The 72,089-nt window shown below is 43.4% G+C and overlaps 1 long non-coding RNA gene across 1 annotated transcript; it reads left to right on the top strand.

Annotated features, from left to right (window-relative positions):
• Window positions 1-12,007: 12,007 nt before the first annotated feature.
• On the top strand, window positions 12,008-55,304 carry LOC126980808 (uncharacterized). Its single transcript, XR_007733604.1, has 3 exons — window positions 12,008-12,062; window positions 34,558-34,758; window positions 55,232-55,304. It is a non-coding gene; the product is annotated as an uncharacterized LOC126980808 (long non-coding RNA).
• The last annotated feature ends 16,785 nt before the right edge of the window (window positions 55,305-72,089 follow it).

Below are 72,089 nucleotides of genomic sequence, written 5' to 3' on the forward strand. Positions count from 1 at the left end.
AAACGTCCACCCAAACTGATTCTGAATCCATGTTAGTTTTGACTGAGTTGTTAACTAAACATTTAAGTGAGTCTTTAACATATAGCGCAACTCCACCTCCCTTTCTGCCTTCTGTCTTTGTGAAACATCTGATAACCCGTTATTTCAAATTCTGACCTAAAATTTCTATTAGCAGTGTCTATCCATGTCTCAGTGATCGCTCTTATGTCAAAATTTTCTGAACAAGCTTCACCCTTAGTAAGTCTATCTTGTTTCTGAGGCTCCTGCTGTTAGTATAGAAGATTTTTAGCCCGTCCTCTGTTACTCCTCCAGAATTACTTCTAAGCTGCCTGGTTATATTATGAGCTAGATGTCCCCTCCCATTACTCCTCCCATTGCTCCATTACTCCTCCCCTCGCCTATACTAAAAATCCTCAGGGTACCAAGTGCTCGCTCAAGGAGTCTGAGAGAGCCTCAACACCCTTGAACGTCAAGTGTATCCGTCACGGGCGTAGAGGGCGTCGTTGCCAAAGAAGAGGTCCCAATTGTCGACGAACAGCCACCCATTGCGCTCGCAGTGCTCAGCAAGTCTGCTGTTCACTGCTATCGCCTGGACAGCCATCCATCGCCAACGCCCCGCCTTGGCAGGACGCCACACACTACTGGTGACCCACCAGCGTCACGTATCCTGCCTAACAATTCTCTAAAACGCCTGAGAAGGTCCTCGCTTCTTTTACGAGAAACGTCGTTTCCGCCACAGCTGAGAAAAGACAATGGGGTTCGATCCCTCGCTTGCCATACACGCCTCAATCCTGTCTGATATGGCCCACCCCTGCCTGGAAACACACCCTCGTCCTGTTCTTATCCTTGGAGCAAAAATACCTGTCAACATAACGAACCTGACTATCACCAACAACAAGAACCCGACGGTCGGAAGGGGGCCAGGAGGGTGGGTGAAGGGGAGGGGAGGAGGAGGGACCTGCTGTGAAGAACGAGGAGAAATTGTGGAAGAGGTGGAAGGTGGAAAGGGGAGGAGGAGGAGGAAGAGGAAGAAGGAGAAAGGGAGGGTGAGGTGGTGGAGGAGGAATGGACGAGGAGAGGGAGGAGGAAGAGGGGGAAGGGAAGGTAAGGGACAGGTGTTGGAGGGAGGGACGAGCGAGGAGGCGGAGGACAAGGAGGAGAAAAGAGGGAGGAGGAGGAGGGGGAGAGTGGGCGGGAAGAGGGAGAGGGGGACGGAAGAGGAAGGCGGGGAATTTGAGGCGGAGGAGGAGGAGGGAGGGGAGGAGGAGGAGGAGGAGGAGGAGGAAGGAGGAGTAGGTGAAAGGGAGAGTGAGGTGGGGAGGGAGGGACGGACGAGGAGAGGGAGGAGGAAGAGGGGGAAGGGAAGGTGAAGGACAGGTGGGAGGGAGGGACGAGCGAAGAGGCGGAGGACAAGGAGGAGAGGGAGGGAGGAGGAGGAGGGTGGGCGGGGAGAGGGGAGGGGGGACGAGGAGGAAGGCGAGGAGGAGGAGGAGGAGGAGGAAGAGGAGGAAGAAGAGAAGGAGGGTGGGAAGCAGGAGATCGAGATGGTCGAGGAGGAGGAGGAGGAGGATGGGAGGGCTGCTGTGGTTGAAGACAATACTAGAGGGAGGAGGACGAGGAAGAAGAGGAAGAGGAGGGGAGGAGGACGAGGAAGAAGAGGAAGGGAGGAGGAGGAGGCGGGGCTTGTTGCTGCTGCACTAACCAGTAAGTGTACCTGGGCGGCGAGTCGTAACCCTATTCTCTAACTCTATGATCCTCTGATCATCCTTCTGAGTCTTAACGCAGAACCTACAAACATCCTTGGAAAGAAAGTACTGCTTGGCCATGCGAAGGCCACACCAGAACAACGCTTGAGGACGTCATGGTGAAGATATGGGCGAGGCAAGACGGAAACAATTAGGCGCGTTAAGACGATAACAAAGTACGCAGCTGCGGTGAGGTCGTCAGGTCAAAAATGTGTATCTAGGAAAACAAACCAACAGCTGCTGTGGGAGGTCGTCAGGTCAAAAATGTGTATCTAGGAAAACAAACCAACAGCTGCGGTGAGGTCGTCAGGTCAAAAATGTGTATCTAGGAAAACAAACCAACAGCTGCTGTGAGGTCGCAGTCAGGTCAATTCCCCGGGGAAAAGGGTGTGTCTCGGGTAAAAAGGCGCGGTTATTTCTACTCACCAAGACAAAACACAGGCCAATATTAATATACTGAGAAATCACTTACGTAAAGAAGATAATAACTGTGTTCACTAGGTTTGCGCGGAAAGTGGATTATCTAGTGTTTTATGTGGACTTAGAAATTAACGTAGCTTGGCGCGCCTGATTCACGTAGTCCTATTATCACAGCACAGTAAAGTATCCTAATAATAGAAGGAGAAGAAAACACAAAAGCAATATAAAAAACACAAAAGCAATATAAACCGTGTAGCACTGGGTTGGCGTGAAAAAAATGTTGAATTTAGTGTAGATGTGGGAAGCTTAATACACTTGTCCTAGGAGTAACTGTGGATCACTATCTAACTAAGTAAACACTAAATCAGAACACTTAGCGGTCTGTATTAGAAGGCAGGGTAATCCTCAGGTTATGTAGTCCTCAGTACAGCAGCAGTTCACAGAAGCACAGAACGCCTCACACCGCGAAAGCAGAGGAAAGCAGAGGAAAGAGCGAGTTGGCACCACACAGCAGCGGGGCAAAGTCACGTGTGAACCCAAGGAAGGTCGCGCGCTGACTGATATTTTATGTAATTCTCTCCCTTCTCTTCCCCCTCCTTGAGATCTTCCGGCGATGCCTGCAGACCGGGGTGTGGCCTGCACTGTGGAAGGAGGCCAGAGTCACACCCATACACAAGAATTTTTTTTAGGTCTGAGCCAGGTAATTACAGGCCAATATCACTCCTCCCATTCATAAGTAAGATATTTGAGAGGATCATCGGGGAGCAACTGACAGCCTTCCTCGAGGAGAACCACCTGCAGTCACCAAAGTAGTTTGGCTTTCGGAAGGGCTGCTCTACCTCTGACCTCCTCCTCTTCTCAAAGTTCTGGCATGACGCCCTTGATGACGGCCACCCCTCTCTCGTGATTACCCTGAACATAGCTGTCGTGTTTGACTCCGTTTGGCACCGCGGTCTGACGGAAAAGCTGCAGCAACTAGGCATCACGGGGGACCTGCTGCAACTGCTTTCTAACTACCTGTCAGGCAGGAGCCTCCACGTAGCAATCAACGGAAGCACCTCGACCAGCTTCCCGGTGGAGGCCTCCGTTCCACAGGGATCCGTCCTTGGACCTGTTCTGTGGAACATATACTTCAACGACCTCCTGCAAAGCATCCCGGCAGCAGGCGCCTACGCCGGCAACTGCACCCTCTCCAGAATAAACAAGAGGGAGGAAGCCCAGGACGTGATAGAGTCCGTCAACAGACAGTTGGCAGACATAATGGCCAGGGGAAAGAGGTGGCAAGTCAGGTTTGCCCTTGACAAAACCCAGGCCATGGTAATATCACGCTCTCGGGAGGACGCGAGGCAACTCCACGGCAGGCTGAAATTCAGGAATGACACCAGCCCTCTGCAGTCCAGCGTCGACATCCTAGGCGTAGAGGTGGACTCTCAGCTGCGCTTCGACCGTCACCTTGAAAGGGTGGCGCATAAAGCCTCCCAGAAGGTGACCCTCCTGCGCCGCATGAAGAATTTCCTTGACGCTGAAGGCCTGAACACCCTCTACAAGGCACTAGTCCGTCCAGTGATGGAGTATGCACCGCTCACCTGGATGGCCAGTGCCCGCTGCCACCTCAACCTGCTGGACAAGGTGCAGAGGAGGGGAGAACACCTCATCAGCGGCACTCAGCACCACCGACCGAACCAGTGGGAGGAACAACGACGGCGACAACGGCATCAGCAACAACAACAACAACAACAACACGAGGGACGAGCAGGAGCAGCCACGAACCAGCTGGACAGCCTGGAGCACCGCCGCCGAGTCGCTGCCCTGACGGTGCTACACAAGGCACAAGTGGGCCAAGTGCCCCACCTGACGGACCTGAGGGCTACCTGGAGGAGGTCTGAGCGCAGCACGAGAACGGTGCTGAGCAACGCCTCCCTCCTGGAAGTGACAATGTCCCGCTCCAGCACCCACCAACGTGCCTTCTCCATCGCAGCGGTGGTGTGGTGGAACAACTTCACTGCTGATGTGGACGTGACACAGCTGTTCACTCAGCAGATGATGGTTGCATCCCACAGGTGGCTACACCTACACCCACCGTAAAAGCGTAAACGTAAACGCTTATAAATAATTGTAAAAACATGTAAATAATTGTATAAAACAGAAATGTATTCCTGGCAGAGGCTTTCAAATACCTCCCCACCGGAAGGGGGAACTTTAGCTTTAGAAAAAAGTACTGCCATGTACTAATGTACTAAACATGACTTTGTGTTTAAATAAAAGAGAGAGAGAGAGAGAGAGAGAGAGAGAGAGAGAGAGAGAGAGAGAGAGAGAGAGAGAGAGAGAGAGAGAGAGAGAGTGTGTGTCCAGGACGAAGCACGACCTCCGGCCAACATTCAACGAAACGGCGCTGGCACCCCAACAAGAAATAAAGATCTTGGGAGTCCCTTATGACTCCAAGTTGACCTTCAGGACTCACATAGAGCAGGTCGCCCGAACAGCGGCGGGGAAGCTGGCCTCTCTGAAGGATTTCCTAGCTCCTGGACCCGAGGGTACGTGAGCGGCTCTATAAAGCCCAGATTCGCTCTTCGCTAGAGTACTCCTGCCTCGTCTGGGGGGGGTGTACCCTTCACGCACCTTGAAACACTCGACAAGGTGCAGCGAAGAGCGGAGAGGCTCATCTGGGACGTCCAGCCGGGTCGACGGACGCCAATGGACACTCTTCAACATCGTAGGGATGTGGCGGGCCTCACCACGCTCTACCAGGCTCAGGAGGAGAGGGTGAGCCACCTCCGCCAGCTGCGCCGGCCACCCCGCCGAGCAGAGGTGCACACAAGAGCTGTCAGGGCGGCGCCCCTCGCCCTGGCAACGCCGCGGTCTCACATATCCCACCACTAGCGGCAGTTCCAACAAGCTTAAGTGCGGTGGTGGAATGAGTTCCTGGCCTCGGACAAGTGCCCGGACGACCCAAGTGTTGGGAGGTGTGTGGCTCAGAAATTCAAAGTGGGAGTACAGAAATGGCTTTGTGCGGTGCGTGATAGTGACACGGGGCGTAATAGCCGCACAGTGAGGAGTGACAGCAGTGCAGATCGGACATTAAAGACATGTATATGTACAGTAGGATTAAGTATTCTCTATGTATATTGAATTTTATGTTATATTTTATACGTGATAGTGAAGTGAGCGAAGTGTCAATTTTTAGATAGGAAATATACTCAGCATATGTCCTTTAACCGAAAAAATACCCTATAAAAGCTCAGGAGGAAGTAGAGAGAGAGAGAGAGAGAGAGAGAGAGAGAGAGAGAGAGAGAGAGAGAGAGAGAGAGAGAGAGAGATTGGGTGTGTGGCTGACAGAGGTGGGCACCAGCTAATTTTTGTTACTTCGCGATTCACAATTCCGCTAACTTTCTTGACGTTTGCTCTAATCGCTAATACGCTAATTTTCCAGCTTTGTTGGTCCCCTATCGCAAATCCGCAAATGCTAGCGTTAATCATTTTTTTAGTCAACTAATGAAGTCCACAACAGTCCGCTAACCATTTTTTAGTCCGTTAACCCTTTATTGGTAGTTAAAAACTAAATTTTCAATAAAACTACCTCACAATTTATATATTTATTTATTATTTATATTTTTATATATAAAAGAAGCCTTAAAACAGCAAAATACAGAATCCTCATTAAAGTCATTAGTCATTGTTGTCCTCCTCTTCCTCCTCCTCCTCCCTCTGGCACAGGCACCTCCCCTTCAAGAGATGCATGTTTCTATTGACAAACACCAGGTTCTCAAGGTTATCATGAGTCAGGGATGACCTCTTGGGCCCGAGGACGTCAGAGCCCAAGCTGAACAATCTCTCCACAGCTGCGGGGGAGGGGACGTGGGTGTTATACTTGAAGTAAAATCCGGGACGCTTTAATGAAAAATAAAAAAAATAAACATTTTCCGGAACAGTACATGAAATCCGGGACATTTCCGGGATAATTCCGGGATGAACCATTAAAATCCGGGACTGTCCGGGACGTCTGGCCATCCGAACCCAGAAGTTTCTCCACACTTTCAAGAACATTCTTGAATTTCCCGGAAGTTTCATTGTTGGTGCTTTTTGAAAGTTTGCGTTAGCGGAGTATAATTTCGGCATTCCGCTACCTGGAAATCCGCAAATTTTTCCAAGTTTTTCGCTAAACCTATTCCGCATTTTTTTTGTTAGTCCGCTATTTGCGGAATGCCCACCTTTGGTGGTTGAGAATGTATGTGTGACTGTGTGTCCTGTGACGGTGTGTGTATGTACGTATTTGTGTTTGTAAATGCATGCATTATGCATGTCTGTGTAATGTGTATGTTGACCCAACTCCCTCTTAAAGTCCACAAGAAAGATTTCAGTGCTTCGTCATTAACTATAGATTATGTAATTAAAAAAATAAGACTGAAAAATATTAACTGGCAGCGCTGAGCTCTTCTTATCGCACGAGTGCTGTCTTGTTGTTGCGTGTGCCCGGTGGTGTAGCGGGCGAATGAGCAGAGTTAACGATGAAGCGGATTTTTCACATCTGAAGTGTAATTACCATGTGTTCAGGATTTTGGTAATTCACTATATACTAAATGGTGAATTTTCTAAATTCTGAACACATCCGCACCCGCATCCACAGCCGTGAAGATGTTATAATTTCATATCCACATCCGCATCCGCATCCGCAATTAGGTAAAAGTTGATATCCGCATCCGCAAAATATGTACATATGACATACGCATACATATCCGCATCCGCGGATCTCTGAAATCTGACATCCGATACAACTCTAATGCATACACACACACATTCTTTTCAGGTGTAACCTTGAATATAAGTCTCAATCGCAATCCTGAATGAATATATTAACCTAAATAGTTCTTAAAAAATGCTTTATTTTAAAAAGTAATATAGACTGATATTCAACATATTTACTTGTATATGTAATGGTGCTTTGTATGTTCAACATTGAAGAACTTTGTGAACGTATACACAATTAGTATTATTTTCTAAACTGCGACTAAACTATGTTGTGAAAATAAACAGTGAAATAAAATCTGCATACCATTATCTCCTAAGACCTAAGACACCACCACCATAACTTTAAGTGAAAACATGAAATTAAACATCATCACCTCCACTGCCACCTCCATCACCACTATCACCCACAACACCACCATCAATCACACTACTAAAGGTAGGCCTATAAGGGAGTACTTTTTCGATAGTTGAATGAGCACATTTACTGCTCATAATGTCACTTAACAGTCGTAAGGAGGCAGTTACTTAGTTAATCATCTAATCCCCAGACGTGGTTTGGGTCGCTTTGAGGGGAATCAAATTTAATGAAGTATATACTGAATGCAGAAAACGAGACGCCTCTAATATTACAGCCTGGAAGGGAAGAAGTGTTAAGGGGAGACAAGGAAGTGAGGGAGGTAAGGGGAGTAAAAAAGAGAAGTGATTGTATAGTATTGACGGTAGAGAAAGAAAAAGAGGAAATGTGACGAAGTCAGAAGAAAATGAATGCGATTCAAGAAGATTGGGAAAAATTCATACAACGGAAAGAGTGTGGGAAAGGAGAAAGGAAAGGGTACAAGTTTCACTATAACCGCTCATTCCTGACAACTTTAGTCCCATTAAACAGAGTATTCCATTCATTTTCTAAATCAATTCTTCATCTAAGGATCTCGAGAAATTCGCATCTCAGTAGACTTGTGAATATATTTCGCATAATTCTATAGGCTGCTTTTTGAACAGAAAATCGTATGAGATTTTTTTTTCATTTAATTTAATAACAGATTAATGGGTGAGGGAAAAATGTTCCAAAATAATGCGTTTGTGCAAATAACTAGAAAATAAAAGCCTATCCTACTTTCCTCTGCATTTGTAAATGATTTATCGCGATAATGCAATCTGGCTAAACCTCCTTCTATACAAGGCGTCCCCAGTCATCAGCAAGGATCAAATTAGTGACGGGCAGTGCTGGTCCCACTCTTATAGTCTTCCTCGACTGGTTGCTGCGGACAGATGCCAAACTCAACACCGAGAGGAAAAACCGCTCTCCTCTCACCTCATGGAAGGCTGACACTCGCGTGGGATGATACTTCCGGATGCGGCTGTTTTGTCGCGAGGATGTGAGGATGGACTGGGAGGCGGGCGCACCAGGAACAAAATGAAAGAGGTGGTCTATGTTGTCGATGCACGCGCTGGCTGCTCGCGTATATAACACCAACACCCCACTTCCTCGCACTCCCTGGCCATCCCTCGGCCTAGTATATCAACGGCAGGATCTCCCGCGGCACGGAGCATAAACCACATCAATCAAGTGTAAAGGGGGAAAAATATATAAAAAGGTGAGTGTGAGAATGAGAAGAACATGTAAACAAAAATAATTCTTTGAAAAATCTTCTATATGAATACCTCTTCCACAAACTACGAAATTTAATAATTTGAGCTCATGACACAATAATGCAAAACTAAGCTTAAACATAACACAAACACAAACATAAAACAGAAACATAAACTGCTACTACTTCTACTTTTTTTTTTTTTTTTTTTACGTGTTAGCCCATATGCACCGTAGGCATATTCTGCCTCTTCGGTGTTGCTCAGAGGCAGGCCCGTTAGTGGTGCGGGCGCGGGTTTTATAGTGGCACCTGAAAGGCCCATGTTACCCCCCCAAAGCTCATCTTTATTGCTATGCAACTAGAACTCGGGTGTCAGGGTGACATGTAGGTGATTTTAAGACACTCGGCAAATGACACAAAGTTTCAAGGTAGCACTGGTGGGGATTCGAACCCATGCGTCGACATCAGTCCGATCCCAAGCTCACCACCTTATCCACTAGGCCACCGCCTCCCTAAACTACTACTACTACTTCTACTACTACTACTACTACTACTACTACTACTGCTACTACCACTACTACTACTACTACTACTACTACTACTACTACTACTACTACTGCTACTACTACTACTTCTACTACTACTACTACTACTTGTGTTACTACTACTATTTCTACTACTACTACAACTACTACTACTACTACTACTGGTGTCCTTCAACGCCTCAAAAACACAGTTTCTCCACCTATCCACTCGACACAATCTTCCAAACAACTATCCCCTATTCTTCGACAACACTCAGCTGTCACCTTTTTCAACACTAAACATCCTCGGCCTATCCTTAACTCAAAATTTCAACTGGAAATTTCATATCTCCTCTCTTGCTAAATCAGCTTCCTCGAGGTAGGGCGTTCTGTATCGTCTCCGCCAGTTCTTCCCCGCGCAGTTGCTATCCATATACAGGGGCCTTGTCCGCCCTCGTATGGAGTATGCATCTCACGTGATGGGGGGGCTCCACTCACACAGCTCTTCTGGACAGAGTGGAGTCAAAAGCTCTTCGTTTCATCAGCTCTCCTCCTCCTTCTGATAGCCTTCTACCTCTTACATTCCGCCGCGATGTTGCTTCTCTTTCTATCTTCTATCGATATTTCCACGCTGACTGCTCTTCTGAACTTGCTAACTGCATGCCTCCCCCCTTCCCGCGGCCCCGCAGCACACGACTTTCTACTCATGCTCATCCCTACACTGTCCAAACCCCTTATGCAAGAGTTAACCAGCATCTTCACACTTTCATCCCTCACGCTGGTAAACTCTAGAACAACCTTCCTTCACCTGTATTTCCTCCTGCCTACGACTTGAACTCTTTCAAGAGGAGGGTATCAGGACACCTCTCCTCCCGAAATTGATCTTTCTTTCGGCCACCTCTTTTAATTCTTTTTTTGGGAGCAGCGAGTAGCGGTTTTTTTTTCTTATTGTTTTCTTTTTTGTGCCCTTCAGCTGCCTCTTTTGTTGTAAAAAAAAAAAAAAAATAGTGATCTTCCGCCACGCAGAGATGGTTTGAAAAGTCGGCGCGTTTCGGCGGGACTCGAACCTAGGTTCACGAGCTCACCACGCCCGCCCGCAGACCAGTCGGCCATCGCCTCCCCAACTTCTACTACTACTACTACTACTATTACCACTTTTTATATATTTTTTTTTTTCTACGTCGTGGCATATTGCGCTGGTAGGCTTCTTCCCGGTGGGGCCTGATGGTCGGCCCAGCCCGTTCTGGCGCAGGCGAGTGTTTATAGTGGCGCCATCTTGCATTGGCTCATGCTGCCTTCCCGGAGCTCATCTTTAATCCTAGAATCTAGAGTCCGGGCTGATAGGTAGTCTTCTGGACAGCATGTGGGTAGTTTTAAGCCACTCGGCGGCGGATTGGTGGCACCGGTCGGGGATTGAACTCGCGTCGTCCTGAACGCGGCGCCGTCACGCTCTCCATTCAGCCACCGCCTCCACTACTACTCCCCTACTACTACTACAACTAGGTTACTACTACTGCTACTACTACTATTACTACTACTACTACTTTTACTACTACTACTACTACTACTACTACTACTACTACTACTACTACAATTACAACTACCAGTATTACTAGTAATAATTCTAGTACTGCTACTGCTACTTCTACTTCTATAACAACTACTACTACTACTATTACTACTACTACTACTACTACTGCTACTACTATTACCACTACTACTACTTCTACCACTACTACTACTCCTACAACTACTACTACTTTTTTTTATTTTTTTTACGGGCCTCCATCTATTAGAGTTGCGTTGTGAGCGGTATATTTTCGCCAATGACTGTGGCCGACAACCATCTTTATTTAATATTACAAACATTACTAAACTACTACTACTACTACTACTACTACTACTACTACTACTACTACTACTATAGTCGGTCACCCAAGTCTGAAGTGATCATTATCGTGTGCTGGCAACCTGCTGTCACACGGCGTGTCTGATTTTGTGAATGCTGTCTACTTGCCTACGCATAGTAAACAGTCGTCAATGTCAATAATATGCAGGCAGCAATAACAAATACCGGCAATTATAGTCGATTTTGAGTTAAGAAATAGTAATGTCGCAAATAGCTGTTTTATTAATAAAAAGCCTACTAATTTTCTCGGTGTTGGACAGCATTAAGGCTATTTAAAAATTATAATCAGCGAGCTTGTAAATTAACGTAACAGCTGTTTACAACATTACTCATATTTTTTAACTCATAATCGACTATAATTGATGGTATTTGTCATTGCTGCCTGCATATTATTGACATTGACGACGGTTTACTATGCGTAAGCTAGCATACAGTATCCACGAAATCGGGCAGGCCGTGTGACAGCAGGTTGCCAGGGCACGATAATGCACACTTCAGACTTGGGTGAACCGACCATACTTCTACTACTACTACTACTACTACTACTACTACTACTGCTGCTGCTGCTACTAGTTTAATTATTATTATCGATGCGCCTATTTTTTTTTTCTTTTAGTAGGTACGAATCCCGGCCTGGGCAGTCTGAAGGCAGCCCACCCAGCTCTTCATCCTCCTTTTCTGGGAGGTCGATATATGGATACCTAGCGACACTTTGGAGTGATAAACTGGTAAATAAAGAGTATCAGGACACCTCTCCACGCGAAACTGACTACTCTTTTGGTCTCGTTCTATTTTCTTTTGTTGGAGCAACGTCTATATAGCGGGCTTTTGCTATTGTTGTTGTTGTTTTTTTGCTTATTGCCCTGGGCTGCCTCCCTTGCTGTATAAAAATAAAAATCGGGATGTTTCATTTGCAGTGTCGTGGAGTAGTGGGTTATCACTCATTATAGCCTAAAGGGCCAATGGGATGAAGAATAGCACCAAGGCTACGCACAGCTATCGTGTATACCCCAACTTTACCTTTGCTTATTTTTATTTTTTTATTTATTTTTTTTTTTACGTTGTTGCCTATTGCGCCGGTAGGCATCTTTCCGGTGGGGCCTGATGGTCGGCCCAAGGCTTCTTCCAGGTGGGGCCTGATGGTCGGCCCAGCCCGTTCTGGCGCAGGCGAGTGTTTATAGTGGCGCCATCTTACATTGGCTCATGCTGCCCCCCGGAACTCGTTCTTGATTCGCTTGGACGGCTTCCTCTAGAGTCCGGGTTGATGGGTGGTCTTCAGGACAGCATGTGGGTAGTTTTAAGCCACTCGGCGGTGACTGAAAAATCCGAGTGGTAGCGTGAGGATTCGAACCCGCGTCGTCCATCACGCGGCGAATGTGGGTCCAGTACGCTATCACTTCGGCCACCGCCTACCCAACTAGAACTAATATTACTATTACCACTACTACTACTACTACTACTACTACTACTACTGGTTCTACTACTACTACTACTACAACTAGGGTACTACTACTGCTACTACTGCTGCTACTACTACTACTACTACTACTACTACTGCTGCTGCTAATACTATTGCTACTACTACTACTACTACTACTGCTACTACTACTGCTACTACTACTACTACTACTTCTACTACTACCACTACTGCAGTACTGTCAAGAATGTGATTGTGGATGATAGCCTTGAAGTACTGAAAGATGAAGGAATGAAGGGGGGAAAGACCGGAGGAAACACTTGAAACACTTGAAACACTTTAATATGCTTAAATACATCATTGAAAAGTTTTGTATTAATTGTTTACATAAGCATCCCTTAGGAAGCAAAGCTTTTTGGGCAAAACAGGATATGTAGACAACGTAACGAGTAAATACTGAAGGGAAGCAAACAGCTCCCAACCAACCTAGTGCCTAGTGCCTAGGCACGTACTATATATGAAAGTGTTATTGTAGATACATACATATACATATAAACATAGGTTTTATAAAACATTTTCACCAGAAAATATATGATAATAATAATAAAGATGATAATAATAATAATAATAATAATAATAATAATAATAATAATAATAATAATAATAATAATAATAATAATAATAATAATAACATTAATAATAACAATAATAATAATAATAATAATAATAATAATAATAATAATAATAATAATAATAATAATAATAATAATAAAAACAACATTAATATTAATAATAATCTTGAGCATTATATATGGTTAATCAAAAGAAGGTCATACAGAAGGAAAAAGTAAGGACAAAATGGAAGTAGGTATATTCAGTACTGTTCTATTATGTGCTTTTTAAATTGTTTCTTAAATGAGCTTAGTGTGGGTAATGTTTTTATGTGGTCAGGAACTGAATTCCAAAGTTTCGGTCCAGAGTAAACCAATGAGTGTTGAAAGAGTGACAGATTATGTAAAGGTGTTTTGAGATCTCCTCGTGTGCGGGTGGGATAGTTGTGTTGTGGATGAGAGGTTACATTGCCACTATGCATTACCTTGTACGTGTAGATTGCAATATGAAAATGAATATATAAAAGATGAGGAAGGACATGAGCGTTGTAGAGGATTCTGAGCACATGCTTGGGCATAAGATCTTTCACTTGGTATAAGAGAGAAACTATTCTTGATATTCTGATGCAGAGTTCTGATATATGTGGTTTAAATGATAATGAGTCATCTATTGTTATGCCTAGCAGTTTATGTTGAGTAACTTTTTTGATTATGCTATTTTGATAAATAACAGGTGTCAATGTTTTTATAGTTTTGTTGGTAAAAAGTATGTAAAAAGTTTTGTTTGAATTAATTGTCAGTCTGTTGCTTAGGCACCATTTATATAAAGTTATCCAGGTCATTGCTTACTGTGTGAATCATATCAATAGGGTCAGAGTCAGTGATGTATGAGGTGGAGTCATCAGCAAATAAAATTGTTCTGAGATTGGAAAATATGTTGGGAAGATCATTTATGTAAAGAAGGAAATATGTTGGACCTAACACACGGAACTTCATAGTTGATAGTTAAAGGTTTAGAAGTCTGATGAAGAAATTTAGTAGATTGGGTTCTAAAGGTTAGGTAATCTTTGAACCAGTCAAGTATAATACCTCCTATCCCATAACGATTTAATTTTTGTAATAATATATCATGTTTGACGGTATCAAAGGCTTTCGAGAAATCAACGTAAATGCTTAACAGAGAATAATGTGAATCCAAACGAGTAAATTTTCTCAGTAAAAGTGTTCAAGGCATCAAAAGTGCTTGAGCCTTGGCGGAAACCAAATTGTTCAGCTCTAAGGATAGATTTAGTATCAAGATAATTTGTTAAGTACTTTTTCATTAATTAAAAAAAATAGTATATTTAGGAATGAAATTGGTCTGTAATTACATACATCAAATTTAAAGCCTTTTTGTATATATGTATAACAATAGCGTGCTTACAACATTGTGGAAATTTACCAGTGGCGATGGACTGGTTAAAAAAATTATATTGGAATTGCCATTTGCTCTTTGTTGAATTTAATGAGTGATACAGGAATTTCAAACAAATTTCATTTTTTTTGTCTTTCAAAGAGTTTCTGACATTAATGACATCTTGTGTGTATACTGTGGGATCCATCATAATTGATGGATAGTTGCCTTGTAAATAATTTAAGGGGGTAGTAGTGGATGGAGGAATCTTACGGTCAAGCTTGGGAGCAATGTTTGTATAATATTCATTAAATGCTTCTGCAATTTCCAGTGGATTTAATATCACTTTGTTTTTGTTATTTAATGAATTTTGGAAAGTGTTTTTATAGTTATTTTTAAGCTGGTTTATAGCATTCCATATTATTCTTGTGTTGTTTTTAAAGTTTGTGAAAATATTCATATAATATGATTGTTTAGCTTTTTTTATTACTCTATTTAAGCTATTGCGATATTCTTTGCAGTAAATTTCCGTAACAGCTCCAATTTTAAAGTCTTAATATAAATTATTTTTGTGTCTAATAGAGTTAATTACAGCTTGAGAAATCCAAAGATTATGATGTCTTTTTTCAGATACATACTTTGTTTTTAACGGGAAACATGCATCGCAGATTTCTTGTGATCTTTTGATAAACATATTACAGTTTATACGAACATCTTGAGAAGAAAAAAGCTCTTTCCGGTTTACATTGCTTAGTTTATATGTAAAATTTACTTTACTTTCATGAGTTATATAACGGAATTCAATTTTATGGAGCTTATAATTTATTGTAGGAAAAGATATGTTCAAAAAGATTGGAAGGTGATCTGAGATAGGGTAATGTAAAATTCCTGTGCTGTCATGGTTAATAAAGTTTGTGTATATATGCGATAGTTCCTCTAGATCAATACTGTCTGGAAACCTTGTAGGCCTGGCTATGTGAGGAGTGAAGTTGATAGTTTGCATGTTGGCAAGAAAATTGTTTGTCTGTGTGTGTGTTATTTTCTAATAAATGTATATTGAAGTCCCCAATCAGTACTATTTTGTCGTGATTTGTGTATTTTTTTTGCAAGATTGCATTTAATGTGTGAGCAAATTCCTCTACGGCAATATGTTTACTATTAGGTCGATAGATTGCACATAATCGAAAGCAAAATGTTTTAGTGAATATTTAAAGTGTTAATTTCATTTTTTTTCGGTTACTGTTGTCAAGTCCTGTATTTCTCTCGATTGAATTATGTCAGAAACAAAGACTGAGACTCCTCCCTGTGCACGCGTGTGTCTTACTAGGTGGTGTGAATGGTATCCTGGAACTTCATAAAGGTGTTTGTTAGCAGCAGAAAGCCAGGTTCCAGTAATGGCCAAGATATCAGGGGGTTTGTTAAGAAATTTAAGGAAGGCTTGTATGTGGTCTGAGTTCATGTGCATTATATTTAGTGTGGCAATGTCTTGAGATGAAATTAATTTGTTATAATTGGAAAGGACATAATATTGTGAAAATGCATCAAAATTCATGTGTCCGTACAAGTGGTTGATAATTTCCATACTGATGTCGTCTGTTTTGTTGTGGTTCTTCGTGGGTTCATGTACATTAAAGAGAGTATGGTAAAGATTGGACATGACGGTGAAAGAATAAATAAATGATCAAGGATGAAAGAATGTATATGTATACAAACAAAAATGTGGAAAAAAGTAAGTACAAAGAAGACAGCCGCACCGGGCACGACATCCGCCGAAGCAGTATTTAATAATAGTAGTAGTAGTTGTAGTAGTAGTAGTAGTAGTAATGTAATTATTTACTAGTTGAATTTTAAATAGATAAAGTAGGGGAAGTATAAGTAGGAGAGGTAATTATAGTGGTAGCAAATACGGTGATGAGATATATTAATAGTGTTAGAGAAGTATTATTGGTAAAAAGGTGGTTAATATAAATGAGCTATAGGAGAGATATTATTATTATTATTATTATTATTATTATTATTATTATTATTATTAGTAGTAGTAGTAGTAGTAGTAGTAGTAGTTGTTTATGTTGTTGTTTATGTTGTTGTTGTTGTTATTGTTGCTGTTGTTGTTGTTGTAATCGTTGAGCAGTAGTAGTAGTAGTAGTAGCAGTAGTAGTAGTAATAGTAGTAGTAGTAGTAGTTTTTTTTATTATTATTAGTAGTAGTGGGAGTGGATGTTAAGTAGTAGTAGTAGTGGGAGTGGATGTTAAGTAGTAGTAGTAGTAGTAGTAGTAGTGGGAGTGGATGTTAAGTAGTAGTAGTAGTAGTAGTAGTAGTAGTAGTAGTAGTAATAGTAGAAGTACCTAGTAGTCATAAAGATCGTGGTGGTAGTTGTGGTAGTAGGTGTTGTGATAGTAGTAGCAATAATAGTAATATTAGTAATAATAATAATAATAATAATAATAATAATAATAATAATAATAACAATAAAAACAATAAAAACAATAATAACAATAATAATAATAATAATAATAATAATAATAATAATAATAATAATAATAATAATAATAATAATAATAACAATAATAATAATAATAATAATAATAATAATAATAATAATAATAATATTAATAATAATAATAATAATAATAATAATAATAATAATAATAATAATAATAATAATAATAATAATAACAATAATAATAATGATAATAATAATAATAATAATAATAATAATAATAATAATAATAATAATAATAATAACAATAATAATAATGATAATAATAATAATAATAATAATAATAATAATAATAATAATAATAATAATAATAATAATAATAATAATAATAATAATAATGATAATAATAATAATAGTTATAATAGTAATAATAAAACTACTACTACTACTACTACTACTACTACTACTAATAATAATAATAATAATCACACACCAATCATCACAATAATCATCATCATAATAATAATACTAATATTAATAATAATCGCGATCATTATAATAATAACCATGACAACAATAATCACAACAATAATCATGACAACAACAACAATACTACTACTACTACTACTACCAGAAGATAATGAAAGTATTATCGACATATATAATGAAAATAGTGATACTTATTATCTATATCAGTTTTGAAGTATTACGAAGAAAATTGAGTTATTTTGTTCAGCAAACAGTATTTTTTATGGATTTGAGTAGTAGTAGTAGTAGTAGTAGTAGTAGTAGTAGTAGTAGTAGTGGAGAGTGACATTAGGGTGGGTCGGGAGTGACTTGAGTAGGGAAGGAAAGAGGGATGGATCTAGACGTAATAGATGATAGGTGATTTAGTGTCAGGTAGTATTAGTGATATGGTTGGATGCCACAGTCATTAGCGAACAGAGATGGGGCTAATGACCTCCAAGCTATGGAGCCCTTCATGATTATGTGTCGGAAAAATAAACATGGGTGGAGGTATCATTTATGTAGTAGGAATAGTAGTAGAAGTAGTAGTAGTAGTAGTAGTAGTAGTAGTAGTAGTAGTAGGAATAGTAGTAGTAGTAGTAGTAGTAGTAGTAGTAGTAGTAGTAGTAGTAGTAGTAGTAGTAGTAGTGGTAGTACTGTAGTAGTAGTAGTAATTATGAACTTTACATTTCTGCCCGAAATCGTGCCAAATCTATTCTCCGACTAACCAAAAATTCTTTCATTAATAGAAAATGTCAAAACCTTGCTTTCTCTAACTCTTCCCGTGACTTCTGGCATCTAGCCAAAAACATCTCCTCCAACTTCACTTCTTCATCTTTCCCTCCACTCCTCAGTCCTGACGGCAACACTGCCGTCTCATCTATCTCTAAGGCTGAACTCTTCTCTCAAACTTTTTCTAAAAACTCCACTCTGGACGATTCTGGGCATATTCCTCCTACTCATCCCCCCTCTGACTCCTTTATGCCTGTTATAAAGATTCTTCAAAATGATGTTTTCTATGCCCTCTCTGGCCTCAATCCTCAGAAGGCTTATGGACCTGATGGAGTGCCTCCTATTGTCCTTAAAAACTGTGCCTCCGTGCTGTCACCCTGCCTGGTCAAACTATTTCGCCTCTGCCTGTCAACATCTACCTTTCCTTCTTGCTGGAAGTATGCCTTCATACAGCCTGTACCTAAGAAGGGTGACCGCTCCAATCCCTCAAACTACCGTCCTATTGCTTTATTTTCTTGTCTATCTAAAGCTTTTGAATCAATCCTTAACCGGAAGATTCAAAAGCACCTTTCCACTTCTGACCTTCTATCTGATCGCCAGTATGGGTTCCGCAAGGGGCGTTCTACTGGTGATCTCCTAGCCTTCTTAACTGACTCTTGGTCATCCTCTCTTAGCCGTTTCGGTGAAACTTTTGCTATTGCGCTGGACATATCAAAAGCTTTTGATAGGGTCTGGCACAAATCTTTGCTTTCTAAACTACTCTCCTACGGTTTCTATCCTTCTCTCTGTACCTTTATCTCCAGTTTCCTTTCTGACCGTTCTATTTCTGCCGTGGTAGACGGTCACTGTTCTTCCCCTAAATCTATTAACAGTGGTGTCCCACAGGGTTCTGTCCTATCTCCCACTCTTTGTCTGTTGTTCATTGATGATCTTCTTTCCAAAACGAACTGTCCTATCCATTCCTACGCCGATGATTCCACTCTGCATTATTCAACTTCTTTTAATAGAAGACCCACCCTTCAGGAACTTAACGACTCAAGGCTGGAGGCTGCAGAACGCTTAGCCTCAGACCTTACTATTATTTCCGATTGGGGAAAGAAGAACCTGGTGTCCTTCAACGCCTCAAACACACAGTTTCTCCACCTATCCACTCGACACAATCTTCCAAACAACTATCCCCTATTCTTTGACAACACCCAGCTATCACCCTCCTCAACACTAAACATCCTCGGTCTATCCTTAACTCAAAATCTCAACTGGAAACTTCATATCTCATCTCTTACTAAATCAGCTTCCTCGAGGCTGGGCGTTCTGTACTGTCTCCGCCAGTTCTTCTCCCCTGCACAGTTGCTGTCCATATACAGGGCCTTGTCCGCCCTCGTATGGAGTATGCATCTCATGTGGGGGGCTCCACCACACAGCTCTTCTGGACAGAGTGGAGGCTAAGGCTCTTCGTCTCATCAGCTCTCCTCCTCATACTGATAGTCTTCTACCTCTTAAATTCCGCCGCAATGTTGCCTCTCTTTCTATCTTCTATCGATATTTCCACGCTGACTGCTCTTCTGAACTTGCTAACTGCATGCCTCCCCCCCTCCCGCGGCCCCGCTGCACTCGACTTTCTACTCATGCTCATCCCTATACTGTCCAAACCCCTTATGCAAGAGTTAACCAGCATCTTCACTCTTTCATCCCTCACGCTGGTAAACTCTGGAACAATCTTCCTTCATCTGTATTTCCTCCTGCCTACGACTTGAACTCTTTCAAGAGGAGGGTATCAGGACACCTCTCCTCCCGAAATTAACCTCTGATTTGGACACTCCTTTAACCTCTGTTCGGGAGCAGTGAGTAGCGGGCCTTTTTTTCTTTTTTTTTTCTTTGCGCCCTTGAGCTGTCTCCTAAAAAGGTAAAAAAAAAAAAAAAAAAAAAAAAAAAGTAGTACCTTCGGTACAGGACGCCCAATACCTCACAGGAGGCACGGGTTGATGTAAGTGCCCGCTGATTCTGGGTGCGCGGACAGCGGGCGTTCATGGACATCCGTATATTCGACCCGATGGCTGCCTGTCACCGTGAGCTTCCCCTGCAAGCCGCCCACCACAGGAACGAGCAGGAGAAGATAAGGGCATACTGTGGAAGAATCCAACATGTGGATCAGGGCAGCTTCACCCCCCTCGTCTTCACCACATCCGGCGGGATGGGTCCCAGGACCCAATGCTTCTACGCACGCCTCGCGGAACTAATCTCAGAAAAGAAGCATCAGTCAAGGAGCCACGTTGTCGCCTGGATGAGGTGTCGCCTCTCGTTCTCCCTGCTCAGGTCGGCCATCCTATGTCTCAGGGGCACCAGACACTCTGGCCCAAAAGCCACCAACATCTCCAATATGGACTATGAAGCCACAGTGGTGGAGAGTGACAATAGGGTGGGTCGGGAGTGACTTGAGTAGGGAAGAAAAGGGGGATCTGGACGTAATAGATGATAGGTGATTTAGTGCTAGGTAGTATTAGTGATATAGTTGGATGCCACAGTCATTAGCGAACAGAGTTGGGGCTAATGACCTCCAAGCTATGAGGTCCTCCATGATTATGTGTCGGGAAAATAAACAATGGTGGAGGTATCATTTATGTTATGTAGTAGTAGTAGTAGTAGTAGTAGTAGTAGTAGTAGTAGTAGTAGTGGTAGAAGTATTATTATTATTATTATTATTATTATTATTATTATTATTATTATTATTATTATTATTATTATTATTATTATTATTATTATTATTAGTCGTAGTAGTAGTAGTAGTAGTAGTAGTAGTAGTACAAGTAAAATTATTATTATTATTATTATTATTATTATTATTATTATTATTATTATTATTGTTATTATTATTATTATTATTATTATTATTATTATTATTATTATTATTATTATTATTAGTAGTAGTAGTAGTAGTAGTAGTAGTAGTAGTTGTAGTAGTAGTAGTAGTAGTAGTGGTAGAAGTATTAGTATTAGTATTAGTATTAGTATTAGTATTAGTGGTAGCAGTAGTAGTTGTAGTAGTAGTAGTAGTAGTAGTAGTGGTAGAAGTAATATTATTATTATTATTATTATTATTATTATTATTATTAGTAGTAGTAGTAGTAGTAGTAGTAGTAGTAGTAGTTGTAGTAGTAGTAGTAGTAGTAGTAGTAGTAGTAGTAGTGGTAGAAGTATTAGTATTAGTATTAGTATTAGTATTAGTGGTAGCAGTAGTAGTTGTAGTAGTAGTAGTAGTAGTAGTAGTAGTGGTAGAAGTAATATTCTTCTTCTTCTTCTTCTTCTTCTTCTTATTATTATTATTATTATTATTATTATTATTATTATTATTATTATTAGTTGTAGTAGTAGTAGTAGTAGTAGTGGTAGAAGTATTAGTATTAGTATTAGCAGTAGTTATAGTAGTAGTAGTAGTAGTAGTAGTAGTAGTTGTAGTAGTAGTAGTAGTAGTAGTAGTGGTAGAAGTATTAGTAATAGTAGTAGTAGTAGCAGTAGTAGTAGAGCAGTTTAAAGTAAGAAAGTGAAATGAAGTGAGGTTAACAGATGATTATTTTAGAAGTTAGTTGTTAACTTATTCTGATGGCCTAGACTCAGTGCAGGTGTCTTTCATGTATAGGTATTTGTCCAGCAGGTCCATGAATGATTTCTCGTCAACAATGATGATGATGTGGTGGAAAGGAATTGTTAGGGGAAGAAAAAGGAGGAGAAAGAGGAGGAGGAGGATGAAGATTAGGATGAGGAGGAGGAGGAGGAAGAGGAGGAAGAGGAGGAAGAGGAAGAGGAGGAAGAGGAAGAGGAGGAGGAGGATACGAGGAAAAGGGTTGGGGCATGATAATTTCGTAACTGTACCTGGTGTGGACGGGCGTGGCGTCCTTTCCAGCAAGGCTTCTGTATCGAATTATAATTAATTACTAAAAATGGCCGCCAGTATCCCAAGCGTACTGAGCGGTGGTGAGAGAGACGGGAAAATTGATCGGCCCTTCCATTACGAGTAAAAAAAAAATGCACAAGACGAGGGAACGAACGCCATCCACCCCCAAAATATCCATCTTTACAAATTATTAAATAAACGCCGTGGACAAAAAAATATAATTGAAAGGAGTGTGTAGCCTCAGCTGGGCGTCACGTTCCAATATTCTCGACGTTATGAGTTCGTAATAAAAACCACTCTAAGCTAATGAAGACAGTGTTGACTTTGGTGTTACCCTCTTCCCACTCACCCATTACGCATATTTAAAAAAAACTCGAGATTGGTATAAGACACTGTCGCTGCCAAATAAAAGTAAAACCGTCTCTGTGAGCTTCATTCATAAGACCAAAATATACTTTCACCAGGAAGCCCTAATCCGCTGGAGAGCTCGAGTAGGTCGTATTACTAATTAGGGAGGAAATATTAGACGTTGTCCACTTTATCTGAATTGATACATCAATTTATTAGTGACTTGGGTAGGTGGAGAAAGATAAGAAAGAAGACGACACCGTGGACGATCTAGGCGACGATGACAAGGCGCAGGAGAAGGAGGGGTAGTAGGTGGAGGAGTAGGAATGGGAAGAGGAGTAGGAGGAGGAGGAGAAGGAAGAGGAGGAGGAGGAGGAGGAAGAGGAGAACATTTATAGAGCTTCTAAATTATTCTTTATGGCTATTGGTTACAGCATCAGCGTTGCCGTCCTGAGTGACATAAAGCGAGGGAGCCACTCACTCACAGGTCGACGCAGGATCGTAAAAAATGACTCGCGCGTGTTCGTTTCAGAGCCTTACAGGGAGTTCCCCATCCCCTCCCTCCTCTATCCTCCTTTTCCTCTCTTCCTCCCACCTCCCTTGCAGACCTCCTCTCCCCTCCCTACCCTTTTCTACTCTCTCCATTCCTCTTTCTTTCCCCTTCCTCTTTTCCTACACCCTCTCCCTACATCTCTTGAACCTCATGATCACATTGGTGTCGAGGCCATGATGGGAAGTAAGGGAGAGGAGGTTGAGGGTTGGGAACATGGTCGGGAAAGATAGAAAGTGGGAGCAAGTAGAGTGATCGAAGGCGAGAATAATGATGGGTTAAAGAAAGGAAGGAGGTAACAGATTAACTTGCTGGGCTTAGGAGAAAAAAAGCAAAAAGATCGGAAAGGGAGGTAAAGTAGAGGGCACACGCTAAAGCTGCTTGTGGTCTCGGTGCTTATCGCCTTCTCATTGGCAGGAGACTGGCAGGAAACAACTATTGCCCCGGGAGACAGGGCTAGTGAGACATCTGGGTTACCACATTTACTTTTCGCAGATTTTTCCTGGTACTCATTTATCGCCAAGTTTGAAATGAAGGATGAACAGCTTGGGGAGCTGCGCGCTGACTGTCTGCGCCATGATTCGAACCCAGGCCCACGGATTTGTAGCCAGGCATGCAAACCACTTCACCATAAGAGACGGGAGGGGAGAGGAAGATGAGAATAAGTGTTTAAATGGTGAGGAAGGAAAAGCAAGGACAGGAAGAATCAAGGACTTGTATATTTAGAGATTATGAAAAAAATACACCACATCTTATCACAACCTGGAGAAAGGTGTGAAGCTCTCCCGCTGGCACCACTATCGCCACCACGACTATCTCATTACGGCAAGCTCCGCCACCTGTGGCCCATGACATTTACATTTTCCTCTGATATTCTCTCTCTCTCTCTCTCTCTCTCTCTCTCAAGGGATTATATGTTTATGATGATACAATAAATTAGTACTATTATTGCAGCAGTCAATTCATAAAATCCCGAAGGACTGATGAATGCTTCTTATTAGTTGATATAACGTATAGGGTAGTCTCTTTCTTTTACCAAGCGAGTGGTCTGTTTACTGGATTGAATTTCAGGAATTCTTCACAGTCGAAGCTGAGGCCGCGTGGAACCGTTGGAACACACTGACACTCCCCTCACCACATCTTTATTTTTCCACCGCCAGTGATACTTTTGCAGCGCGGTAAAATGCGTCATTTAATCCCCGTTGTGTTCCTTTGAATTCTGAGCGCTGCCTTCTGCCCCTTCTGCCGCCAAACCTCAATACATAGAACATGGTGCTCTGCTCTTTTTCTGTTGCAAGACGCTGCTTGTTTTTGGGTATGATGTTATGGAGAATGAGTGGTTGAATGACCTTAGAGTACGCAACCACTACATTTCATCAAGATCCCGACCTGAAGGGGTTATTTGAAAATGTTAAGATGTATTTGGAGACAGTTAACCGGCTTACTGTAATGGCAGCCCAAGAGGACTACGGACTAAAGTCGTTAGGAAGATTTACCAACTCGATCTCTGATGGGGAGATTTTTATAATCATTGTTCACGGGAGCACACTTTTTTTGTTATTTTTTCAGAAAAAAGAACCTTCAGGGTGTCTGTCTATCGCCAGTAGAATGGAAGTTAACTTCTTCTTTGTGAGGGATGTATTTGGTATCGGCTTAACGATCCACATTGAAGATTTCAAAGGCGACACTCTTATGAGGCAAGACCATTTAGGCTCTCAGAACGTGCAAAGTGCTTCAACTTTGAGCGGACTCACAAAACATATGTGCTCTGTGTCTTGAAATGTGTATCTCATTTATATATATATATATATATATATATATATATATATATATATATATATATATATATATATATATATATATATATATATATATATATATATATATATATATATATATATATATATATATATATATATATATATATATATATATATATATATAATATATATATATATATATATATATATATATATATATATATATATATATATATATATATATTTTTTTTTTTTTTTTATGTCGTGGCCTATTGCGCCTGTAGGCTTCTTCCCGGTGGATCCTGATAGTCGGCCCAAGGTTTCTTCCCGGTGAGGCCTGATGGTCGGCCCAGCTCCTTCTGACGCAGGCAAGTGTTTATAGTGGCGCCATCTTGCATTGGCTCATGCTCATGTTGATAGGTGGTCTTCTGGAGAGCATGTGGGTAGTTTTAAGCCACTCGGCGGCGGCTGAAAAATCCCTGCTTGGGGGCACCGGGCGGGGATTGAACTCGCGTCGTCCTGAACGCAGGGCCGTCTTGCTATCCGTTCAGCCACCGACTACTCATATATATATATATATATATATATATATATATATATATATATATATATATATATATATATATATATATATATATATATATATATATATATATATATATATATATATATATATATATATATATATATATATATATATATATATATATATATATATATATATATATATATATATATATATATATATATATATATATATATATATGGCTGGAGTATATATATGGCTGGAGTTGGTAGGAAGACACCTCCCGAACGGGCGCAAGCCACTCCCGGTGAGTTATATATGGGTGGTGAGAAGGGAGCTGAATCCCTCCAAAGACCCTTCCCATGTCCTCACTAACCGTTTCCCTATTGTCTCACCAACACCGGAGAGTAGTTCAGCATGCTCTCTAAAGACAGATCCTCTCTTTATCCACACCACACTACATTCTCACAACATTATACACCTTTTCCCAAAATTAAAATTTCAAAATGGCGCACATACACCAAGCCTCGGAGTCCCCGCCTGGGGGGGGGACCACAAATTCCCCCAGGGAGGACTCCCCTTCTGGCTGCCGACCCGAGAGGTGTCTTGATAACTCCTCGAACCTCTTTCTTCTCAATTTCTGCAACATTCGCGGTCTTCGCTCTAATTTTCATTCTGTGGAACATCATCTCTCCTCCACTAAACCTCACCTTCTCTTCCTTACCGAAACACAGGTTTCTGAGGCTACTGACAGCAATCTCTACTCTGTTTCCTCCTACTATCTCTATCCTAAATTTCAATCCAAAGCTGGATGTTGCGCCTACGTGCGCAACGACATCACTTGCTCTCGTGCCCACGACCTTGACTCTTCTGAATTTTCCACCATCTGGTTAAGACTTCAATGTCATTCTATTACTAAATACATCTGTGCTGTTTATCTACTCTTTCAAGAGGAGGGTATCAGGACACCTCTCCTCCCGAAACTGACCTATCTTTCGGCCACCTCTTTGGATTCTTTTTAGGAGCAGCGAGTAGCGGGCTTTTTTTATTAATGTTTAATTTTTTGTGCCCTTGAACTGTCTCCTTTGCTGTAAAAAAAAAAAAAAAAAAAAAAAATATATATATATATATATATATATATATATATATATATATATATATATATATATATATAAACACACAAATATATATATATATATATATATATATATATATATATATATATATATATATATATATATATATATATATATACATATATATACATGTATATATATATATATATATATATATATATATATATATATATAATATGTATGTCATGATTTTATTATTTAAGGAATAGCCCGCGGAAAAATACCGCGGGAGTCCCTGCCATTTTGACTGAGAGAGCGGGCAGATGCATTACCATGGCGGGAAACCAGGCAGGCGGGAAAGAGCACCTATTTCAAATCATATTCGTTATTGCTGCCAAAGCTGAATTATGAATGGGATGCATGACCCACTATTACCTAGTGCATGTGTTAGGTTATTAATAAATAATATTCCATAGCCGTTAGGGCGTTAGTATAAGTGTTATGCAGAAAGAGAGATGTCAGTGTGGCGAGAGCTAGCATCTTGACCGCGGAGCCCGGCAGCTGAGCCTTGTGGGCCTTCGCCGCCTCCCACAGCCATCTTCCAGCCTTGTAGTATCCACAAGTCAGGGTGACTGTGTACTGCAGGCGAGGGAAGCCTTTGGAAGGTGCGAGAGGCGGCGTGTTGCAGAGAGGTACGAGAGAGGACTGAAGGAGGACTCCAGGGCTCCAGACCACGAGGTAGATCAGGTGTGGCATGTGCTTCGCCCACTTACAGTTAAGTACACTATTCGCATAGGATGTTTTAAGATAGATAGCTAGGTTGCTGTGTGCCTGGAATTACATAATTATTTCTTAATTTCCAGTGAGTTTCTTTGTTGCTTTAAATAAATTTAAGAGTAGGTTCATCTGGTCTTTGCTTGTCCTATGAGAGATGTGACTGGTCATAAATAATAAGTGACTAGAAGGGGCTGTGAGTCTGAGAACTTTCAGATATTTTATTGTATATTTTTTATTGCTGAGAATTTACGGGATTTTCGGAAGTTCATACCTTTCAAGAACTTCACATAAAATGGCGCCCGAAACAGTGAACTGACCTCACACTCCATAGGCGAAGTATTAGCTGTTTGGCTCGAAGTATTTATCTCGCAAGATGTCTATATCACAGTGGAAACAGGAAGCGGAAGTGTTAGGGTACAATGCTAAAGAAGTCAGAGAGTACATAATCAAAGAGCAACATCAGCTACAATTACGGAATCTGGAAGCTGAGAGAGAGCGAGAAAAGGAGGCCCATGCAGTAAAAATGGCCGAGCTAGCGGCGAATAATGGGAATGGTAATAACTCCCAGAATAATAAAGTAATTTCTCCAAAGCTAAACCTTAATCATTTCAAGGAAGGTGACAAGATTGAGATATTTATAGCGCGGTTTGAGGAAGCCGCTAACTTAATGCAGTATGATGAGGTCACCAAGTGTGTGGAATTCATGTCTTTTTGAAGGTAAAGCTTTGGAGGGGATTCATAGATTGGATGGTAACTCTTGTGAGTATAAAGATATGAAGGAGGTATTATTGGCAGCTTATGGAATGTCCGTTGATGATTTGAATAATCAGTTCTCCTCTGCCTCCATAAATGACGATGAGACAGCAATTCAATTTGCTGCTCGCCTCAAGGGGTACTTAGATCAATGACTCAAGAAAGACGGTGCTGAGGAGACAGTTGAAGGTGTTAAGGACCTAATATTGTGTGCGCAGTACGTAAAATCCTGCTCAGATGAATTAGTCACGAGGCTGAAAATAGACAAGGTGAGGAAATTGGAAGTTATGAAGGAAATAGCTAATTCCTATTTTGAGGCTTGCAGTAGGACGAAAAAGCCTATTATTAAAAGCAATAACATGCAGAGTGAAGTCCCTAGAAAGATTGGTTCAGGCGTCGTCACCCACCATGGTGCGATCAGTATCGTGGCCTTCAGCCAAAAGTAACCAACATTATGCACCACGTCCGAAGACTGGAAGTTATGGGTCGCCACCGTATCAGGGTAATAAGTGGCACAAAATTGCTGCAGTATGACAAGTAAGTGCAACGCAGCATGGTAATTATGGTAGAAGGCAGGGTTCGCCACCACATGTGCCTTCCGTGAACGGCCTGTTTCGCGATGAGGCGCAGAATCAATGACTAGTGGCCGACGCAGCCACTAATCCGTACGATGATCGGTTGAATTTGAGTAAAAATGCAGTCACTCAAACACCTAACGCGGTGTTAGAGCCAGAGGATTTCGGAGAAAGTGAAAGGGTACAAGGAGACGGTGAGCCTCAGATTGATGCAGCAGTAGTGACCCGAGCAGCTGCTATGCGTAGGAGTACTGTTAGGCCTCTCATGGTTACATCTCTTGGAGATCTAACTAACAGCGAGGACGTAAGGAAGGAGGTGAAAAGAGACGACACCCTGCACGGCGTACGCAAACGTTTGCAGGAAAACAGTGTCATTTAGCTGAACGACAACCGCGTCAGTTTTATCAAGCAGCGTGGCTTGATATATAGGCAGATTATCTCTCCCTCGGGTGAAAAGAAATTGCAGTTAGTTGTGCCTGCGAGATACAGAGAGGCTGTTCTCAAGCTAGGTCACAGTACTACTCTAGGCGGTCACATGGGAAGAGCCAAAACACTCGCTCGCGGACAAGCACATTTTTATCGGCCAGGGATAGGCCAGGAGGTAGCTAGATTTGTGAGGTCGTGCGATGTGTGTCAAAAGACTATAGATAGGGACAGGGTAAATCCTGCTCCTTACAGCCACTGCCCATTATTGACTCTCCCTTTGAAAGAGTAGCGGTAGATTTGGTGGGGCCAATAGAGCCCCGAGCCAGCGATGGCTCCCGGTATATTCTTACGTTTGTAGATTTTGCCACGCGTTGGGCAGAAGCAGTGCCGCTGAAGAATATTGAAACGCAAACTGTGGCTGAAGCTCTCATGACTATATTTTGCCGAGTAGGTATACCCAGACAAATACTGAGTGATCGGGGTACTCAGTTCACCTCAGGGATGATGGAGGAAGTACTCCGTCTGCCAGCGTGCAAAGGGTTACATACCACAACCTACCATCCCATGGGGAATGGACTGTGTGAACGTTTTAACGGCACACTTAAGAAAATGCTTAAACGCATGGCTGCCGAACAACCCAAGGAATGGCCTAGATACCTGGCTCCTTTGTTGTTCGCGTACAGAGAAGCGCCACAGAGCTCCACCAGGTTCTCCCCGTTTGAGCTAATGTATGGTAGGTCGGTTAGGGGTCCGCTTCAGTTACTGAGAGAGCTGTGGGATGACAATGTTCCGGACCCGGACGTCAAGACCACATACCAGTACGTGTTAGATCTAGGTGACAGGCTGAGAGAAACCTGTAACATTGCTAAGGAGGAGTTACTCAAAGCAAAACAAGTACAGAAAAGTTACTACGACAGGAAGGCAAAGTTGCGTAAGCTTAGTGTAGGAGACCAGTGTCTAGTTTTGCTTCCCACAGCGAGCAACAAGCTGTTAGGTCAGTGGAAGGGACCTTAAGAGGTTCAGGAGAAGGTTAATGACCTTAATTAGATTTTCCTGGTTGACGGACACCCAAAACGGTTCCACATCAACATGATGAAACAATACTACCAGCGAGATGCAGCCGCAGGTTGCTTGCGAGAAAGTGAGTATGATGATGAGAAGGTGAGGTGTCTAGAGTTAGTTAAAGCTCACTATTCTCAACCTGAGACCGTATAATGTGGGAGCGGCAGTAGTCATACAAGATGATGAGGACGGCGAGGCTCCTCTCACTGTCTCTTCTAGGCAGACAGAGTCAGTGCATGACGTGACGTTGAGAGAAAAGTTAGCCTTAGAGGAGAGGGAACAATTAGCATCGGTGCTAGAGGGTTATGCAGAGTTTTTTTCTGACAAACCTAAGATTGCTCGGGTAACAGAGTATCGAATCGAGTTGACGAGAAAGGAGGCTGTCAGACAAAGGCCTTACCAGATTCCTTTACGACTGGTATACGCCGTAAAAAACGAAATCAGTGAAATGGAGGCCGCGGGTATCATAGAGAGATCAAATGTCCCCTACTGCATCCCCACGGTAGTCATAAGGAAGAAAGAAGAAGGAACTAGGATTTGCGGCGATTATCGAAAAGTAAACGCAGTGACGCGCGTAGACGCTGAGCCAATGTCTGATCCGCAAGCCATATTTGCTACTCTGGCTGATTCTAGAATTTTTTCTAAGATAGGGCTGACGAAAGGGTTTTTCTAGATTCCTCTGAGTAAGGAAAGTTGTAAGGACGTTGGGGCGGACTTCTTGTCGCGTCTGGTAGCAGAGTAAGATGATTAAAGTCGACAGGTTAGGTGGCTCGGAGACTTTATATTCGGATCTTGGGACCTCAAGATTCAGCTGAATCGAGGAACCAAGTGACGAAAGTGTGCAGATTAGGTGGCTTTCGAGGATGGTTGGCGGAGTACCCCGCCATCCGGCCATGTGTTTTCGAGCAGATAGGAGCTGTCAATTCTGTAGGTGGTGGAGTCTTAAATTCAACCCTGAAAAAGCTAGTTTGGCCGAGAGTTTTGCGGCATGCTTAAAATTTAAGTTGCATGGTATGGTGCATGGTGTGATAATGTATGAAAAATTAGGCAGTTAGCCAGGCATTTATACAATAAGTTACACCATTTTACACCTACCTGCAGCTACTCCACATCTGTCCCACCTGCACTATATATACATACAAAACACCACTTAGATACTGTGAATAATTGTGGGGAAGATCGCCAAGCCCGCTCTAAAAGGTACTGGAGCCTCGCTATGGAGTTTTCCCTCTAGTTTGAGTAATAACGTAAATGTTGAGGTTTTTCACTCACAGAGCAGAGGTTAACTGACATACACCACAATATGAGAGGGTGTGTGAAAAAGTGTGAGAACTTACTATCGGGAACATGCTGATTCTGTAGGTGCAGGTGTAGGGCATGTTGCCAGTGTGTCAAAAAACATTTCTCTGAAGACAAAAGTTTTTTTAAAGGGGGGGCGAAATGTCATGATTTCATTATTCAAAGAATAGCCCGTAAAAAAATACAGCGGGAGTCCCCGCCATTTTGATTGAGAGAGCGGGAAGATGCATCACCAAGCCGGGAAACCAGGCAGGCGGGAAACAGCACCTATTTCAAATCATATTCGTTATTGCTGCCAAAGCTGAATTATGAATCGGATGCATGACCCACTATTACCTAGTGCATTTGTTAGTTTATCAATAAATAATAATCCAAAGCCGTTAGGGCGTTAGTATAAGTGTTATGTAGAAAGAGAGATGTCAGTGTGGCGAGAGCTAGCATCTTGACCGCGGAGCCCGGCAGCTGAGCCTTGTGGGTCTTGCCCGCTCCCCGCAGCCATTTTCCTTCCAGACTCCATCGCGACAAGACGTCCTCACCATCCTTCCGTGCCACGTGTCCATCGTGGTGGTTTTCCAGCCTTGAAGTATCCACAAGTTAGGGTGACTGTGTTCTGCAGGTGAGGTAAGACTTTGGAAGGTACGAGAGGCGGTGTGTCGCAGAGAGGTACGAGAGAGGACTGAAGGAGGACTCCAGGGCTCCAGACCACGAGGTGGATCAGGTGTGGCATGCGCTTCGCCCACCTACAGTCAAGTACACTATTCGCATAGGATGTTTTAAGATAGATAGCTAGGTTGCTGTGTGTCTGGTATTAATTAATTATTTCTTAATTTCCAACGAGTTTCTTTGTTGTTTTAAATAGACTTAAGAGCAGGTTCATCTGGTCTTTGGTTGTCCTATGAGAGATGTGACTGGTCATAAATAATAAGTGACTAGAAGGGGCTGTGAGTTTGAGAACTCAATTTTCAGATATTTTATTTTATATTTTTTATTGCTGATAATTTACGGGATTTTTTCGGAAGTCCAGACCTTTCAAGAACCCCATAATATATATATATATATATATATATATATATATATATATATATATATATATATATATATATATATATATATATATATATATATATATATATATATATATATATATATATATATATATATATATATATATATATATATATATATATATATATATATATATATATATATATATATATATATATATATATATATATATATATATATATATATATATATATATATATATATATATATATATATATATATATATATATATATATATATATATATATATATATATATATATATATATATATATATATATATATATATATATATATATATATATATATATATATATATATATATATATATATATATATATATATATATATATATATATATATATATATATATATATATATATATATATATATATATATATATATATATATATATATATATATATATATATATATATATATATATATATATATATATATATATATATAGTATATATATCAGAGCTGGGCACTTCCGATCATCAGTCCGATAGTCCGATCTTCCGATCTGATCGGAACAGCACTTGGCGATCGGAATGCAAAGATTGGATCATCTTTGTAAAAGGTAATCGGACTGTGGAGATCGGAACAGCACAAACTTACTTCCGATCACCGATCATAGAAAAGAAAGTGGTCAACGCTGTCATGGCAACAAGTGACTGCGGACTTCTTACAGTTATTTATATACACGTTGTTAAATAGTTACTTCAATAAGTGTCTTTATTTATAAAATTAAGCGATAATTATCGATCGTTAATTTATTCAATCCTGGTAAGGTATCGCGAACTAGACGCGCAGGCGCAAAGTCGCTTTATTTGCTTGGCGGGACTTGTTACACGGCGCCATGATAGTGTGGTGTGGGCTGCAGTGGTGGGCTTCCGCTCACTCCAGTAACCGAGTGGCCTGCCCCAGTTGTCAGCTATGCATTTTCTGCTGCAGTGTTACCACCCGCTAATGGCGGCAGCGTCAGTTCCTTTTCGGAAAACCAACAAGACCTAGGCTAAAAGGGGGGCTTCGCCCCGCCTTGACCCCCCCCACCTTCTTAACCGGGGGGAGGGCTTTGCCTTTCCTCGACACCCCCCCACCCACCCGTCGGGCTCCCCCCGCAACAAGAGGAGGAGGAAGGAAGTCTCGCGAGACAGCGCAACATGCCGCCCAGACCACAGCTCCAAACTAACGCCCCATACCCCTCCCATCCAAGAACTTACCTAACGTCTTCTTGAATGTATTTATCGTGTTGGCGCTCACCACATGACTTCTACGTCTGTTCCACTCATCCACCACTGTTGGTAAACCAATTCTTGCCTATGTCTTTGTTGATCCTGAACTTATCCAGCTTAAACCCATTGCTACGTGTCCTACCCGGTGTGGTGCCATCTGCCATCCACGTATCCTAGGACATCGCATCCAATCTACGCATGCGCGGGATTTGTTTACAAACAAAGGGTGGATGAATTGCGACACGGTACCGTGTCTTTGTCGACTGCCTATCGCGATATGTCCCACCTGAGTTTGTTTTTTTATCTTTTTAAAAGTAAATATTGACGTATGTTTTGAATTTGAAAATTGCTTGAAATAAGAAAGTTTCTTCCTGCACCCTCTGTATGTCAGTAAATGAGGTTAATGAGGTATGTCGGTAAATGTGATAAATGAAATAACCTACACCCCTTGTATGTCGGTAAATGTGATAAATGAGATAACCTGCTCCCTTTGTATGTTGGTACATGTGATAAATGAGATAACCTGCACCCCTTGTATGTCGGTATATGTGATAAATGAGATAACCTACACCCTTTGTATGTCGGTAAATGTGATAAATGAGATAACCTGCACCCCTTGTATGTCGGTAAATATGATAAATGAGATAACCTACACCCCTCGTGTCACGGTAAATGTGATTAATGAGATACCCTACACCCATTGAATGTCGGTAAATGTGATTTATGAGATAACCTGCACCCCTTGCATGTCGGTATATGTGATAAATGAGATTACCTACACCCCTCGTATCTCGGTAAATGTGATTAATGAGATACCCTACACCCATTGAATGTCGGTAAATGTGATAAATGAGGTACCCTACACCCCTTGTATGTCGGTAAATGTGATAAATGAGGTACCCTACACCCCTTGTATGTCGGTAAATGTGATAAATGAGGTAACCTCTTTTTTTGTTTACATCTCAGCCTATAGCGCTGGTAGGCTTTCTTCAGGGGCCTGGTGGTCGGCCCAAGCCCGTAATGGCGCAGGCAAATTTTATAGTGGCGCTATTTTTTTATTTTTTATTTATTTATTTATTTATTTATTTATTTATTTATTTATTTTTTTTTACGTTGCTGCCTATTGCGCCGGTAGGCATCTTCCCGGTGGGGCCTGATGATCGGCCCAAGGCTTCTTTCAGGTGGGGCCTGATGGTCGGCCCAGCCCGTTCTGGCGCAGGCGAGTGTTTATAGTAGCGCCATCTTGCATTGGCTCATGCTGCCCCCCGGAACTCGTTCTTGATTCGCTTGGACGGCTTCCTCTAGAGTCCGGGTTGATGGGTGGTCTTCAGGACAGCATGTGGGTAGTTTTAAGCCACTCGGCGGTGACTGAAAAATCCGAGGTGGTAGCGTGGGGATTTGAGCCCGCGTCGTCCATCACGCGGTGAATGTGGGCCCAGTACGCTACCAGTCCAGCCACCGCCTACCCAAGTTATGCTGGGCTCATGCTGCCCACTGGAACTCATTTTTTATTCGCTTGTACAGTTTCTTCTAGAATCCGGGATGATTGGTGGTCTTCTGGACAGCCTGTGAGTAATCTTAAGCCACTCGGCGGTGACTAAAAAATACCAGGTGGTATCGTAGGGATTCGAATCGACATTGTCCATGGCGTGATGAATGATGGCCCCGCACGCTAATCACTCAGCCACCGCTTATCCTTGTATGTCAGTAAATGTGAAAAATGAGATACCATAAACTCCTTGTATGTCGGTAAATGTGATAAACGAGGTAACCTGAAACCTTGTATGTCTGTAAATGTGATAAATGAGATAACCTGCACCCCTTGTATGTCGGTAAATGTGATAAATGAGATAACCTGCACCCCTTGTATGTCGATAAATGTGATAAATGAGATAACCTGCACCCCTTGTATGTCGGTAAATGTGATAAATGAGATAAACTACACCTCTTGTATGTCGGTAAATGTGATAAATGAGATAACCTTCACCCCTTCTTTGTCAGTAAATGTGATAAATGAGATAACCCACACCCCTTGTATGTCGGTAAATGTGATAATTGAGAAAACCTGCCCCCTTGTATGTCGGTAAATGTGATAAATGAGATAACCTGCCCCCTTGTATGTCGGTAAATGTAATAAATGAGATAACCTACACTCTCTTCTGATTGATGGTCATGTTTCTCAGATTCTCTCCATTTAATGGTAGGCTATCTGAATTATGGGGTCCATGTCATTTTTTAATTTGGCCATTTTCCCATAAAAGCTGCCATGCTGTCTTGCTGCTATCTTGCCTGGACAAACTACGATATCATCACTGTGTTTGTAAATATCGGCTTCCACGCATGCGCAGATCAGGATGGGATGTCTTAGGATACGTGGATGGCAGATAACACAACACCGGCCCACTTAAAATCAAAACCTTATTGCTTATGTACTTTATGTAATTAATTTATTTATGGACCAATATCTTTTATTCAGAAAGCTATTTAATCAGGAAGGATAGGAGATTAATGATCACTATCGCTCGTTTATTATAGAATAGTAAAAAATATTTCCTAGATATCGATGATAAAATATTAAAAAGTTGAAAAATGTTTGTCAAAAATCTAAATCAAATTCACACAAAAGTTAAAATAGCGAACATAATTCCTTTTTCAAACTTTCAGAAATTGAATAAAAAGAGTAGACTTAAATAAATGCCTAAAATAAGAAGTTAAGATAACAATTTTTCTTTACCATGTCCTGTATACCAAAAGAAAGAGGAAAATAAAGATATTTATAAGCAAATAATTAAGTTATTACTTATTTGAAATTATTACTTATGAACGCCTAAAATAGGTGTTTCTTATAATTATTATTTAAAAAAATAATTGTAATTATTACAAGTTTTAATGATCGGATGATCGGAATGGTGATCGGAACAGCAGTACTTAAAAAAAAATGGTCGGATGATCGGAATCGGATCAGTTGCCCAAACTGATCGGATGATCGGGGATCGGAACAGCAAAAAAGTGATCGGTGCCCACCACTGATAGATATATATATATATATATATATATATATATATATATATATATATATATATATATATATATATATCAGAGCTGGGCACTTCCGATCATCAGTCCGGTCGTACGATCTTCCGATCTGATCGGAACAGCAATTGGCGATCGGAATGCAAAGATTGGATCATCTTTGTAAAAGGTAATCGGACTTTGAAAATCGGAACTTCACAAACTAATTTCCGATCACAAAAAAGAAAGTGGTCAGCGTTGTCATGGCAACAAGTGACTGCGGACTTCTTACAATTATTTTTATACACGTTGCTAAATAGTTACTTCAATAAGCGTCTTTATTTAAAAAAAAATAAGCGATAATTATTGATCGTTAATTTATTTAATTCTGGTAAGGTATCGTGAACGGGACGCGCAGGAGCAAAGTCGCTTTATTTGCTTGGCGGGACTTGTTACACGACGCCATGACAGTGTGGTGTGGGCTGCAGCAGTGGGCTTCCGCTCACTCCAGTAACCGTGTGTCCTGCCCCAGTTGTCAGTTATGCATTTTCTGCTACAGTGTTACCACCCTCTAATGGCGGCAGCGTCAGTACCTTTTCGATCCCCCCACCTTCTTAACAGGGGGGGAGGGCTTTGCCTTCCCTTGACCCCACCGCCCACCCACACTTCGGGCTCCCGGCCCCCGAAACAGGAGGATGAGGAGGAAGGAGGTCTCGCGAGCCAGCGCAACAAACCGCCCAGACCACCGACCAAACTAACGCCCCATACCCCTCCCATCCCAGAACTTAATAGTACTTACCTAACCTCTTCTTGAATGTATCTATCGTGTTGGCGCTCACCACATGACTTCTACGTCTGTTCCACTCATCCACCAATGTTGGTAAACCAATTCTTGCCCATGTCTTTGTTGAACCTGAACTTATCCTACTTAAACTCATTGCTACGTGTCCTAACCGGTGTGGTGTCATCTGCCATCCACGTATCCTAAGACATCCCATCCAATCTGCGCATGCGCGGGATTTGTCTACAAACAAAGGGTGGATGAATTGCGACACAGTACAGTGTCTTTGTCGACTGCCTATCGTGATATGTCCCACCTGAGTTTTTTTTAATCTTTTTAAAAGTAAATGTTGACGCATGTTTTTAATTTGAAAACTGCTTGAAATATGAAAGTTTCTTCCTGCATCCTTTGTATGTCAGTAAATGAGGCAAATGAGGTATGTCGGTAAATGTGATAAATGAGATAACCTGTTCATCTTGTACGTCGGTAAATGTGATAAATGAGATAATCTGTACCCCTTGTATGTCGGTAAATGTGATAAATAAGATAACCTCCACCCCTTGTATGTTGGTAAATGTGATAAATGAGATAACCTACACCCCTTGTATGTCGGTAAATGTGATAGATGAGATAACCTGCACCCCTTGTATGTCGGTAAATGTGAAAAATAAGATAACCTACACCCCTTGTACGTCGGTAAATGTGATAAATGAGATAACCTGAACCCCTTGTATGTCAGTAAATGTGATAAATGAGATAACCTACACCCCTTATAAGTCGGTAGATGTGATAAATGAGATAACCTGCACCCCTTGTATCTCTGTAAATATGATTAATGAGATACAAAAGTAACGAAGATACCGATATATATTTGAATAAGTAGCGGATGGCCGATAACCCGATTTTGTTATCAGTGATAAAGTATTGCGATAACTAATCGCGATAACGCCCAGCTAGTGACTGAGAGAGGAGATGTGAGGTTTCCAGTTCAGATTTTGAGTTAAGGATAGACCGAGGATTTTTTTTTTTTTTACAACAAAGGAGACAGCTCAAGGGCACCAAAAAAAAAATACAATAATAAAAAAAGCCCGCTACTCGCTGCTCACAAAAAGAATCTAAAGAGGTGGCCGAAAGAGAGGTCAATTTCGGGAGGAGAGGTGTCCAGACAACCTTCTCTTGAAAGAGTTCAAGTCGTAGGCAGGAGGAAGTACAGAAGAAGGAAGATTGTTCCAGAGTTTACCTGCGTGAGAGATGAAAGAGTGAAGATGCTGGTTAACTCTTGCATAAGGTGTTTGGACAATATAGGGATGAGCATGAGTAGAAAGTCGCGTGCAGCGGGACCGCGGGAGGTAGGGAGGCATGCAGTTAGCAAGTTCAGAAGAGCAGTCAGCATGAAAATATCGATAGAAGATAGAAAGAGAGGCAACATGGCGGCTGAAATTAAGAGGTAGAAGACTATCAGTAAGAGGAGGAGAGCTAATGAGACGAAAAGCCTTAGACTCCACCCTCTCCAGGAGAGCTGTGTGAGTGGAGCCCCCCCACGCGTGAGATGCATACTCCATACGAGGGCGGACAATGCCCCTGTATATGGATAGCAACTGTGCGGGGGAGACGAACTGGCAGAGACGATACAGAACGCCCAACCTCGAGGAAGCTGATTTAGTGAGAGAAGAGAGAGTGAAGTTTCCAGTTAAGATTTTGAGTTAAGGATAGACCGAGGATGTTTAGTGTTGAAGATGGTCACAGCTGAGTGTTGTCGAAGAATATGGGATAGGTGTTTGGAAGATTGTGTCGAGTTGATAGGTGGAGAAATTGGGTTTTTGAGGCATTGAAGGACACAAGGTTTCTTTTACCCCAATCGGAAATGATAGTAAGGTCTGAGGTTAAACGTTCTGCAGCCTCCAGCCTGGAGTCATGTAATTCCTGTTGAGAGGGTCTTCTGTTGAAAGAAGTTGAATAATGCAGAGTGGAGTTATCAGCGTATGAGTCGATAGGACAGTTTGTTATGGAAAGAAGATCATTGATGAATAACAGGAAGAGAGTGGGTGATAGGACAGAGCCCTGTGGAACACCACTGTTAATAGGTTTATGAGAAGAACAGTGACCGTCTACCACAGCAGAGATAGAACGGCCGGAAAGGAAACTGGAGATAAATGAACAGAGAGAAGGATAGAATCCGAATGAGGGCAGTTTAGAAAGCAAAGACTTGTGCCACACTCTATCGAAGGCTTTCGATATGTCTAGTGCAACTGAGAAAGTTTCACCGAAACGGCTAAGAGAGGATGACCAAGAATCAGTTAAGAGAGCAAGAAGATCGCCAGTAGAACGCCCCTTGCGGAACCCATACTGGCGATCAGATAGAAGGTTAGAAATGGAAAGGTGCTTTTGAATCTTCCGGTTAAGGATTGATTCAAAAGCTTTAGATAGACAGGAAGGTAAATCTATAGGGCGGTAGTTTGAGGGATTGGAACGGTCACCCTTCTTAGGCACAGGCTGTGCGAAGGCGTACTTCCAACAAGAAGGAAAGGTAGATGTTAATAAGCAGAGGCGAAAGAGTTTGACCCGGCAGGGTGTCAGCACGGAAGCACAGTTTTTAAGGATAATAGGAAGCACTCCATCAGGTCCATAAGCCTTCTGAGAGTTGAGGCCAGAGAGGGCATAGAAGACATCGTTAGGAAGAATCTTAATAACAGGCATAAAGGAGTCGGAGGGGGGGATGAGAAAGAGGAATATGCCCAGAATCGTCCAGAGTGGAGTTGTTACAGAAAGTTTGAGCGAAGAGTTCAGCCTTAGAGATAGAAGAGACGGCAGTGCTGCCGTCTGGGTTAAGAAGAGGCGGGAAAGAGGAAGAAGTGAAATTGGAGGAGATATTTTTGGCTAAGTGCCAGAAGTCTTTGGAAGAATTAGAGAAAGCAAGGTGTTGACATATGCTATGGATAAAGGAGTTTTTGATAAGTCGAAGAATAGATCTGGCACGATTCCGGGCAGAAATGTAAAGTTCATAATTAGCATTAGTTTGAAGGCTCTGGTACCATTTGTGAGCTGCCTCTCTATCATTGACAGCACGAGAACAAGCGTGATTAAAGCAAGGCTTTTTAGCGTGAAGAGTAGAGAAAGAACGAGGAATGTATGTCTCCATTCCAGAGACAATCACCTCTCTGATGCGCTGAGCACACACAGAGGGGTCTCTATCCTGGAAGCAATAATCATTCCACGGGAAATCGGAAAAGTACATCCTCAGGTCGTCCCACCGAGCTGAAGCAAAATGCCAGAAGCATCGCCTCTTCGGTGGGTCCAGAGGGTGTACAGGAGCGATAGGACAGGATGCAGAAATAAGATTGTGATCGGAGGAGCCCAACGGAGAGAACAGTTTGACAGAATAAGCAGAAGGGTTTGAGGTAAGGAAGAGGTCTAGAATGTTGGGCCGGTCTCCAAGACGGTCGGGAATACGTGTAGGGTGCTGGACCAACTGCTCTAGGTCGTTGAGGATAGCTAAGTTGTAGGCTTGTTCACCAGGATGGTCAGTGAAAGAGGATGAAAGCCAAAGCTTGTGGTGAACATTGAAATCTCCTAGGATGGAGATTTCAGCGAAGGGAGAATGGGTCAAGTTGTGCTCCACTTTAGAGTTCAAATAGTCAAAGAATTTTACATAGTTAGTAGAGTTAGGTGAGAGATTAACAGCATAGATGTATTTAGTAATAGAATGACAATGAAGTCTTAGCCAGATGTTGGAAAATTCAGAAGAGTCAAGGTTTTGGGCACGAGAGCAAGTGATGTCGTTGCGCACGTAGGCGCAACATCCAGCTTTGGATTGAGATTTAGGATAGAGATAGTAGGAGGGAACAGAGTAGAGATTGCTGTCAGTAGCCTCAGAAGCCTGTGTTTCGGTAAGGAAGAGAAGGTGAGGTTTAGAGGAGAGATGATGTTTCACAGAATGAAAATTAGAACGAAGACCGCGAATGTTGCAGAAATTGAGAAGAAAGAGGTTCGAGGAGTTATCAAGACACCTCTCGGGTCGGCAACCAGAAGAGAAGTCCTCCCTTGGGGAGTTTGTGGTACCCCCCCCCAGGCGGGGATTCCGAAGCTTGATGTGGGTGCGCAATTTTGAAATTTGAATTTTGGGAAAAGGTGTATATGTTGTGTGAATGTAGTGTGGTGTGGATAGAGAGAGGATCTGTCTTTAGAGAGCATGCTGAACTACTCACCGGTGTTGGTGAGACAATAGGGAAACGGTTAGTGAGGACATGGGAAGGGTCTTTGGAGGGCTTCAGCTCCCTTCTCACCTCCCATATATACCTCACAGGGAGTGGCTTGCGCCCGTTCGGTAGGTGTCTTCCTACCTACTCCAGCCAATACATATATATATATATATATATATATATATATATATATATATATATATATATATATATATATATATATATATATATATATATATATATATATATATATATATATATATATATATATATATATATATATATATATATATATATATATATATATATATATATATATATATATATATATATATATATATATATATATATATATATATATATATATATATATATATATATATATATATATATATATATATATATATATATATATATATATTAGTTATTTATCTATTTTATTTATTAATTATATATATTTACGTGCCAGCCTATGGCGCCGGTAGGCTTTTTTGAGAGGCCTGGTTGGTGGTCGACCCCAGCCCGTCATGGCGCACGCCAGTGTTTTATAGCGGCGCCATCTTTTCTTGGCTCATGCTGCCCCCTAGAGCTCGTTCTTGATTTATTTGAATGGTTTCCTCTAGAGTCCGGGTTGATGGGTGGTCGTCAGGGTAGCATGTGATTAGCCTTAGGCCACTCGGCGGTGACTGAAAAGTCCCAGGTGGTAGCTGTGGATTCGTACGCACGTCGTCCAGCCAGAACGCGGTGTATGCTATGCCCGCACGCTAACCACTCAGATAGATAGATAAATAAATAGATAGATAGATAGATAGATAGATAGAGAGAGAGAGAGAGAGAGAGAGAGAGAGAATGTGTTTCATGTTGCCGTTCCTTATGTCTGTGGTGTTTTCGATCTTCGAGTCTACTATTGCCATAGTATGAACATGGGGACGGAATTTAGGGTAGCTAAAATACAAATTTAAAGAAATTTGGTACTTTTGATGGAAGTGACTTTGTAGGCGGTGCAAGAAGCTACAAACACACACACACACACACACACACACACACACACACACACACACACACACACACACACACACACACACACACACACACACACACACGCAGGTGGACAGTTACAGTGTGTTTTTCCGTCTCATGGAGGCCTCTCCTAGGTTTTCCCAGGTGGCTATAGTGATGATGTGGAAATAGAATATAGTGATCGAAAAAGTGATATAGGAGGTTTAATAATCAGGCGCTCTGTGTCATTTTAACCAGCTGTTACCCCTCCCCGATGTGATCAGCCCTTTTAGATTTAGAGGAGTCAAAGGCTCATCATCTCATCAACTCCCTTCTTCATGCTGACAGTCTCCCACCTCTTAAATTCCGCTGCAATTTTGCCTCTTTATCTTCTCAGGATGCAAACCACTTTCTTTTCTAGCTCATCCTAATGTTTGTTATCCAAATCCCTTGAGCAAAAGTTAATTAATTAAATAGCATCTCATTCTTTCGCCCTTTATGCAGGTGAACACTGAAACAGCCTTCCTTCGTCTGTATTTCTTCGTGCTTACGACATTAACTTTTTAAGAGGGAAGTATCAAGACACCGCTCCATTCGACCCTCTTTATCGGCCACTGAATTCTATTTTCTGTACAAGATTAGCGTTTTTTTTTTTTTTGTGTGTGTGTGTGTGGGGGGGGGGGCTGAGCTGCTAATTTTATTGTAATATAATATATTGTGATATTAACTATGATAGTGAAAGTATCTCTGTAAATTGGATTTTTTTGTGTGGTTAAAAGCTAAATATGATGAGTAGGTAGTGAGTGGTTTAGTCAATTGTGTTTACGCTGGAGACACTGGAGAAATCTTAAATGTACGTATAGGTGGGAAGGCAGTAAGCTGTGCTACCGCGGAAGCAGCAATGGTGGTGCTGGAGAGAGAAGCGGTGTTGGTGGTGGAGGCACAGTGCAATCCCCCGAGTGAGCCATAACAGTATCGTGGAGGGCGGCCAGTGCACTACAATGGAGGCTCCATAAAGAACATGAATACCAAAACTAATACTTTTTATGGTCTCATTTTCTTTGGTATTCAGCAGACGGTGTAGAGGCCAGATAGCGAGGAGGGACCCACTTTGAATACCAGGGGAGAATTACTGGATATTGACGCCACCAGTCCCCTCAGGGGTTTGTAAAATTAAGCCTCATCTATTGTCATGTTTTCCTCTCACTCTTCTCTTTAATTCCTTTTCCTATTTTCTGAGAGCCGGGAAGAGCGTTTAGCAGCTACTTTCCAGTAATGATTTCTGATAATAGAATAACTGTAACCTAATTCGTTAACTAACAAAAAAAAACTAGAAGAGTTCTTAATCCTAACAATATTCACTTAGTTGTCCTATTACTGAACAGTCAAATAGTAATAAACAATGTGTCTGGACAAAATGGGAAAAAAATACCCTTGTATCTTCAAGGCAATGTTCTTAATTACAATAGATTTCTTTTCTTTGCACTTTGTAGGTCCTGCGTCAGATTTAAACATGTTTCCTATCACCGGTATTGGAATTTCATCAGTGATTTATAAACAGCATTGATGAGACTCGGATGAAGGAGGGTGGCGACGTGCCTTCGCTAATAAGCTAAACGACAAATTATTGGCTGGACGAATAAAATCGGAATGAGATAATGGAGCCGCGCTTATTGGCAATCACGAAGGTTATGGTGGATCTCCCTGCCCAACGTCACCATACTTGACAACTTAATAAATACAAAAGAGAACCGACATACTTTTTATCATATTTATTGACTTTAATGATACGAATGGTCTATAACACATCACGACTATACTTGCTGAATTATGAGAAAAATATTTCATCTCATAACAAGGCGAACTAAAAAAATAAACGGCCTGACGTTATTTTTTTAAACGAGAATAAATTCATATTTCCCTATAATTAATTGATAATTATGTAAGAGATAGAGTGATCGTGCATCCTTCTATCATACCTACTGACAAGAGCCTTGACATTTTCCTGTTGGCTAGCCTGTTGAACATAATACTTAATTAAGCCATACTCAGACAAATTGAATTAACTCAGCCGGTATGCGAACCGCTTACTCACCTCGCTTATAATGAATGGGTTGTGACTTTTGGCTTCGTCATGATGCAAACATCCCCTTGGTACCTTAAGATAATAGAAGGTAAATGATCCAAAGACATAAGTTAGATTAAGCTTCGTAAGTTTACGAGCAGCGATTAGCGGGCTTTATTGCATTTTTCTTTGTGTACTTCTCTTGAGCTGTTTCCTTTACCCTACGAAAAATACATTCGTTTTTCAAAATGGCCGCAGACTATACCTGACTCCGTACCTTTGCTTTTGTTAGGGCTAAAACTGGTGTCAAATTGTATACTTTTGGGGTAAAGGAATATAATCAATAGGTTAGAGAACTGAAAACGCAATTGGTATGGGGACCGTAAACGAGGCGCTCATTCTTAGCTAGCGGCTTAGCAGATGGAGCTGAGGAAACTGCGGGACCATCTGCCGTGGATGCAGTGTACCCGGGGAACGAATAAGCGCCCTAAGCTACGAGGACCTGAAATCGGAGGTGAGTGCTACGAGGAACAGGTTGCGCTTTAAAAAGGTCCATTACTGAAGGATCGTCATGGTACTTGGAGGAAGAGAGGGACGCTATAACCTTTTCTAGGGACCAAAATGTGCTGTCTCTTCTAGGGGAAGGATTTTGATGAAAGGGCCACGCTTGAGAAGCTGAACTGAGCGAGGGTCTCGGAGAAGTCCCCAGCCATGCTTAAGGGGGTCAGTAAGAGTGGCAAGGTGAGTTGCAATTGTAGATGACGTCTTCCCTTGATGAATGTGGGAAAGACAAGAAGAAATTCCAAGACTGTAGCCTCAGTGATTCTTTCTGTGTCATACCCTCACGAAGGATCGGAAACCCTTCCAATGAGATTCGTAATGTCTTAAAGAGAAGAGAGAGGAAGAAAAGCGGAAAGCATGTTCTATACGGCCTTTGAGGGAACGAGGCTTGCAAGACAGGCCTGAGAAACTCTGCGTGATGCGCCAGCATGGAAAAGAATCTACCGGGGCGAATCCCCTCGAGACCATGAGGAGGACACCATTGGTTAAGTTTCGCGAACCATGGTTGTTCTGACCACCACGACGGTATCAATAACTGCTACCCCGCCCCTGAAGGATTTCGAGCTATTCAACACTTTCCATTTAATGCTGGTGCATAGGGAAGAGGACAGATAAATTAAGTCCCACCTGTTCCATTGTTCGGTGAAAGCATCCGGACAGCCCTCCGTTTTCCGAACACCTCTGACGAGGGACTTGGGAAGCCTGTCCGATGTCTTGCAGGCTAAGAGATAGATCTGCGGTGTCCCCCACCTAATGCATAATCTCGAAGTACTCCCAATTTAAGGTCCGTACCACTGAGGACCTCATGAAGCGGGAGAGAGCATCTGCCCACTCATTGTTTTCCCCCTGGGAGCTGTTGGGTTGACAGTGAAATGCGACGTGATGCCGCCAGGGCAAAAAATTGTTCCGACAGTGACAGCAGATTTTCCTGAACAGGAGGTGCCATGCTTGGCGCGGCAGTGGACCGCCGTCATGTTATAGATGTCGAAGCAGATAGCCTTGCCCTCCAGGTCGGGGTGATCCTAAAGAAGGAAAGGAGAAACCCGGAATTGAAGAAGCCCAGCAGGGATTCTTATTGTCTGCGAGACATGGTGAGGGTAACTTAATCACTAAAGAATTTTAGGCCAAGTTTTTTCGCATAACCTCAGATAGCCTTACCATGTTTGACCTCGAGTCCCAGTGGAAAACTTGTAAACTTAAAGTTATCTTTCCAACCTGGAAAGCGAGGAACCAACGGAACGAAAGTGGATTGGATTGTATCAGTAAGTGTCCTGCGGATCAAGTGCTGCCAACCAGTAATGTTGTCGAAGCCGCAACCTCACTTGTTGGAGCGATAGCCGATGAAATTTGAAGGCTTTGATATATGACTTCGATTAGCTTAGGTCTTTCTTTAGTACAGTGAAAACACGGGAGAGAAAAACTTTCCCAACCGTTCTCTTTACACCCCTTTGTAAGGGAAACATTCATTGGAACCTTCTTAAATTTAGGAGGAAACTCGCCTCCGGATCAGAGGTTCAAGTCCAGGTCAGTCCTTGTCTGACGACCGTGGGTGCCCATCCTTTTCCTGGCCATGCGTCCAGCCTAGGAACGGAGAGTCACTAAGTTGTCTCCTCCTTTCTGGCTTTCCCCCATGTGGTAATGCACTTGCATGGAATCCTGCTTCCTGCGAGAGACTGTTGACCCCCTCCCCTACGACTGGCGGCTTGTTCGTACGTCTTATTGTGGCTTGGCTGACCGCTGCTGGAAACCAGCTAAAGCTTGGGGTACCATTATCTTGATCGGTGGAGTATCAGCTACCAGGCATCTTTTTACAGGGTCCTGAGAGTGGGGAAAATGTTTTGGGATGGTAGCGAACCGCCTCGCGGCGCAAGTTGAGGCGCTCCCCCACTGCGTCGGCCAGAGTCAAGCGTGTCGACAGAAGAAGAGAGAGGCCAGACCCTTTTTCTGTAGTCGTCAGAGGCTCAGAAAGGGTAGCGAACGACAAATGTTGGGGGCTTGAAGCCAGGGTGTTCGCCCAGGTAGCAATGAAAAAGAGGCAAAACACAGAAAGAGTGAACAAGTCGCTTTCTGTCGTCCAAGAAAATCCTTCTTGAAGGCTTCATCTTGAGTGGGGTTGAAACAAGGGAGGACGGGGGAAGCTCTGTTATAGGCAGACAACCCATCGATGATGGCATCTGGTGAGAGAGATGCCGGCTTGGAGGACGAGAACCTACGGAGTGTGAGAAATATTCAGTATAGTCTCCACGCGACGGTTCGTAGACGGCAGAAAATGGACAATGCCATTGAAAAACAAAATTGTTAGCAGCCGCATATAATGGTGAGCCGCTGCAAAAATACGTAGCTGGCCGTAAATACACGTTGGCAACAAGAAATATACGTAGCTGGCCGCACATATGTGTTGGTGACAGCAAATATGCACAGGCGACAGCAAAAATACGTAGCTGGCCGCACATAAACGTAAGCGACCGCGAAAATACGTAGCTGGCCGCACATAAACTTAGGCGACAGCAAAGATGCGTAGCTGGAGGCACCTAAACATAGGCGACGGGAAATAATTGTAGCCGGCCGCACATAAACGTAGGAGACAGCAAATATACGTAGCTGGCCGCACATAAACGTAGGCGACAGCAAATATACGTAGCTGGTCGCACATATGCGTAGGCGACAGCGAATATACGTATCTGGCGGTATATAAGCGTAGGCGACAGTAAATATACGTGCCTGTCCACACATAAACGTAGGCGACAGTAAATATACGTGGCTGTCCACACATAAACGTAGGCGACAGTAAATATACGTGGCTGTCCACACATAAACGTAGGCGACAGTAAATATACGTAGCTGGTCGCACATATGCGTAGGCGACAGCGAATATGCGTATCTGGCGGTATATAAGCGTAGGCGACAGCAAAAAAGCTGGCCGCACATAAGCGTAGGTGACAGCAAAAAAAGACATAGCTGGTCGTATCGTATATAAGCGTAGGCGAAAGCAAAAGAGACGTAGCTGGCCAAACGTAAGCGTAGGCGACAGCAAAAAAGACGGAGCTAGCCGAACATAAACGCATACGACAGCAAAAAAGATGTAGCTGGCCGCTCGTATACGTATATATAAGCGGCTGCAAAGATACGTAGGCGACAGCAAATATGGGTAGCTGGCCGCTCATAAACGATGGCGACAACAAATATGCGTAGCTGGCCGCTCATATACGTATATTTAAGCGGTCGCTAAGATACGTAGGCGACAGCAAAAATGAGTTGCTGGCCGCACATAAACGATGGCGACATCAAATATACGTAGCTGGCCGCTCATATACGTATATATGACCGGCCGCAAGATACGTAGGCGACAGCAAATAAACGTAGCTGGCCGCACATATACGTATATATGACCGGCCGCAAAGATACGTAGGCGACAGCAAATAAACGTAGCTGGCCGCACATATACGTATATATGAGCGGCCGCAAAGATACGTAGGCGACAGCAAATAAACGTAGCTGGCCGCACATATACGTATATATGAGCGGCCGCAAGATACGTAGGCGACAGCAAATAAACGTAGCTGGCCGCAGATATAAGTATATATATAGGCGGCCGCAAAACTACGTAGGCCACCGCAAATAGTGTCCGATGGTAAGGCTTAAGCCAAAGCTCGTCCCAAACACGGCAGGTAGCCATGCCCGCGGTCCGAGCGGGGGTATGATCCTGGGAGCGGGGTCGCAAACCCGCCACCTCCCAGGGCGAAAGTGAGTCATACGGCCTCCGACACTCGTCACAACACAGTCGCTCCGCACACCTGTAACACGGGGAGAGAGGGCACCAATCTCCAGGGACGTAAGCGAACAAAAAGGACGCTAACCACTCGTCACAAACGCAAGTCATTCGTCACAAGCGCAGCAGCTCCTCCCGCCGGTGACATGGGTAGGGAGGACGCCGGTCCAGAAGGGGGTCGTGGACCCGCGTTCCGGGGACGAAAGCGAACATAAGAACGCCAGCCATTCGTCACCAACACAGCCGTCCTTCTCGCCAACGACATGAGGAGAATGGACGCCGGTCCGGGAGGGGGTCGTGGGACAGCGCCTCCAGGGACGAAAACAAACCATATGGACGCCCGTCACTCGTCACAAACACGGGGGCTCCTCTCGCCCGTAAAACGGAGAGAGAGAATCCCGGTCCGGGAGGGGATAGAGATTCGCGCTTCCAGGGACGAAAGCGAACCAAATAGACGCAGGTCAAGCGAACCATATGGACGCTAATCACTCATCACAAACTCGGCCGCTCCTCTCGCCCGTAACACGGGAAGAGTGAACGCCGGTCTGGGAGGGGATAGAAATCCGTGCCTCCAGGGACGAAAGCGAACCAAATGGACGCAGGACAAGCGAACCACATGGACGCAGGTAATTCGTCACAAACACGGCCGCTCCTCTCGCCCTGCAACACGGAGAGAGAGAGAACGCCGGTCCGGGAGGGGATAGAGATCCGCGCCTTCAGGGACGAAAGCGAACCAAATGGACGCAGGTCAAGCGAACCATATGGACGCTACACACAGAACCAAAGTTAGTCAAATCCTTATGCTGGGATCACACATCTGCGATTTCGCTCTGCGACGGTTGGCGATTTTGAAAATGCACGAAATCGTGGGAGCATCGCCATTGTCTCTGCGAGTTTGCCTCTGTTTCAACTCACAGCAACATCGCGAGGGAGGGTCGCTCGCCTATACGCACACGAGGGCGACAGGCGAGGGGACGTCGAGGTGAATAGTGCGTGAATGCGCGCGACTGTACGCAGAGGAGCCCAATTTTGAAAATAAAACCCGTTGCGACGGATCGCGATGAACACAGGGCCTGGCGACTATGCGCGACCACCCCTCGTCTAGCCGCTCGACGACGCTCGACGTCGCACGCATGGTCGGGAAAACGTCGAGGGCGCGTCGCCGTACGACCCAAAATAGGCGGGCAATATCGCACTCTCTCTACCATCCATCCCCCACACACCACACAATATATATATATATATATATATATATATATATATATATATATATATATATATATATATATATATATATATATATATGCACACACACACACACACACACACACACACACACACTAACCAGAAATCAATCTTGGCACTCTGCATATCCCGACGCTCTAACGCTAAGGTTATTATTTCGGCTGATCAACCTCATAGGTTTTCAATATGGTAAAATAATCCCCATCTGGCACAGCCAGTTGCTTGTGTCGATTCAGATTTGATAGTCGGTTAGTAACGAACACCCAGTGCTTCAAATAAGTAGTAGCCTGTGCTACCCTTCCTTGCTGTCGCTGATATTGCTTTATTATTTCTTGCTTCTAATTTAGCAGTTCTTAACCTGGGGGTCGTGATCTCCTGGGAACAAAGTAAGTTATTTTGAGGAATATTGGATTTTATTCGTATGGTGTAAGGTTTTCACCGTATCTAAAACTTCTGTAATAAATTGTAAGTGGAAAGAGTTTTACAGTCTGTAATAACTTGCTAACAAGCTAATGAAGTAGTCAAGAGAAATACATTATAATTTTACTGTGTACTCTAGCTAATAATTTTACTGTGTACACTAGCTTATACTTTTGCATTCTGTTAAATCAGGCTATTATTTTGCATTTAGGAATACTATTCTATTATTTTGTATTCATGAATACTAGGCTATTATTTAGCAGTTAGGAATACTATTATATTATTTTGCATCTATGAACACTAGGGTATTATTTTGCATTTAGGAATTCTATTCTATTATTTTCCATTCATGAATACTAAGCTATTATTTAGCAGTTAGGATTAATATGCTATTATTATAAATTCATGAAAACTAGGCTATTATTATGCAGGCGGGCAGGGTAGCGGCGTGTGTCAGGACAGTGTGAGTGCGAGCGAGTGATCGCTTGTCAACGGTTTTTCACACCCTCCCGCTCGCTTTCTTCCATCTCGCTCTCCGAAGCAGCGTCGCTGCCATACGCACAATGTACAAAGTCGCTCGCATATACGCTCGCATACACCGCGACCCCTTGCGTTTGACGAGGGTATGCGAGCGCATACAGCGATGGTCTCTCGCTTAACTGTGCGAATAATCGTGCGATTTGGCCTATATCGCAACTTTCTGCGAGCTTTTTGAACATTTCAAAATGTTCGCGCGGCGGGCCGGCACCCGCAAGTCGTGCAAACTTTACCGTGCGACTATTGGGACTAATCGCAGGGACGTCGCTACGATGTCGAGGGTATATGCTGATTTCGGAAATTTTCAAAATCGCCAACCGTCGCAGAGCGAAATCGCGGATGTGTGATCCCACCATTAGTCAAAAAGATCGTGACTAATGTGTTAGTCATTTCATTCGATATCTACTTCCTTGTAGCCATTGGTTAAAAGCGTTTAGAACACTTGCTTTACAAAGAAAATAAGTGCTCGTTGAATGTTTGTAACATATTATGAAATAAGTTGATTGAGGATGTGATACTAAAGTGCACTTTGAATCTACCGCCTCAGCGCGCCGCACCGCCGCTCGAGTACGCCACCATCGGAGCAGTATAAGCAAGTCGCTGCCCCTGCCACTCTCCACGGCCAAACGCCTCATCTCCCGCACCTGCCACGCTTCATGGGACGCGCTCGTCAACACCCTCCGCACCACCTCCATGGGCCAGCACCGCACCAACTCCTCCCTACAGCCGTGGGTGAGGACGTGGCCCTGAAGCACCTCTGCCTGGGCCACACAGCACCTCCACCGCCTGGCCTGGTCCCCGACCCTCACTGCCCCTGGTGCAGGACCGTCGAGGACACCATTGACCACCTCCTGCTGCACTGCCCCCGCCTCCACTTACAGCGAGTGCTGCTCCGACACAAACTACGCGCCCTGGACGTGCCCACCTTTGACCTGCTCACGCTGGTGGCGGCGGCAGGCGTCCACCCATCACGGCAGGAATCTGTCATCCGCCTCACCTGCGCCTATCTCAGGAAGACGGGGCAGCTGACGAGCCTGTGAGGCCCTCACAGGACGACACCAGGGATTATGTGAGCGACTAGCTCGCCGCGGCCCGAAACAACAACAAGTTCACTGCTGGTAAGTTATATTGTTTCTTTAGTGATTTCTGTTAGATAGTGATCGGTGAAGTTTGTGGGGAGAAACAGTAAATGCAGTTGTAGGGCAGTTTCATGCTGGAGTATAGCAGATTGAGTGAGTTTTAGGTGTGACGTCTTTTTTCAGTGTATGGACAGTGATTTCCAGTGATCAAACACAATATCAAGGCCAGAGGAAATACCCATCGTATTGACCATTAACTGGGTACTCATCCTTCTTATGTGCCTTCATAGGGCACTTACTGGTGGTGGATGACATGTTAGCTCAAGGAGTCATTCAAGAATCACATTCCCCGTGGATTCATCACTTTTATCACCCCAAAAGGATGGCTCGTTCTGACCTGTGGTGGACTTTAAGAAAGTAAACGAAATCACTATCACTGATTATTATCCCCTCCCCATTCTTACTATATATAGTGACCATTTCCAGTTAATGAGGTCTATTCCAAAATTGCCAGCCAGCGGGTGTTGGGTCACAGGGCCCACGAAGCTTGAGTTATTCGGTAATTCTTTACAAAAAGTCCACCTCCCCCTCTGCCACTCCAGCCCCGCTGGAGTATATGTATATATATATAAATATATATATATATATATATATATATATATATATATTTTTATATATATATATATATATATATATATATATATATATATATATATATATATATACTGCTCTTAACTGACTCTTGGTCATCCTCTCTTAGTCGTTTCGGTGAAACTTTCTGTTGCGCTAGACATATCGAAAGCCTTCGATAGAGTCTGGCACAAGTCTTTGCTTTCTAAACTGCCCTCTTTCGGATTCTATCCCTCTCTCTGTTCCTTTATCTCCAGTTTCCTTTCCGGCCGTTCTATCTCTGCGGTGGTAGACGGTCACTGTTCTTCCCCTAAACCTATCAACAGTGGTGTTCCACAGGGCTCTGTCCTATCACCCACTCTCTTCCTGTTATTCATCAATGATCTTCTTTCCATAACAAACTGTCCTGTCCATTCATACGCCGACGACTCCACTCTGCATTATTCAACTTCTTTCAATAGAAGACCCTCTCAACAGGAAGTACGCGACTCCAGACTGGAGGCTGCAGAACGCTTAACCTCAGACCTTGCTATCATTTCCGATTGGGGCAGAAGAAACCTTGTGTCCTTCAATGCCTCAAAAACTCAATTTATCCACCTATCAACTCGACACAATCTTCCAAACACCTATCCCCTTTTCTTCGACAACACTCAGCTATCACCATCTTCAACACTACACATCCTCGGTCTATCCTTTACTCAAAATCTCAACCGGAAACTTCACATCTCCTCTGTCGCTAAATCAGCTTCCTCGAGGTTGGGCATTCTGTATCGTCTCCGCCAGTTCTTCTCTCCCGCGCAATTGCTATTCATATACAGGGGCCTTGTCCGCCCTTGCATGGAGTATGCATCTCACGTGTGGGGGGGCTCCACTCACACAGCTCTTCTGGAGAGAGTGGAGTCTAAGGCTCTTCGTCTCATCAGCTCTCCTCCTACTGATAGTCTTCTACCTCTTAAATTCCGTCGCGATGTTGCCTCTCTTTCTATCTTCTATCGATATTTCCACGCTGACTGTTCTTCGGAACTTGCTAACTGCATGCCTTCCCCCCTCCCGCGGCCCCGCTGCACACGACTTTCTACTCATGCTCATCCCTATACTGTCCAAACCCCTTATCCAAGAGTTAACCAGCATCTTCACTCTTTCATCCCTCACGCTGGTAAACTCTGGAACAATCTTCCTTCATCCGTATTTCCTTCTGCCTACGACTTGAACTCTTTCAAGAGAAGGATATCAGGACACCTCTCCTCCCGAAATTGACCTCTCTTTCGGCCACCTCTTCTGATTCCTTTTTTAGAACAGCGAGTAGCGGGCTTTATTTTTTATTATAGTTTCCTTTTTTTGTGCCCTTGAGCTGCCTCCTTTGTATTAAAAAAAAAAATATATATATATATATATATATATATATATATATATATATATATATATATATATATATATATATATATATATATATATATATATATATATATATATATATATATATATATATATATATATATATATATATATATATATATATATATATATATATATATATATATATATATATATATATATATATATATCTACATACATAGATATATATATATATATATATATATATATATATATATAGACCTAGATATATATATATATATATATATATATATATATATATATTTTTTTTTTACATTGCGGCCTATTGCGCCGGTAGGCTTCTTCCCGGTGGATCCTGATGGTCGGTCCAAGGCTTCTTTCCGGTGGGTCCTGATGGTCGGCCCAGCCCGTTCTGGCGCAGGCGAGTGTTTTATAGTGGCGCCATCTTGCATTGGCTCATGCTGCCTCCTAGAGCTCATATTTGATCGTAGACTCTAGAGTCCGGGTTGATGGGTGGTCTTCTGGACAGCATGTGGGTAGTTTTAAGCCACTCGGCGGCGGCTGAAAAGTCCCAGCTTGGTGGCACCGGTCGGGGATTGAGCTCGCGTCCTCCTGAACAAGGAGCCGTTACTCTGCTGACTCGGCATATATATATATATATATATATATATATATATATATATATATATATATATATATAGATATATATATATATATATATATATATATATATATATGTATATATATTACAACAAGGGAGACAGCTCAAGGGCCCTAAAACAATTTGGTAATTAAAAAATGCCAGCCAAGCGCTGCTCCAACAAAAGAAGAAGTGTCCAAAAGAATGGTCATTTTTATTATTATTATTATTATTATTATTATTTATTTTTTTTTACGTTGCTGCCTATTGCGCCGGTAGGCATCTTCTCGGTGGGGCCTGATGGTCGGCCCAAGGCTTCTTCCAGGTGAGGCCTGATGGTCGGCCCAAGGCTTCTTCCAGGTGGGGCCTGATGGTCGGCCCAGCCCGTTCAGGCGCATGCGAGTGTTTATAGTGGCGCCATCTTGCATTGGCTCATGCTGCCCCCCCGGAACTCGTTCTTGATTCGCTTGGACCGCTTCCTCTAGAGTCCGGGTTGATGGGTGGTTTTCAGGACAGCATGTGAGTAGTTTTAAGCCACTCGGCGGTGACTGAAAAATCCCAGGTGGTAGCGTGGGGATTCGAACCCGCGTCGTCCATCACGCGGTGAATGTGGGCCCAGTACGCTACCAGTTCAGCCACCACCTACCCTGATTTCGGGCAAAGAGTGTCTTGATATTCCTCTCTTGAAAGAGGTCAAGTCATAGGAAGGAGGAAATACAGATAAAGGAAGGCTGTTCTAGAGTTTACCAGTAGAAGGGATAAAAGAATGAAGATGCTGGTTAACTTTTACCTACGGGATTTGGACAATATAGGGGTGAGAAAGAGTAGAAAGACGAGTGCAGCCGGGCCGCGGGAGGGGGGGGGGGGAGGCATGCAGTTGGTAAGTTCAGAAGAGCAGTCAGCATGAAAATATCGGTAGAGATAGGGAGGCAACACTGCGGCGGTATTTAAGAGGTAGAAGACTGTCAGTGAGAGAAAGGGAGTTGATGAGACGAAGAGCCTTAGACTCTATCCTGTCCAAAAGGGCTGTATGTGTGGAATCTGCCCCACACGTGAGATTCATACTCTCTACGAGGGCGGTCAAGGCCCCTGTATACGGACAGCATCTGTGCGGGGAAGAAGAACTGGCGGAGACGATACAGAGCGCCCAACCCGAGGAAGCTGATTTAGTAAGAGAAATGTGAAGATTCCAGTTAAGATTTTGAGTTAAGGATTAAGGATAGACCGAGGTTATTTAGCGTAAAGGAAGGTGACAGCTGAGGGTTGTCGAAGAATAGGGAATAGGAATTTGGAAGATTGTGAAGAGTTGATAGGTTAGGAAATTGAATTTGTGAGATGTTGAAGGACGCGAGGTTCCTCTTACCCCAGTCGGAAATTATAGCAATGTCTGAGCTTAAGCGTTCTGCAGCCTCCAGTCTGGAGTCTTGCAATTCCTGTTGGTAGGGTTTTCTGTTGAAAGAAATTGAATAATTCAGAGTAGACTCATCAGCCTATGAGTAGATAGGACAGTTTGTTATGGAAAGAAGATCATGCACTGTTGAATAACAGGAAGAGAGTGGGTGATAGGACAGAACCCTGTGGGACAGACCCTGTTGATATGTTTTAGGAGAAGAACAGTGACCATCTACCACAGCAGAGATAGAACGGCCGGAAAGGAAACTGGAAATAAAGGTACAGAGAGAGGGATAGAATCCGTAGAAGGGTAGTTCAGAAAGCAAGGAGTTGTGCCAGTCTTTATCGAAAGCTTTCGATATGTTTAGTGCAGCTGAGAAAGTTTCCGTAGGTAAACTGTTCAAGTGCTGTCAAATCGGTCTCATTCGTCGCCGATTTGACAAATAAAGGCATTCCAGCGATATCCCATGATTCTCCTATATACATTTTTTTTTTTACAACAAAGGAGGCAGCTCAAAGGCACATAAAAAAAGAAAACAATAAAAAAAAAGCCCGCTACTCGCTGCTCCCAAAAAAGAATTAAAAGAGGTGGCCGAAAGAAAGATCAATTTCGGGAAGTAAGGTGTCCTGATACCCTCCTCTTGAAAGAATTCAAGTCGTAGGCAGGAGGAAATACAGATGAAGGAAGGTTGTTCCAGAGTTTACCAGCGTGAGGGATGAAAGAGTGAAGATGCTGGTTAACTCTTGCATAAGGGGTTTGGACAGTGTAAGGATGAGCATGAGTAAAAAGTCGTGTGCAGCGGGGCCGCGGGAGGGGGGGAGGCATGCAGTTAGCAAGTTCAGAGGAGCAGTCAGCGTGGAAATTTCGATAGAAGATAGAAAGAGAAGCAACATCGCGGCGGAATTTAAGAGGTGGAAGGCTATCAGTAGGAGGTGGAGAGCTGATGAGACGAAGAGCCTTAGACTCTACTCTGTCCAGAAGAGCTATGTGAGTGTAGCCCCCCACACGTGAAATGCATACTCCATACGAGGGCGGAGAAGGCCCCTGTATATGGATAACAACTGCGCGGGGGAGAAGAACTGGCGGAGACGATACAGAACGCCCAACCTCGAGGAAGCTGATTTAGCAAGAGAGGAGGTATGAAGTTTCCAGTTGAGATTTTGAGTTAAGGATAGACCAAGGATGTTTAGTGTTGAAGAAGGTGACAGCTGAGTGTTGTCGAAGAACAGGGGATAGGTATTTGGAAGATTGTGTCGAGTTGATAGGTGGAGAAATTGAGTTTTTGAGGCATTGAAGGACACAAGGTTCCTTCTGCCCCAATCGGAAATGATAGCAAGGTCTGAGGTAAAGCGTTCTGCAGCCACCAGTTTGGAGTCGTGTACTTCCTGTGTTGATGGTCTTCTATTGAAAGAGGTTGAATGATGCAGAGTGGAGTCGTCGGCGTATGAGTTGACAGGACAGTTTGTTATGGAAAGAAGATCATTGATGAATAACAGGAAGAGAGTGGGTGATAGGACAGAGCCCTATGGAACGCCACTGCTGATAGTTTTAGGGGAAGAACTTAATACCAAAGGCAGCAATCCGCCTCTCCAAGTCACTATTCCCTGTCGCTATCGTACAGCAATAGAGTAAGACACAGAGCAGAAAGGACTTGAAAATCCGGATTTTTGTCCTGCCCAGATATTGACAACGTAATATACTCTTCCTGAGCGAGTCCATAACACCGAGTGCCAAGCCAATCCACCGTAAGATTTCCTAACGAGATCCGCCGTTGTTCTGAACTACGTTACCAAGGTATGTGAAGTCAGCTGACTGCGAACCGCAAAACCATTTTCCCTGCTGGCGCCTAAACCGATCAGACTCGCAGCTTTATAAAACAATAATTTTTTGGATGATTTTGGCAGCAGTGATGGGGGTGTGTCATATGTTACACATTGCGTGCACTCTTCAGCTCTTCAAGATATTCCTAGGACATGAGGTAGATTTCACAGGCGCTCTGTCCCCTGGTGGACTTGTGAGTACATCTGCGCACAGTGAAGGCAAAACGTGCGTCCACAACGTCCTCATCTCGCCACCGCTGTTCATCACGTCTGGACGCGTTTAGACGAGCGAGAACTCATGCAAGTAGGGTCTTAAAGGAGGTCAGACATGCTTCATGAAAGGAATATGTATCTTTAATGAACAAAGGGACTCCCCTCTCCCCGACGTGGAACCTGATGAGGAAAAGCTCGGGGAAGATTATTGTCCCCTTTATTCCTGTTTGTTTGGATGAAGGCAAGATTGTGACTGATCCTTCTCATGTAGCCAAACATTTCCCTAGCCATTATGCCATGTATGAAAGAAAAAAGGAAACTATATCGCTTCCTAGACGCCATCGCTGGAACATAGAAACTTGTAATCTCATTTTCACAAGAAACTTGTAATCTCATTTTCACTTCTGATGGAGGGGAGTTCTATAATGTTACCTCATCACTCTCTGAATTTCAGGCCGCTCTATCAAACTGTTATGCCTTATCTCCAGGTTATGATAATATTCCCCATGCCTTTTTGCATAACATATCTGGCGAGACTCTTTCCTTCTTACTGGTTCTATATAATATAATTTGGTGCACCGGTTAGTTTCCGTCTTCCCAGGGTGTTGCTGTGGTCATTTCAACCCCTAAGCTTGGGAAGTATCATACGTAGGCAGTAGATTATTGTCTCATCCCTCTGATCTCCTGGGTTTCCAAAGTATTGAAGATGATAAATGGACGGTTTATTTATGTTTTAGGTAGGAATGGTCAGTCATTTATCACCCGAACACTACGGATTTCGTAAGACGAGATCTACCTCTGTGACCCTACTTTCTTTGGAATCTTCGGTCTGTGACCCTTTCTATAATAACCAACACCAAGTTTTCAATTTAAAGAAGGCATATGACACTTCCTGGCTTCATGGCACTTACTCTCTCTCTCAATTTGCAGCTAAAGCGCCATGGCAGTCGTTTATAGTGAGATGTTGGCATTGAGTTTACCGCCTCCCGGATTCGGTTCCTTGTATAACAGTTTCTCAAGATCTTTATGCTTCACCGCCGGGGCAGTCAGACTAAGCTTGTTGGGTCCGGCCCATGTGGGAATTTCGAGTAATAAGCTGGGTGATGGCCTATCCATGGCAACAGCAACCACCAAGCTCCTTGCCCTCCAGCAACAATGTGTCCCCAGCAGGGTGTACCTCGCCAGGCCTAGTGACCCCGCTTGGTTCGGTTTCCGATGCCGGGTTGCTGCCGAGGCCAAGCATGCCGCCTGGGATAGGTACAAGCGTCATCCGTCACGCCAAAATAAGGTCCAACACCGGGAGGCCTGCAAACGGATGACAGCTACCTGCGCGTGGGCGAAGAGGCGACAGAGAGAGGACCAGCAGCGGAAACTTTGCGGCCCAGGAGTTGGCAACAAAACCTGGTGGAGTCTCGTTAAGGAGCGGTAGGGGGCTAACCAACCCCATGCCGTCCCTCCACTCACCAGGCCTGACGGATCCACGGCCGCAAGCAGTGGAGACAAGGCCTCGCTCGTGGCTGAACTGTTCGCTAATAAAATGAAGGTTGGTAATCCGGGACGACCCGCACCTGTGCTGCCCCAGGAAACTGACCGTGTTGTCTCCTCTGTGTCGGCGACGGCAGGGCAGGTTGAGCTGCTGCTCAGCGCGCTGGACGCAGGTAAAGCCGTTGGCCCGGATGACATAAGCCCACGGCTCCTCAAGAATTGTGCCAAGGAGCTTTCAGGTCCTCTCTCCGCCGTCTTCACGTCTTGCCTGAGGGAGTGCAAGTGGCCTTCACTATGGAAGGAGGCGCGTGTGGTTCCGGTCCACAATAAAATTCGAGGTCCGAGCCCAGCAACTACAGGCCCATTTCCTTGCTTTCTGTGGTGGGCAAGGTGCTTGAGCGTGTGGTGGCTACAGTCATCTGTCAGCATCTGAATGAGAGCCATCTCCTCTCAGATAGACAGTTTGGCTTCAGGCCTGGCCGGTCCACCGCGGACCTCCTTCTCCTCCTCTCCAAGGATTGGCAAGACGCACTGGATGAAGGCCTGGACACACTCGTGGTAGCCCTGGATATTGCTGGAGCCTTTGACAGGGTTTGGCACGCGGGGCTCATTGAAAAGCTTGGCGCCAAAGGTGTCCAGGGTGCCCTCCTGATGCTGCTCAAGGATTACCTCCAGGGGAGGACCCTTCTGGTGGTGATCAACGGGCAGTCATCAAGGCCTTCACTAGTGCATGCCTCAGTTCCATAGGATTCCGTGCTCGGCCCAATCCTGTGGAACATATATATCGACGACCTCCTCCGGCAGGTATCGGCAGTGTCAGCCTGCCGATGACTGCACACTCTCCCGCTCCTACTGCCGCCCCGACAACCAGCGCGCCGTCGAGGAGATCAACAGGCAGCTCAGCCTGGTGGAGCAGTGGGGAGAGGAGTGGCAAATCACCCTCGCCCCGGAGAAGACGCAGACCATGGTCATCTCACGATCCCCAGACGCTTCTCGAGCAATCTCAGGCCAGCTGCGTCTTGGAGGCAAGAGTTTGCCCCTCTAGGACCACATCAAGGTCCTGGGAGTGTCTGTGGACCACAGCCTGCGCTTCGACCATCACGTTCATAAGAACATAAGAACGTAAGGAGTCTGCAAGAGGCCGGTTGGCCTATACAAGGCAGCTCCTGTACACTCAACCCCACCTTACCTCACCATTCATGGCTTTATCTAACCTCTTCTTGAATGTATCTATGGTATTGGCACCCACAACATGGCTCCCAAGCCTGTTCCATTCGTCCACCACTCTATTAGTGAACCAATTCTTGCCTATGTCTTTGTTGAATCTGAATTTGTCTAACTTAAAACCATTGCCACGCGTCCTACCTGGCTCTTTCACTCTCAAAATTTTATTGACATCCCCTTTATTAAATCCCTTCATCCATTTATAAACTTCGATCAAGTCTCCTCGCACCCTTCGCCTTTCTAGAGTGTAGATTTAACTGTTTTAGCCTGTCTTCATAAGGCAAGTTCCTCACCCCCTGAATCATCTTCGTCATCCTCCTCTGTACTGATTCTAACATCTTGATATCCATTCTATAATAGGGGGACCAGAACTGAACTGCATAATCGAGATGAGGTCGAACTAGTGCTAAGTAAAGTTTGAGGATGACTTCAGCGCTCCTATTGCTCACGCTCCTTGAGATGAAACCTAGTACTCTGTTTGCCCGATTTTAGCCTGAATGCATTGAGCCCTAGGACGGAGGTCAGCGCTCACTAGGACTCCTAAGTCTCTCTCCCGCCCAGACCTGCTTAGAGGAGTGTCATTTAAGGAGTAATTGTGTAAGGGGTTATTCCTACCTACACTCAAAATGCTACACTTCCCGACATTGAATTCCATCTGCCACTTCCTCGCCCAATCATATAGTCTGTCAAGCTCATCCTGGAGAACGGTAGCGTCGCTGTCTGATTGGATTACTCTACCGATCTTGGTATCATCTGCGAACTTACTGACATCGCTACTGATTCCTGTGTCCAAGTCATTGATGTAAATAATAAAAAGCAGAGGACCCAGCACCGACCCCTGTGGGACTCCACTCGTAACACTGCCCCATTCAGATTTCCTACCATTGATTTGCACTCTCTGCTTCCTACCACTAAGCCACGCCCTGATCCAGCTCAAAACTTTCCCATCTACGCCGTGAGCCTGTAATTTTAGTAATAGCCGGTGATGAGGGACTTTGTCGAACGCTTTACTGAAATCTAGATATAATATGTCATAGTTTTCATCTCTGTCAACCGCCTCGATTACTTTAGTGTAGAAGGACAACAGGTTAGTAAGGCAAGACCTACCCTTTGTGAACCCATGTTGTGAGTCATGAATTAAATTATGCTTTTCTAGATGGTCCCGAATGCTCCTGGCTATAATCGACTCTAACATCTTTCCTACAACTGATGTTAAGCTAATTGGGCGATAGTTTGAGGTGGCTGACTTGTCTCCCTTTTTGAAAATCGGCGTCACATTAGCTGCTTTCCATTGATTGGGCACATACCCAGAATTTACCGACATTTTAAAGATATCGGCAAGAGGGCCACTAAGGACTTCCTTGCACTCTTTCAGAACCCTTGGGAATACTTCGTCTGGGCCCGGCGATTTGTTTTTCTTCAACCTACCAATCTCATCCTGGACTACTTGCCTAGTGATGATCACATCCCTCAACTTGTCGTTCCCGTCACCCTCATATATCTGAACTCTCTCCGGAATGGTTGTTAGATTTTCCTGCGTGAAAACTGAGAGGAAATAGTCATTCATCATTTGGCTCATATCTTCTCCATTCTCAACGAGCTCGCCCGTGTTTGTTTTCAACGGTCCAATTCTGTCCCTTGTTTTCGTCCTGTACAATTTGAAGAAGCCCTTGGGATCGCTCTTGGCCTCGTTGGCTACCCTAATCTCATAATTTCTTTTTGCAAGGCGGGTGTTCTTCTTCACCGACCTGGCTAGCTCAACATACCTACCCCTGAGGTGGATCTCTCCGTTCTTTATTTTCCTATAAATTCCTCTCTTCAAGCCTATTTCATGCTTGAGTCTGCGGGTCATCCATTTGGGGTCGTTATTTTCCTTTCTACGTGCTTGGTAAGGGATATGCTGTCTCTGACCCTCTGCAATTTCTCTAACTAAATTATTGTAGGTCATTTCTACATGGTTCCCCTGTCTTTCCGGTTCCAGCCCTGAGATCTGGCCCTCATCCAGCCCTAAGGTTTCCCAATTTACCTCCTCAAGGTGTTTTCTGAGCCCCTCATAATCAGCTCTTCTAAAGTCGGGCACCAACACCGGGTTGAGTTCATGGGTCACCGCCCAGTCTAATTTAAACCTAATTTCCTTGTGATCACTGCCACCTAATTCTCCCCCAACATCTAGCTCGCTGATCATATACTCGGTGTTAGTTAAGACCAAGTCCAGAATGTTGTTACCCCTGGTGGGCTCTGTTACTGTCTGCTTGAGAAAATTATCTTGTATTACTTTCAGAAAATCCTCAGACTCTAGATCACCCACCACGCCTTCCCAATCTATATTCCTATAGTTAAAATCCCCCATTATGCAGACATTTTGCTCCTGCTCGCCCTGCCTACCTCTTGTAGTAATATATCAGTGTCCTGCCTGCTGAGGTTGGGTGGCCTGTAAAGAACCCCTAGAATTAGTTTGTCCTTCCTTTGTGGACGTCCACCCAAACTGATTCTGAGTCGCCATTTGTTTGAATAGAGTTGTTAGCGGAACATTTAAGTGTGTCTTTAACATAAAGTGCCACCCCCCCTCCCCTTCTTCCCTTTCTATCTTTGTGAAACATCTGGTAACCATCTATTTCATACTCAGACATGAAGTTTTTGTTGGCAGTATCTACCCATGTTTCCGTGATAGCTATAATGTCGAATTTCTCGACACATGCTTTCCCCCTCAGTAGATCTATCTTGTTCCTGAGACTCCTACTGTTGGTGTAATAAGCCGTTAGCCCATCCTTTCTTATATCCTTTCGATTTCTCCTGCGCCCCCTAGTCCCAGTCTGCGATGCACTGACAGGCCCTCCCCCCTCGCCTACTCTAAAAATCCTGTAGGGTGCTAAGTGATCGCTCGAGGAGTCTGCGAGAACCTCCACCCCTGGAGTGACAGGTGCACGCCATCCTTGGCATACAAGGTGCCTTTATTGTAGAGGTCCCAATTGTCAAGGAAAAGCCAACCATTTCGCTTACAGTGGGCCGCCAGCCTGCTGTTTACTGCTAAGGCTCTGAAAGCCATCCCTCTCCCAACCCCTCCTCGGCAAAACCCCACAAACAGCCGGCACCCCCTGAAGTCCCTCACTTTAGCAAACGATTCCTGAAGCGCCGAAATATCTCTTCGCTACCCACCTTACCGATGTCATTACCACCGTAACTGCAGAAGACGATTGGCTGTGTCCCCTCCCCTGCTAAAATTTCCTCCATTCTGTCAGATACGTGCTGGATGCCTGCCCTGAAAGCACACTCGAAGCCTATTTTCCTTATCCCTTGAACAAAAGTACCTGTCAATGAACCTGACTTGAGAGTCCCCAACCACCAGTACTTTCCTCTTATTAACTTTGTCAGTAGACGGAAGGAAGCCGCTACAGGAGGAGAGGGAGGGGCGGCAGCAGGGAGTGGGAGGAGGAGGAGGAGGAGGAGGAGGAGGAGGAGGAGGAGGAGGAGGAGGAGGAGGAGGAGGAGGAGGAGGAGGAGGAGGAGGACGATGAGTGGAAGAAGGAGAGAGGAAGGGATGACGTCGAAGGGGAGGGGGAGGAGGAGGTGGCTGAGGTGGTGGCGGAGGTGGTGGGGAGGCAGGGGAGGAGGAGAGGAGGATGCGGAGGAGGAGGAGGAGGCAGGGGAGGTGGTGGTAGCAGAGGAGGAGGTGATGTGGGGAGTACAATGAGAGAGAATGCAAGGAAGAGCAGGAAGAGACGGAAGGGAGGGAAGAGGTGGAGGAAAGGGGAGAGGGGGGTGATGAATGAGAGTCAGCGGCGGCAGAAGGGAAGGGAAGTATGGTGGGTGTGGAGTGGGGAGATGGCGGGTGAGGAGAGGGGAGAGGGGAGGAGAGGAGAGAAGCGGTTGGAGGAGTGGAAGGGAAGAGGGAGATGCAGAAGAGTAGCGGGATCCCTCGACCCACGGGGAATCCTCACTCTCGTCAAGGCAAAGATACGACCGTATCTGGAGTACGGTGCCCTGTGCTGGATGTCGAGTGCTGCCACTCACATGCAAAGGCTCGACGCAGTGCAGCGACGAGCACTGCGTCTGGTGGAGGCCAGCGAGCACCTGGAGGAATCGTCTGCCACTGTGACGTCGCTGGAACACCGCCGTGATGTCTCAGCACTGGTGGTATGCCACAAAGCTTGAGGCTCCCTCCACGCGCTGCCCAGAGGTTCACCCGGACTGCACTCTCCAGTGACCAGCTCGTGGAGTGCCTAGATCACACTCCAGACAGCACCAGCGCACATATACAGCCAGGACCACATGCCTGTGGAACATGTTCACGGCAGCCACTCCCCAAGTGGAGAACATGAACACGCAGCAGGTGAAGCTGGCTGCTCACAGGTGGCGTGAGAGACACCCAAGTGCGCTAGTGGTATAAATATAAAGTGACAAACTGACATTATTCCAAATTGTTTTTACATGATTTTTCTTTCTTTTTCGTATTTTGAATTTGTATGTTTGTATGTGTCAACATTCTACAATTCATTTTGTCACATACACAGGCTTTTAAAATAGGTATAACTAAAAAGTGTAATTTTGAGCTTCATTAGAGGTGATTTACAAAGGAATATCATGGGCAAAATAACCCGATTTTCACAAACGCAGGAAAGTTGGATGATGATTTTTTTTTTATAATACTTTAGGCGCGCTGCTAGTCCGAATACTAAAAACGCTGGAACGGTCGGATTTTCGACCTTATGAACCGGTCACTCTCCATAAAGGAAAGTGGAGCGTGCAGGGAAAGCTCTAGACTGAGATGTATATACTGGTGATCCTTTAATTATTATAATGTAAAGGACAGGAAAAGAGAACTCTGGGTGTGGTTGCTCATGGTGGTGGTGGTGGTGGTGGCGTGTTGGACGGTGGGGGAAGCTGGACACGTCAGGAATGGTCATGTCAGCCGCCTTCGCCTCGTGGCACATTCACGTCCTCATCCCACCATCTTGCCAAGGAAGATTTTAGAGTCATTGAAGACAATATTATTATTATTATTATTATTATTATTATTATTATTATTATTATTATTATTATTATTATTATTATTATCATTTATGTAGTTATTATTATTATTATTATTATTATTATTATTATTATTATTATTATTATTATTATTATTGTTGTTATTATTATTATCATTATTATATTTCGTTTGTTATTTATCATTATCATTATTGTTATTATTATTATTATTATTATTATTATTATTATTATTATTATTATTATTATTATTATTATTATTATTATTATTATTATTATTATTATTATTATTATTATTATTGTTGTTGTTGTTGTTGTTGTTGTTGTTGTTGTTATATTTATTTTGTTATTCATTATTATTATTATTATTATTATTATTATTATTATTATTATTATTATTATTATTACTCTTCTTCTTCTTCTTTTTCTTCTTCTTCTTCTTCTTATTATTATTATTATTATTATTATTATTATTATTATTATTATTATTATTATTATTATTATTATTATTATTATTATTATTATTATTATTATTATTCCACTATTTTTATCATATTTAGGATACTGACTGCATCCTAGCGCTTCGCGTAGTGGTGCAGCGCCGACGTGAGTTTCGACAGAGGATGCTAGTAGCCTATGTCGATCTGAAAAAGGCGTTTGACTTAGTGCATCGCGAGGCACTCTGGGATCTCCTGTGACTCCGTGGGATTCCTGCAATGACTATTGGCTTGCTGAATGGCCTGTATTCCGGGACTGAGAGTGATGTGAAGTGTGTGTGTGTGTGTGTGTGTGTGTGTGTGTGTGTGTGTGTGTGTGTGTGTGTGTGTGTGTGTGTGTGTTCTTGCCCTATCGCTTTTCAACATGTATGGACTGGGTACTAGGCAGAGTTATGGACCAGAGTCATTGTGGAACATCCAGTGGCAATACCAGGGTCACTGACCTTGTGTTTGCCGTTGACTCAGTAATCCTGGTGAAGTCGCTGGAGGTTTTGGTGATGACTTTCGAGGCACTGCACGAGGAGGCGAAGCCCTTGTGACTTCAGGTTTTCTGGGCCAAGACTAAGGAACAGGTGCTTGGAAGCTTCATAGATAAAACAGTACAATCTGTACATGCGTGTGGTGAGGACATTGAGAGATCGGAAAATTCACATACCTTGGGAGCGTAGTTCAGAACAAAGGTGGGTCTCACCAGGAAGTCTTACGGCGGATTTGCTTCGCCCACGGTGTTATTGACTCGCCCAGCACGAGTATATGGCGTTGTCGATACCTGTGCAGGATCTTCAGGTCTCTTGTGCTCCCTGTCTTACTCTATGGCTGTGAGGCATGGACGCAAAATGAAGACTTGGAGAGGTGGATTGATGCCTTTGGTAATAATTGTCTACGCAGAATCATGGGATATCGCTGGAATGACTGTGTCAAACCGACGACTACACCGTGAAACTGATTCGACATACATGGCATTCATAGTCCGTCAACGCCAATTCCGGCTATATGGGCACGTGGCACGTTACCCAGAAGCTGATCCTGCTCATCGGGTTGTCTTTGAAAGGGACAATCCTGAGTGGAGGAGGCCAAGGGGACGCCCATGGAGTTCGTGACTTGAGCAAGTCAACAGATCCTGCAAGGAGGTGCTCAGGATGGGAAGGGGGCCTGCATTGAGACACTCGCCTGGAAGGACCCTCGGACATGACGTCGTAGGGTGGGCGAAGCGACGTTCCCCTCGGCGCATGCCCCCATTGATTGATTGATTGATATTGTTGTTGTCATCATTGTTATTAATATTATCATTATCATATTTAGAATTAATGAGGTTCCTGACTCAAACACTTTTGAATTATTTACTTAGTAGGTTCGTATGAGCCTTATTTCAGTAAAATAATCCACGTGCACGCACACTAGGACACAAAATTGAGGAGCTGCAAAAATATGCAGGTCTCTCCGTTCGCTCCACAATTTTTGAGAATCTGCCCGGAAAACTTTAATTACGGACACAAGATGAAAGCTTTGTGTGTGTATCTGTGTGTGGTGTGTGTGTGTGTGTGTGTGTGTGTGTGTGTGTGTGTTATATGTATATGTTAATATTCACACGTATAAAACATCTTAATCAACTATTTCACCCTCCCTGCGTCTTGCCTCTGGACGCCATGTGGGCAACATCAGAGCAACGGCAGTCACATCATAAGGATTATCAAAGAAGGAATTCTGATGATGTTATTGACGATACTTGATTATATTATGAATACATTAATGACATTATTGGTGATCTGGTCGCAGGGGTCCCTGGCACCCTGAGGCCACGCCCAAAGTCTCACAAACACTAGAGCCCAGAGTTGCTGCTCCTTTCCACTCTGCAGTTTATGGTAAAACATTTTACAGTTACGCAAATATAAACCCTCCTACTACTTGGGGGTACAACATACAACTGTCAGTACTTGTGCTATACTCATCAACTTCTTGGTTAATAAAATGACTGCGTGTGTGATCCAGGAACACAACGCAGAGCAATCCGAAGGATAACACCGGTCCTGGTTCTGAGAGGTCGGGCCGCTTTTACACCACCCCGGGCACCCCAAAACAAAGAGAGGACAAGGAGGCCCTCCCTCCTTCGAGGTGAAGGGGTCCTATAGACTTTATTCTGCGCCGTCACTTCTGGCAAAATCCCCGGAAGCGGATGCATTGGGGAAGCCTGCCGCACGGTCGGGCCCCTCAGCAAAACCAGTTCGGAATCCAAGCTCACGCCTAGACCCCGACCTATACTTTTTGTTTTTTTCTGTTTTCAGCTAGAATTTTTTATATATTTTATTGGGATATGGGGTGCAAGCCTGTCTTCCAAATCAGCCCACATCAGGAGCTGGACTGACTGCTCACCATACGGCAGGGACGCACGTCTCCTGGGAGGATCTCTCTCTCTCTTTTGCCTGCTACTTCTACGCGAAGCGGACTACCTAAATCAAATATTCAATACCGACAACGTCAACGGTCAAGTAAGCACGTTAACATCAGTCATTACCAGAAGCCTTGAATCCTGTGCTTCAATAACCACTAAAGAATCACTCCGACGCCCCCGCCCCTTGGATGACCAATGAAATCCGAGAAGCCATGAAAGCCAGAAACGAAACCCAGAATATCTTCAAAGCGAACAGACTAAACATAACATCACAGAACCGATTTATTAAGGATTCCCTATCCGTCGTTGCCTTTTACCTAACATTTATTATTAATGCCTCACTCTTCACTGAGCGCTTTCCTACGACTTGGAAACACGCTATAGTCACCCCTCTATATGAAAGCGGAGATAAGAGTAGCACTGTCATCTACCGCCCAATATCCCTTATACCTGTTCCTTTCGAAAGTCCTTGAAAAAATCGTTTCCTCTCAGCTGACTACATTCCTATAATATAGTCAAATAAATACCTCTCTAACAACCAGCACGGCTTCCGACCGAGGCTGTCAACCTAAACAGCCCTCAGAGTCATCACAAACAAAATCCATAACAACATTGATAATAAACGTATAACCAACCCTATTAACCCTGTGCGACCTCACCAAAGCTTTCGATAGCGTTAGCCATACAATTCTTCTATAAAAACTCCTTACTTCTTAAAACTAACATCGATACTTATTGGTTCGAAAGCTACTTAAGTGAAAGAACACAGTCTTCAAGTCTAAATATCACTATCTCTTCAAAATCAAGTGTAGATTATGGAGTTTCCCAGGTTCAGTATTAGGCCCTATACTTTTCATAATTTTTGTCAATCACATGCTAGAATACATAAAAGATTGTATCCTTGCCCAGTAAGCTGATGATACTCAGTTCCTCCACAGTGGCACGATAGACGTACTCGAACTCGTAATAAATAAAACAGAAGAAACCCTACGAAAAGCAAGGATATACTTCCTAAGGCATGGGCTAATGATTAATGCCTGCAAAACACAATGGATCTTCATCGGTACGCGATAGATACTATCAAATATACCGAGCAACTTTAATTAAAATAGAACTCCACGACGGTGTTATCCATCCCGTCACTTACATAAAAAACCTTGGTGTATTTCTAGACATATTCATGACGTTCGAGAAACATATTAATTAAATAAGCAGGAAAGTAACGGGAACTCTGATGTATATCAACAGAATCTATATATTTTGATAAAAATACGCCCAAAATCATAGAGCAATACCTTGTGTTAAGCATCCTCTAATACTGTAATATTATATGGGGCACTACTAACATATTACATTTTTAACAAATGTTCAAAAACTTCAGAATTTTGCCGCTAAAGTTGTAGACGGAAAGGGTAGAAAATACGACCACGTGACCCCCATCCAAACTGAATTAAAGTGGCCGACCGTAAAAGATAAGATAGTTCACGACACAAGAGTGGCTGTTTTTAAATACCTGAACAGGCTTTACCCCGACCATCTGTTGCGTCTTCCCACTGTTTTTAATGTTGCCTGCAGCACGACACGACAGCAAAACAACCTCTACGTCCCCAAGGCCGACACTGATGTAGGAAGCGGGTCCCATTTTACTAAGGGGACCTAAAGTGTGGAACGGGCTCCCTCCATATGTTAAAGGGGCTAACACCGTGAATATATTTAAGTTACGGCTGCAGCAAGCACTTCACAACAATAATTTATATCCTCCGTAACATTGTAACCTACAGCAATATTACTGGCATTATAAATATTACATGGCTCATTGTTAAACACATGGTTTACTATTTTATTACTTTATTTACTTCTTTTCTTATTGTTTTTATTGTCTTAATGTTTTATTGCTATTATGTAAGTAATATTATTTGTTATAGGCGTATGTGTAAATATTTCTACTAGTATTGATTCCTACGACAGTGTACACCTTAATTTTGTATATCTTTATGAACATTTATGTAACAAAAATAACCTCAGTTAGTGAAATAAACTATTTTATTATTATTATTACAATTATTATTATTATTATTATTATTATTATTATTATTATTATTATTATCATTGTTATTATTATTACTATTCTCTCTCTCTCTCTCTCTCTCTCTCTCTCTCTCTCTCTCTCTCTCTCTCTCTCTCTCTCTCTCTCTCTCTCTCTCTTGATCGTGGCTCAGTCGGAGGAGCAAGAATTTTTAGAAGATCGAGAGAGAGACGACGTTCCGAGACGAATCTTGTCACCCTGACCTCACTCTCGTGGCTACACCTCTGGGAATCCCCTAGGGCCTATGGCGTTCCATTCCACAGCTGCATTGCATTTTAGAAGGGATTAACCGCCCTGCCCTGGCATGCCCTGACCGCACCTGCATCACGCTACACCGCACAGCTTTTCCTTCCCCCCCTAACTCCCTCATGCCTGCCTCCACGCACCGATTCATCGCTTGGCGAGGCCTGCCACGTTACCTTCCACAGAAGTGGTGTGCTGTCTGCGGAAAGGCAGCCTCGAAAACTGTTTACGTCAGCTGTGAAGAGGAATGCTGCCCTAACCTGTGTCACATCAGTTGTCTGGGCGGCACTCCAGCCTACAGGTGTGCCTACACAGAGCAGCTGCAACAGCAGGCCAACATTCCAGACCCACTGACATTCGTTAGTCGAATCACCCTCCTCACCACTCCGGGACGAGCAATGGCAGGTCGCCGACGGCAGGAGTGATGAGGTGAGTCATTTGGAGGATCTGCAAAGAGGAAAGCTCATCTCCCTGATCGAGAAGTTCATAGAGGAAGCCTCACGAACAATATATCAATATAGAGAGAGTATTATAGTAAAGTTCCTATAGCAAGACCTGCTGACAAATTTGTTGCCTCCAAGCAGCGCGAGGCATAGGTTGCCGTGTGCACACAAGGAGTCAGCGCCCTCTCGGACACAACTGACGAGCACTGGGAGGAGGAATATCGGGGCTCTGAGCGTTGGAGGAATAGGCGCACCTATAACATCACCAAATGTGGGGTACAAACTTGGTGGAGGGACTGTCTTTTGGGGCCCATTGGAGGTAATGAGCTAAAGAGTAGCCTATCCGGATATTTTCATTTATTTATTAATGATCCACGAGACATCCTAAAGTTAAACCAAAGTATGTGCTTATCTTTGTATTCAATCATACACACACTAGTAATATTTCTGTGGTGTCTGATTCACTTATTAGAGTGAAATTCTATTGTGAAAAACGGTCACAAATTCGTGTCACTAGTAAAAATGAAACTAGTAATGTAAGTTTTGCCACCATGACAGAATAAGCAGAAGGGTTTGAGATAAGGAAGAGGTCTAGAATGTTGGGCCTGTCTCCGTCTTGGAGACAGGCCCAACATTCTAGA

The sequence above is a fragment of the Eriocheir sinensis genome, chromosome 45 (assembly GCF_024679095.1).
Source record: "Eriocheir sinensis breed Jianghai 21 chromosome 45, ASM2467909v1, whole genome shotgun sequence".
Lineage (NCBI taxonomy): Eukaryota > Metazoa > Arthropoda > Malacostraca > Decapoda > Varunidae > Eriocheir > Eriocheir sinensis.